Here is a 72,089-nt window from a genome sequence, read left to right as displayed (position 1 = left end):
GATGTTTGTATACATTATGGTTCAGTTGCGTTACTAAAAATCTATGAAATTCAGTAAAAAAAACTTTGTTAAAGGGACGTTATGGTTAAGTTGCATACTAAAAACCTATGAAATTCAGTAAAAAAAACTGTTAAAGGGACGTTATGGTTAAATTGTGCTACTAAAAACCTATAAAATTCAGTAAAAAAACTTTGATAAAAGGGACGTTATGGTTCAAAGTAAAACCGAAAAACACCTGAAATTCACTAGTTATGGTAAGCTAAGCAACCATAACTCGCACCACCACTGTGCATTGCTAAGACTAATACCCAGGCCACCAAAGATGACATCACAAATGTCATTGATGACATGACTGATGACATCACATGTCTGACTCGCTCTTTTTTCCTTTAGTGATATATCTTGGCCAGTAATAGTTAGGAACAAAAAATTCAAAAAGTACTATATTTCTACACTTATACTTCTAATATGTTCTTACAATAATTCACTTAGGGTGCACTCACAGCATATGCAACATATACATAAGGAAAATACACACTTGAAAGACAGCAATACTTTCTGTTTATGAAGAGAATCAGTAAGGTTATCAACACTTTCTTATTGGTTTGCTGTTTTTTTTATTAATGTACTTTCTCTCGATATGTTCATATTTGTATTCCCATTACTTTCTTTAGGGTGCAGTCAGAGCATGTGATACTTATACATAGGGAAGTAGTAGGTTTGAAGCAGCGCAATCATTTCTGTGCATAAAGATAATCAGTTAGGTTATGAACACTTTCTGTTACTACTGCTGCTTTTTTTGCGTACTTCACTTTCCCTTAATATACTCATATTTGTATGTATTGTTCTGTCTTTGGGTTTTATATGTAGTAATGAAATTATGTAGTAAGTGGGTTTATTAGATACTTATTACATGTTGCACAGTACGCAAAACTCTAACAGGAAAGCATTTTTCATTTCACTATTCAACATGGGAAATGTATGAATATTGCACTTCCATCATGTATGCTGCACAAAATGCTTATGATTATACATGAGTAGCTTACTGTACTGTAAAGACCTTCATAATAGAATGCTATTTATATCAATGCATTGCTTAATGCACTACATAGCTCATGACATTTATTCCAATGACCCTTGACCCTTTTCTGTCAATATTACAATATGAATCCCTTGTACAGACTTTCATGAAAAGTAAATGAACATGTGATGTCATCAGTGATGTCATCAATGACATTTGTGATGTCATCTTTGATGTCCTGGGTGTTAGTCTTAGCAGTGCACAGTGGTTTTATTCTAGAACTAATCCTGAATGGTTTTGCAAATTTTTTGGGGATTCTGTAAAGAGGGGGCAAAATTAGAGGGGGGGGTCCCAAAATATTGTAAAGGCATATACATGTGGTGTCATTTGATGAATCTGCACAACATTTGGCAAAACGATTTTGGATCTAGATATAAATGGTTTTCTAAAGTTTGGTGGGATTTTCTCAAGAGGGGGCAAAATTAGAGGGGGGTCTCAACATTTTTTTATTGCTTATAACTTTGTTGCTATTTGACGGATGTGGGCAAAAGTTTGAGAAAGATTATAGACCAAACCTTCAATGTTTGTGTAAAGACTGAATTGATTTTGTCGCGTGTGGGCTAAGTTATTTGACTATTGTATGTACATACATTTTGACACTTTAAAAAAAATAAAACATGGGCAGATTTGGAGCAAACTCGTGAGGAGCATTGGCAATGACATTAAAGCATGGTTTTGCAAATGTGCCCATGTTTTATTTTTTGACAAGTGTAATAATGTAGGTACAAAAAATAATCATATACCTTTAGTGACTGAGGTATAGCCTGTGGCCGTGGGCAGTAGCCAGATTGTCTGGGTCATGGCATAAGGTTTTTGCACGGAGAATCTGGCTACTGGCCATGACCGCTAGGGACGAAAATGGTGTTAAATGGCGAGGTCTACCTGGGACCGGCTATGTGGTAAAGATATTTCGAAGGTAGGATAGGTTTGAAAGGGAAAAAAAGTGCTTGTGGTAATATGTTCATAGGGTTTTGCCAGCTGCCATGGCAAGGGAAGAGGGGCTGTGTATGGAGCCCCCCCTTCTCTTTCCATGCTGGCTGTCTTGGAAAATGATTTTCCTTCCTTCTTAAAGCAGGACGCTGCAGGCGTCCCGTAGTAGGAAGAAAAATCTATGTTTTAGCACCCATCATTGGGTTCATCAGTGATGTCATCAATGATATTTGTGATGTCTTCTTTGATGTCCTGGGTGTTAGTCTAAGCAGTGCACGGTGGTGGTGCGAGTTATGGTTGCTTAGCTTACCAAAACTGGCCAATTTCAGGGGTTTTTTATATTTTACTTGTAACCATAACGTCCTTTTAACAACGTTTTTTTACTGAATTCAATAGGTTTTTATTACTGCAACTTCACCATAACATCCCTTTAACAACGTTTTTTCAGTATGTATATATATATATATATATATATATTACACGCCCACGTTAGTGCTAATCGCATAGGAAGAGCACATTTTGGGTGGCTTTATAACTTCTCTCTCCCTGGACCAATCCTCACCAAACTTTGCAAAAAAAGTATTTTCTTGCAACGTTTGGTGAGGATTGGTCCAGGGGGGCAAAGTTATAGGGGGGTCCCAAAATTTCTTTTTTTCCCATAGATTGAACGGGGAAAAAACTTTGTTCACGCCTAAAGCCCAAACCGCTGGACAGATTTTCACCAAATTTGCAGCAGGGGCAGCGGCTTTGTCCCGAAAGCATGCTTTTGTACATTTGGTGAAATCCATCCAGTAGTTTTTTGAAAAATGACCAAAAAGTAGGTCACAAAAAATTAGTGAAATCTATGTCCGGTCCACGGACACACTTCCCTGTTCGCTCCGCGGACAGTGTCCTGATTCGCTAATCGGCTCGCGTCATGTCCGCGGATTTGCAACGTGTTCACTGATTGTATGGTGAGGAGCGTGAAGTGCATCAGATTTTTGGAAACGCCCGCCATCTTGGATTCGCAGACAGCGGCCGATATCCGCAGACATCGCGGTAAAAACATATGAAAAAACTCAGCATTCCACTAGTCAAACTTATCAAATAATCTCTGGGGAGGTGAGGGGTGATGAGGATGGGATGGGATATGGCTGCAAGAAGCAAAAAAAAACAGGTGTTTTTTGCCGTTAAAGTACGCGAACAGTCCTGATGTTCGCGAACAGTCCTGTGAAAGTTCGCTAACAGCTTAGCATTACAGGGTTGGTGAAATGCAGTTCTTGGATGGCTTATAACTTTGGCGCCACTTAATGGAACTGCATGAAATTTATATTCCTGGGCTGATTCTGAGTGAGTATGCTAATTTTGGTGGGATTCTGTCATGAGGGGGCAAAATTAGAGGGGGGGTCCCAAAATAATGTAAAGGCTTATAAATGAGGTGCCATTTGAGGAATCCTCACTTAATTTGGGAAACTGATAATACATTTAGACATGAATGTTTTTCCGAAGTTTGGTAGGAGTTTGTGAAGAGGGGGCAACATTAGAGGCGGGTCCCAAAATAATATAAAGGCTTATAAATGAGGTGCCATTTGACGAATCTACACTTCATTTGGCAAACTGATAATAGATCAAGATATACATGTGTTTGCAAAGTTTGGTGGGATTCTGTCAAGAGGGAGCAAAATTAGAATGGGGGTCCCAAAATATTGTAAAGGCTTATAAATGTGGTGCCATTTGACCAATCTACACAAAGGTTTGTAAAAAGATTATAGATCTAGATTTAGATGTTTTTATAAAGTCTGAATGGATTTTGTCAAGTGGGGGCTAGGTTATATGATGATTGTATGTGCATATATTTGACACTTTTGAAAAAATAAAACATGGGTGGATTTCCAGCAAACTTGCGTAAGGAGCATTGGCAATGACCTACAAGCATGGTTTTGCAAATGTGCCAGTGTTTTATTATTTGACAAGTGTCATAATGTAGCCACAAAAAATAGCGGTATACCTTTAGTGACTGAGGGGTAGCCTGTGGCCATGGGAAGTGGCCAGATTGTCCGGGTCATGGACTGAGGTCATGATCCGGACATTCTGGCTACTGGCCATGACCACAAGGGACAAAACATAGGATTAAAGTGGTCATGTCCACCTGGGACTGGCTTTGTGGTAAAGTTATTTGAAAGTAGGATAGATTTGAAAGGGAAGAAAAATGTGCTCGTGGTGATATGGTCATAGGGTTCTCTTTTTGCCTTCTGCAGGCTGCTATGGAAAGTGAAGAGGGGCCCTGTATGCAACCCTCACCTTCCCTTTCTATGGTGGCCATCAGAAAAATCCTATTTTTTAGCACCCCGGGTTCCTGCTTTGGGAAACTAGGGTGCTAATGGCCTTCATCCCTCATTTCAGGTGCTGGAATGGGGAGATAATGGTCCAGAGACCTCGTTATACACCCTTGCTTTGCTTGGGCTGATAAGTTGGGCTGCTGGGCCAGTATCCACTGTTCCAGTCCCTGGAACAGAGGATGAACGCCACAATATTCCCATTAGCATAACACAAAATGCAAATGGAAATGTTGGAAAATCTTATTTAGTCTATGTACTTACTGAGAAATATAAAGTAGATGGAGTCTAAACATTTTTTTTTTTAGTTCTATTTTTTAACTGTGAAAGGTGGTTCCTAAAGGAATATGTCGTTTGTTGTTTTTGGATGTATTTTTTTGGCAGGAGAGCTGAGAACGAAAGGTGGGGAAGGAAATGAGGGAAGTGCAACCAAACACTAGTATGGAGGGGTAGGTGGACAAGGGAAAATGTTGCGCGTTTTTTATTTCTAAGTTAGGGGCACTGTTTCTCATGCTCCTTGATTACAGCAGTGGTGGTGGCTTTTGGGAAGGAGGGATGGCGGTAGCTGATGCCATTTTAAGATAAATAGCAGTTTTGCTAAAAGTATGTACTGTGTACTAGATTGTTAATGGATAATGAGTAGGAATAGGTGTTGGAGCTGTGCAAGGGAAATTTTGAAGTTGGAAGTTCCTGGATCAGTAGAAAATGCAGTTCCGAACAGTCCGCCAAGCAGAGATCTTATCGTGAAGTGCGGATGGGTTCTCAGACACATCATCATGCCGCGCGCCAGCGTATGGTCATGTGGCACTGTCCGGAAGGTCCGCTATGAAGTCAGATGTTCGTAGATGTCTAAGGATGCAAAACTAGTTGAAATAGTTGCAAGAAGTGTATAGAAATGTTAAAAATTATTGCAGATGGTGGGAAATGGCAGAGTTTTAAGGTGAAACTTTGGAAATTGGACACAAATATTGCTATATTGGATAAGTATGATATTAGTAACTTGTAGGAAAATTGCATGCACTGGTAAAAACCTATGAAATTCAATGAAACAACTTTGTTAAAGGGACGTTATGGTTAAGTTGCACTAATAAAAACCTATGAAATTCAATCAAAAAACTTTGTTAAAGGGACGTTATGGTTAAGCTGCACTAATAAAAACCTTTGAAATTCACTGAAAAAACGTTGTTAGAGGGACATTATGGTTAAGTTGGACTAATAAAAACCTATGAAATTTAAAGAAGAAACTTTGTTAAACGCACGTTATGGTTCCAAGTAAAACCGAAAAACCCCTGAAATTCACCATTCATGGTAAACTAAGCAACCATAACTCGAGCCACCACTGTGCACTGCTAAGACTAACACCCAGGACATCAAAGATGACATCACAAATGTCATTGATGACATCACTGATGACATCACATATCAGGGCCACTTGTTTTTGTTCCTTGGCATATATAGGCCAGGTGGTTTTGTTCACTGGCAGCATACTATGGTTCTAGAATGTGGCTCAAGGCTCTTGAAACCCAAAGGTCATTGAGAGGATAGCATACTCTAAACACAAATACAAAATGTTCTAGTGCAGTTGTGAGCATCTTCACGGATGATCAGGCACCAGAATGACCTACCAATCAACTTCAGGAAGAACTTGTCTCAACCGTGGTCTGCACGTGCATCCTCATTATCCATTCTGTGCACTCTAACCGAGAATTGCTGATCTGGAACAAGCTAGGACAGACCCCAAAAATGTAACTCTTCTCCCTATAGCAAACATGCTTCCACGGAAATTGAAAGGTCACCCCTGTGATTCTACCAAAAATATCCTGTATACATTAGCAGAGAAGGAACTGGGAAAACCTGCTACCTGTTCCGGGGAAACGTTTATTTGAGGGTGGTATTGATTCAGTCACTAATAATCATATGCGCTTTTTTTGCGAGGCATTAGCCTTACATTTTTTTGTATCTGGAATATATTTAATGAACTAATTGTATGAATAACACGAATGTATTCGCAACGTGCTTTCGAAAAGTTTCAGCATTGTAACTGTCCAGGTACCGACAAAACATTTTTTTACTTATGATTCATGAATAGTGCCAACATTCAGAGAGAACTCGTTCGGATTATTGGAAGCAAATTGGTGGTTTGATAGTATGTTACTGGAGGGAGGGGTAATTGTAGCAATGTTCATGTGACCTGATGTCCTGGAAGTCCAGTTGCAGAGGCAGGAGTGCGAGAATGTAGCTGAAGTGCATCACACCTGATGAAATCACAGGAAGTGATGTTGCATGACATTTGATGCTAAAGGCATTACAGGAAGAGATGTCACATAACCTTCGATAGCACATCCAAATGTGTCTTTGAAGATGTTAAATCAATTAAATATGCTAACAATTAATACATATCTACTGTAGCAGGAAAAGTATTATTTTAGTTACCAACTATATTTGACCTGTGGTGCTGTCTTGTTATAATCTGGTGGATTTTTGATATGACAGGTTTGTACCCAGCAGATCACACTTAAGCCTGGGGAGCTATTTCATATACCAAATAAGCAGAATAGGCCAGTTACAGCCACCTGTAGTCCTAGCACCACAAGGCCGGTATATTCATTATTTGCTTAGTGCAATCCCACATTCGCAAGGGCTGCCATACAATGCCAAGTGTAGACTCCCATATGCAGATACTGCCATCTTATGTTTTGTGTTGCCTAATTGTCGAATGATGTCACTATGTGTAAGGCGAACAGGAAGGCGAGTATTGGCCTACCCCTCCCTCTATTGTGTAGGTGAAATTATATGTAATGTACAGACTGACCTGTCGAAGTGCTGCCATCCATTTGAAGTGCTTTCGCCAATGCCTTGCTTATGCCACCTAATGCCACTTATTGTCTTATCTCTCTGGTATGGTCATCATATGGAAGGCGTACCTCAAATGTGCATGTGCTGCCCTCACATATCAAGTGCATCCTCGCAAGCTACAGCAATGCTATCATAGTTAAATGAATGTTTACTATGAATGGTAGGGCTGTCACATGCATGGCGAGTCTTCCGTGCCTAGATATAGCCTCAAATGTCACCACAATGCCACATAATGTCAATAAATAATACTGTTTAAATATGCCTGGTAAACTCCTCATATGTAAGATATAGGCTTGCACGCTTTGCTCTAATTCGTGTTCTTTATAAACCAAGGTAACGCCTCCATTAGGTCTCGTGAGAGCATGGTGGTGGGTTACATACATGTTTCTGCTATATTATGGTGAGAGAAGCAAGTTCTCCAAATAACTTCCCATCCAGGTCTTGTTCCTTTCTGGTACTTTGACTTGTCAGCTCAGTCATGGATCAAAGGCAGGGCCACCAAGCAAATGAAAATGTATGCAAAGTGAATGCTTCTCACATCTTCTTGTTCTTGAACTCCCTTGTGTACTTTTGCTATCACTCAGAATCTGTTGGTGAAATGAACTTCTATGGATCGTCCTGATTTTGTTTGTGCAGGATAAATTGCTGGATTAGTCACAGTGGGGTTCTACTTGATCTGAGAAATGATTTTCCAAGCGAGACAGTTCAGGGGTTTAGTGCTGGGGTCAGTTCTCACAAAAAAGCCCTAGAGCATTTTGCAGCCAGGAGGTCAACTAATGTATGCCACCCCTTTAGGGTCTATGCTGTCTATGCTGTCACCATTGTCCTATCAATGTGTCTTGGGTTCCCTTCCCATGATTTCACTCTCTCCCCTCTTTAACATCTCATCCCATGCTCATACCTATGTGCCTTCTCTTACAGCCAACCTCCTGACTACCCACAAGCTTATTCTACCCCCCCTTAAAGATGTGAAACAGGTTATATCCACCAACCATTTTAGGACCCACCCATTTGTCAAAGTGTTTTCCTCCCTCTCTCATTTTACTTCTTTCTGGGGGATCTCCTCTTTGGCCTCATTCTTCCATCTCTCTTTCCCACCCTCCTCCCCATGTTCACCTCCTGCCCCCCCCCCAGTATTCTTCCACTTTCCATCTGCGGTTCACTTTCCCTTCCTCTCTCCCAACCCCCTCAATATTTTCTTCTCTTCTCCACCATCCTCCTCCTAATATTCACGTAGCCTACTCCTTTATCCTGTTACTGCCCTCCGCCCTACACCTCCCCTCTCTCCCCTTCCACCTTCTTCCAACCTCCTTCTATCGCCTTTCTCCATTTTGCAACATCCTGCTATTGCTTTTCTCTCCAGCTAGTTCCAAAATGCACCACTTCTCACTCATTCCCCAAAAATCCACACTACCCGTCAGAATCAGCGGGCTTACATAGGTCTTCATTCCCTCCACGTGGGTTGGGCTCACCATAACTGTACACTGTCATTGCATTTGATAATTGTGCCACTTCAGGGATTAGCTGTCCGCAAGTGAATTCATCTGAACAATTGTTTTATGAGAACTGAGGCCCGAATAGGCGTTTCTGCTATTGTTGTTTTGGAAGCAGTCTCACACATGTATGCGAGGGAAGGCACATGCTTCCTGCAGCTCATTTCTCTCCCACCTTCCTCCAACCTGCAACAAATGACATTCATAGTGACATGGAGTGACCGTACAAATTAATAGGCTCAGTTTTTGCTGTAAGGAATTCCTCTGAACATTTTGCATTTGCATACTCTGCAGTACTTTTAGTCATGCCTGTTTAAGGGACAACATTGCTTAATGGCACCATGTGTCTTTCCCCACCCTCCTGCTGGTGGTGCTGATAATAAGGGGGCTCTTAACACACCACCCTTGCAACCGGCAACATGTGGTTTGTGGTGCTAGATAGCCCATTATCAACCCCACCATCCATCTTTACTCTCAGACAAGGGAGCATGCCACCTCTATCATCAATTTCTTTGTGTACCCCTCGAGCGGGTTCCTGATGCATTTGATGAGGGAGTGCGTCTTGGGGGAAGGAAGATCCAAGAAGTCTCAAAACCACTCACAACTCCACTCAGAATCTCCAGGCCAACCATCATCTTCTCTTTCTTCTTCAGCTTGTCCTCTCATTGTGATGCTTCCTGTTGTTTTTGTTAGACTTTTTATGAACTCCTTTGGATCCACGTTTCAAAATATATTAGGTCTGTGCCAAGCATGACTTCTTGGAAGAATCTGTGCATCCCACCCTTATCAGCCTGAAAGGATTGGTCATGAATGGAAAACTGCAGGTGTGCTTTGTGGTATCTCTTTCTATCCCCATGGACACAGTTCATTGAGACCAACCGGTTGGGTATCGGTTGGTTTGGAAGACAAGATCTTAATGAATGACAGTCAATAAGGACCATCTTTGGTTATCTTTCTTTTCTAACTCTTCTTTTGGTTCAAGCAAGTCTAGGAATAACCACCAGAAGTCACTTCCCAGATAAGCCCCGATGAACACAATAGCTTGTGCCCATCAGCTCCGGGACAGTAATTTTGAGTCAATCCTTTCTCATGTGGTGCAATTTCCTATAAGAGTAGCAATTGTTTCTTTTCATCTGCGAGGGTACTGGGCTTCTTTACTTAGGATTCAGAGGATTTCAAAGTAGTGGGTTCAGATGAAGTGCCCCTCTGCCAGCTCTGATTAACCCCACCCTTTCAGTTCCCATATTCCCAGTGGTTCTCTTCTCCATGACTTCATCAGTGGCTTCCAGTGTGTGGTGCCCATCGACACCAATCAGCACTGCTGGAGGCGCTGACAACACGTGGCGATCTGGATCACTGTCCCCGTTGAGGACAAATGCAGATGTCTGTTGGGGTGCTGTAAGTAGTTTGAAAAGGGAGATGATGAACTATTTCTCAGCCACTTCTCCATGGTGAACCTTATTCGGTACCCCATCTTTTGGGGTGTTTGCTGTGGTGCCAGTAAGGTTTACTTCAGGTGCTTGTGACAGGAAAACCCTCAGCATTCAAAAATTCTGTTTCTTATGGTTTTCGTATTATGTCTAGTCAAGTTCACTTGTAAATAGTGGAGTGCTGAACTGGGGCTAGGATGGATTTTCACACTTGTTACACACAGTTATTGTGAGGAATTCGACCATCCGCACAGGGAGAGTGTGCTTGTCTGGGCTTTTTATGATTTTTTGATAAATGAAAATTATTGAGGGGAGACCAACTGCTGAGAAATGAGTGCGGCCATTCCACACCCATTTCATCTGCTTCCTGTACCAAACACATAATCACCTGTACTCTGGGAAGACACAGCCTACAGGTTCCGTCTTCTCCTGTCATATTCACATGGAATGTGATAGCCCTGGATACATTAAAGCATTCCAAGAAAGGGGAAGACACACCTTCCTCCAGCCATGAGCAGCCAAATTAAAATATAAAAGGATCCATGGATCTACATTCCATTGTTCTCCAGCTGGTAGCAGTGCATACTAAAGAGAGATAATTGAGACAAGCCTGCCGAGTGGCTCGGTTGCCGCAGAGACAACAGGAAAGCGGGACTAACACCATGTTGGTGTGCAATGTGTCAACTTGAAGCTAGTTCCCACTCCTCTGTAGGAAAGGCAGTGAAATGCAAGTCTGGGTCCAGTATTTGCTATAGGTAAACACCTGCAGAGCTGACCACTTTCAGAGTGGAGAAGTACGTGGTTTGGGGGAGACTGGAAGTCTGCTCCCAGAACATACTTCAATGGAAAACCTGCACTTCAATCAAGAGTCACAGAGGGCTCAGTTAACCAGAGACACTTTGATCTTCAACAGACAGGAAGATGGGTGGGACTTAGGTATATTTTGTGACATCCTTGCCTGTCCTGTTGCAGAGCATTCTGGTCCTCACCTGATGCATAACAGAAGATTGTTGATGGGGCCCAGGATTGGTTCATTAAGGTAGACTTAGCCTACACCAATCACTGGGGCCCATTTAACCCCTTAAGTGCTAAGGACGAGTATGCTTGTCCTTTTTGCATAGACTTCAATAATAGCCTGGCACTTAAGAGGACTGAACCCCTCACTTAACAGAGCAACTGAAGACTTTGCAAGGAGCAAGAAGAAGGACTCATTTGTACCCGAGCTGAAGGTACAGTCTACCTTACATCTTCCACTAGTGAAGGAAGCCATGGAAGCAAGATACCTCCCCTAAACATCTCTCATGGAACAGAGGGAGATACCAGACTCAGAGGACCCGTCCAGCAACTCCAGAACCAGTACCCAGCCAGCACACAGCGTGCCTTGCTAGGTTCTGATAGCAAGCTTCCTAGGTGGGAAGTGCCAGAGAGTCTATGGACAAAGCACAAGGCCTTTGCCTGCTAACAACCTCCTGACCTTGGGCAGTTTGCCTTGAAAGGACACGAACCCTGTGAAGAAGCTAGGAGGAGTGCAACACAAGCATCATCCAGCATCCATCTTTGTAAAGACAATTTCAATGACAGTCAAGTCCTCGAACCACATCCGGCTAAACCGCTGACTGTTGTAATGCCGCAGTGACCAGAGCCACCCGAGATGCCTCGACCAGCATTCCAGATCCACCAACCAACACAGAGACAACGATTCTTGGCCCTGAGACGTCGTGCGGGACAGCCTGCAGACGTCCGTCCTGCCTCGCTTGCCGAACTGCCTTCCACCTGGTACCAGCAGCTGTCTCCCGCCACTAACTCTGTCTCATGGGCTGTGAAACACCCTGTAACTGCCTCATCGCTGTTGAACACCAAGAACTTCTTCAGCACCTGGTACATTGTGGTTGCGTCCCCCTGGTCGTTCTCCGAAGGCCCCTAGAGACAGTTACGACCCTTTGCCCCTGTGGTGCTGAAACCAGATAACCCTGAACAGTAAGACTGATTACTTTACCAACTACCCTGCTGTCAGTATCCAGAGTGCATCCCTTTCCTTCGTGGAACTATCTGTCCTTTTACAGTGTGGGTTGTAATTGTACTTTGCTAGAACTGTCTGTTGTAGTAATTATAAAGTAGATATGTTTATACAACCTTGACTGGACAGTTCCTTTTTATTTGGGTAATAATTGTATTTTTGCTGCGTTGCAAATAACCAATGATCCATGACCTTGTGGAGAGAAGCCTGCTGTTTCGTCCACGTGGCCAAACTTGGACAAGGAGGTCTTATAATTCACTTGTATTCCAATCTGTTCAGATCCCTTCTGGTGTACTAGAGGTGTGGGGTTGATTGATGGTTTAGAAAACGATACTCATCCCTGACCACTGGTGCCCCGGAAGTTGATTTGTCACAGTTATCCTCTCAAAATTCTGTAACAATGTTTCAGGGTACTCCCCAAGCAGACCTCTACAACAGGGATACTGCATGAAGGGTGTGTATGTTGGCTTAGTTGATTTAAAACGGAAAAATGTCCCATAATACATTTGTCCACAGGCACTCCTGGATCAATGGTGTTGCCTGGCCAGGCCCCATGGTGGTGGCCTGCTCCATGGTGATCTCTATCATGATGTCCATGAAGGAGGCTTTAGAAAAGTAAATGTCATCCTTTTGTGACATACGATTCAGAAGGGTCTGTGGTTCTTCATGGACATGCAGGGGCTGCCTTCATGCTCCCAAACTATGCCCATCCCTCAGAAGGGCTAGGGGTACTCAGGGATTCATATGACTGATATTGTATTGTTGTTGTAGCTCTGGTTGGAGTCAAGCGGTCCCAAAGATTTAGCTGCCTCAGTAGCTCCTGGTCCATCTCTTCTACCAACCATCCCACTGTACCTTATTTGGTTTTTCACAATGATAGTCCACTCTACTGTCCAGCTCGGGTCTGTACATGAGGGGGCTTGCTCTGACTTAATCTGCTCTAGATTCACTACAAGCAGAACTTGACATGGAGGGAAGGTGTTAGAGTATGGAAGGATCTCAGGACAAGAAAGGGCCTGAAAGTGAGTGGCTCTGCTGGAACCCTCAGCCATACTCTCAAAGTCAAATGCGGTGCCCTTGTAGAGGGACATATGTATAAATCAGTCATGGAGCCCACCCCATCACCTCTGTCATACTGGAAGAACAACAAAAAGACATTGTGCCTGACACCTGATGTCATCCCAATACCGCATCGAAGATACGAGCGACGTTATGCGCTCAGACAACCGTATCGAATGTACCCCCGATCTCAGTGGTGGAAGGAAGTCTGCAGATACCACTGGATATAGAACTATAAGTGAAGTGTGAAAGATATGAAGTGATGTCATGAAGAAGAGAAGAAATGAAGACGCACTGAAATGATATATGAATATCTGCAGAAAGATGATGTAACTGAAGTAATGAAGTAAACATATAAGCGAATATGAAGAAAACCATGTACACTAAGAAAATAAGTGACACGAGATGTAGAAGATGTAGAAGATGTATATAGGCAGAAACGCAAGATAGATAAGACAAAGTAGAAGCATGCTAAAGTAGGAAAGGGAACGCTAGTAAAGCATCCATGATGAGAAAATGGACGCCAGCATAGTTTATTAGTAAGCAAGAAGCCTTAAGGAGAATCCCCAAGGCTGCAATGCTGACAAGTGCCGAAATAAAATTTTGCGCAATAGAAAATGATATTTGCTTGGCTCATAATCAAGGATGCCACAGCAGAACAAACTACAAGGCTTGGAAAGGAGTCGAAGAGGATAAGTTATGCACGCATGACATATTTCTCTTAGATTAAGTAAAGTAGGGAATATTTGAGAGTGCCAAGTATTGTACAATGACAGACATGGAAAGCACATGCAGACTGGAGCAACCAAATCTCCAGAGGGCAAGAAGAGTAATAGCACCCAATATAATAGACTGAATCAAAGAGCGCTAAATAGAAGGGCAGAATGGACAAAATCGTGGTCTCCTCACACATGGTCCAGACTTAGGTGACAAGGCCTATTCATAAAGCTCTAGACGAAGATAGCAGCGTACCTTCACTCCCTTTAAAGTTCAGAGGAAGAGAATGTTCAGCAAGGTCAAACACAAAGAAAAAGCTTTGGCTTAGGGCCTAACTGATGGGAGATGGTAGGTTAATTAGCCAAGAAGGCAGTTGTTTGACATTGTTCCCTCGCACCTGGGTTTCGTTGCTTATGTGCTGCTGATGAGCCAATTGTCCAAGGTTGGAAGAGAGTGTCAACCAATCAGAGGGTCTATGTAATAATAGACAATACATTGTTGCAGAAGCCTATCGGCTGCTGGAGATATGCTAATATCTGTGTTTTATGTAGTTAGAGGTGGTTCAAGGCAAGCCTACGAGATAAGAGGCAATGATGATACTAACATTTGCATAAATTATAGTTATGTGTTTCCCTTAACCAATCCATCAACATCAAACCTGACATATGATGGTGTATAAAACCATTTGCAAAAGTGAAATGCATTGAGAGTGTGTGAGTTCAGATCTGTTTTTGCTCACCAGGTTTCCCTGCTTTGTTGAATTGATAATAAAGTAGTATTTTGCCATATTCTTTGAGTTTGTCTGGTTATTTGGGCCTCATATTACTTATTGGTATTCCCTTTCAACACTTGGAACACTCCAGGTGCTATTGCACATTTTGTTAGCAGTGTGGATGGTTCAGAAGAAGACTCTCTGATTTTTTACCTCTTCTACCATCAGCCGGAAGACTGTGGAGTTTCCTGTGGAGAGCGGAAGAAAAGAGGTCGGCAGCTGCCGCTTTGAAGTAATTCCTATCTGGTCCCCACGGGCATCCCACGGACTGAAGGCAAAGTGGTCGATTGGGGATGGGTCGATACCAAACACCACAAACTGAACAACGGATGTAAGCAGAATATGGAAAGTGGCAAATAAAAGGGGAGGGACCGTTTTGCATGTGTAAATATATATATAGTGGGGAAACGTAACGGGATTGGTTCATGAAGAAATACCTCAAATTCCTATTCTCAAGACAGTAGAAGGGAACGCATCGCAGTCCGAGACAAAGTATTGAGATAAGGGATTTCTGTGGCTAGGCCAATGAAGGATGCGTGACACACTCCAAAATGGGGTAGAATAGAGATAAGATACTTTGTACTAGGAAGGTAAAGAAAGACGATTGGCGAATTTGTTTTGCATGTTTTTTGTTTGAGGTTATGAATATGTTAGTGTAAGAAGTTGATTGGTTTTGAAAAAAGACACATGGCTTTTATTCGTTGAGATAATTAAGTTGTAGATTGGAACTATAGAACAATAGTAATAATTTGGCTGTTTATAGGACCCTAAAAGCAAGCGATTGACGTCAATCAGAACAGGGTAAAAGTTAAGAAAAAATATAGCAAGTTAACATTCTTGGATTGTCAATAATAAAACAACATATAAAACAGTAATAAAACAACAATAAAACAACAACATTTCTCCAAGCAGAGAGAGGGAGGTAGATCCCTTTCCTCGGCTGCTCCTCCCTCTGAAATGGCCTCCCTTCCCCCTCAGACTTGTGCCAGATCTTCTTAAGTTCCAGAAACATCCCACTGTAACTGGGCCCTGGTCCTTTCAGAGTGATACAGGGGTCAGACCACTCCCTACCAGTCCCCCAGCATCCTTTGCCAGCACGTGCCCACCAGCTCCCTTCCCTGGACTATCCAACTTGGTCCTTCCTGTCCACCACAATCATCTTCCCTTCCCTCACTCTTCCCCCTCTACCCCCTCCCCTTGCACTTATCATCTTGTCATGCACTTGCACGGTAGGATTGTCACAAGGCAACATAACCCTTTTTGTTGTTCTACCATGTCCCCCCACCCCATCCTGTCTTGTGGCACCTGGAAACACCTGTGGGTAGGCCCCATGCTGATGTCCAATAAATAAAAAATAGGATAGTGAGAATCAATAGAGTTGTAACAAAGAAGAAAAGAGAATATCATTGTGTTGGCCTGGACATTTTTTGGAGAAATATTTTGGAGAAATGCGCGGTGATTGATGGTGCTTGCCCAAATTAATTATTTTGATACAAAGTAATTAAAGTAATAACAGAATGAAAGATCTAGTTGGTATTGAGAGTTAAAAACAACTTGTCATTATGGGGGACACTCCTCTTCTACACTTGTGCAAAACATTACCAAGGTACACACCTAAGATTACAAAATACCCCGCTGGGTAAAAGGCACGGCTGACAAAATATTCATGCCTTGGCTCCAAGAGGGTTTGCTATCAACAACAGTATTGCAACACATGACAACATACTTACATGCTGTGTATACTGGGAAAAAGTTACAAAAAAGTTCGCTATTTTAGAGCTATGGAAAATGTATCAGAGCAAGAAAGGAGATCCGGCGGAAAAGGAGTGGATGCTTAATCAGCATGTAGGGGAGGGCACAGCGCCCTCGGCTCCTCTTACTCCTTCTGAGGGCAATAGTATGACCAATGAGAAACAGGGATTCTATCCTTTATAGGAGTTAAAAGCAGAAGCAGAGTATATTAATCCGATATATGATAGTACGGAAGAAAGTAAAGCTAAAGAATGCAAATATATATCCGTACATGAGTAACATTAATAGCATAGTGAAAGAAAGGACAGACAGATAGAGATAGATGAAGAGACCAAGAGGCAAAAAGGAGAGAAAGGCAGTGACAATTGTAAAGAATGAGTGGATGGTAGGACAGATATTACTCAAATAAGATAGAAAGGGTCTTGATGAAGTCAAGGAAACAAAAGAAAGAGAAGAATGGGAAAGAAAGGAAAGGGAACGAATAAGGGCATGCAAAAAGAGAGAAAACAAAAGGAAGAATGAAGAAGCAGAATAAAGAGTGAGAGAACAGATGGGGAGAAGAAATGTGAGGAAATATAAGCACAAAGATTGAAAGAAAGAAGGTTGCAGAGAAGGTGAGAAAAGGAAGAGAAGAGGGAGATGAGAAGAAGGGAAGAAGAAGAGCAACAGGAAATAAGAAGGAGTAGAGAACGAAGGGAGGACGAAAGAGATCACATTTTTAATAGATATGTTATACCAGTTGAAGAACGAGAACGATGGGAGGAAGAGAGAATGTTACAACAGCCCTGCAGACAGCTGCACAAGATACCTAGAGTAACAACATGGGCTGATGAGCAATAGGCAGAAGGCATAGGGAAAGGTGTGGGGAATTATGTAGGCAGATGAGGGAACAAGGTGGTTACGAGGCCATAGAGGGTATAGAAGGATCTCCACCGAGAGACACAGTAGTTAGATTGGATGACGTAATGATGGACAAGCATACAATGCTGTCCGTAAGCAGACTACATCTTGATGATGAGGAATGGGATAACCGTCATACCGTTTGGGGTATAATGAAGTCAGATGAAAAAAAGGAAGAAAATGAGAGAACACAAAGAGAGAGAGTATGTGGCTCTTCAAAAGACCCAGACATTGGGAAAGGGGTAAAGTGGTAAGACTTAGGAGAGCCCAACAGAAAAACACCAGAACCTATACCATATCCTGAATGACCACAAGGACACTCGCATGGCGTAGGGAACATATCCCCACCATATATAAGTAGATTGAGGTCATTGCCAGGACGAAGATGAGCAGGTGAAACTAGCCCCAACTGGAAGAAAAGGGGCACGGGTAGATATGATTGTAAAACAGGGTTCACTCAAATCCCGTTGATAGAGAAAGGGCGAGGACTACCACAATATATACCATGGCTGCAAATTAATAAAGATCATTAGAGATCTAAATTACCTAGTTTGACTGCAGGAGTGGGTAAATGGATTTATGAGTTAGAAAGGATGACAGCGGGAATGACATTAGCAGTGGGTGACGTAAAAGGCCTTCTTGCAGCTATCCTAGAGACAGTTGATGACATTTGGAGATGAGTGGGATGTGCAAGTGTTACAGCACAAAACATGACACATGATGGAGTGCCATGTAATTATTGCAGAGCAGATATATGGAGGGCGCTTAGAGTACAATATCCTGAGAAATCAGACATGGGCGCGATTATGACATGGAAAATGGGTGAGGATGAAGGTCCTGTTGCTTTATTCAGGATATTCAAGAAAGTTGGCATCTGGAGACGTGAGAACTGTGGGATAAGACTGTAGCATTATTTTATCATATTTTATGTCAGGGACTGCTCAAGCCAGCTGCAAAGACAGATGAAAAAACAGGTAAGAATGGAAGCAAAGCCATGGCCAGAAATACAGTTGACTATTGTACATCTTTCTCCATTTTTACAAGAGAAGAACAAGAAAAAAGCTGAGTATAGGAAGCTTGAGGAAGCAAAGTTAGGTCAGAAAAAGTTGCCACATTTTGCCACAAAAAGAGCAGTATTGACGAGTGCAGAAAGAATGGTCACACAAGAGTTACAGTCTACACAACCAATCAATGCAGGGTACCCAGTAGACCAGGGTGGGTACATTTATTGGCCCTGTGGTAGAGGGAATGGACCGAGAGGAAGAGGAGGCGGATTTCAGAACCCTCAAGGAGAGGGGGATTTAATGGAGGGCAGCCAATGAAGTGCTAGAATTGTGGGAGAACATGACATATTGCCTGCATTTGTAGAAGTAGAGGGGGTATGCAGCTGAACTGGCAGACTGAAAGAGCGGGTGGGTTATTTCCACCATATAACACCGAACCACCAGAGTAGTATGCCAAAGATCACATGCAGTATCAGACAAATGTGTTGCAAATATAGCAAGCACAGCAGATTCTGTTGCAAATACAGTCTCTAAAAGGGCAGCCACAACAAGAGCCTATGCAAACACAACAAATACAGATACAACAGTACACTCCGATGCTACGGGCAACAATGCCACAATTGAAGGTTAATACAGGAGCCCCACAAGCACCCTCGCCCAAGATAGGGAGTGTGACAGTAGTGGGAAGGAATCCTTTTACGGGTACAGGGATGAATTTATAATCACAATAGGAGAGCCCACAGAGTGCCCTGACATTTTCAGTACTATCTGTGACACCAGACCCAGACCCCCAAGAGGAACCAAGGGTCACGCTAATGATGTGGACATGGGAGTGACTTGTTTCTGTGTTCGAGAGGGACAGTATCCAATGTCAGGGATTGCCATGAATGCGCAGGGCTTCTCTGGGTCTATGTCTTTGATTTATTTTACTGATTTCAATAGGAGAGCATGACGTGTCTATCCCACTATTGTATTCTCGGCAGACACCAACAAATATATTCGGACGTGACTTAAAGACAAAACTTAATATGACAATATCTTTCGTTTACAAACAAATAATAGATTCCACTCCAGGGATACATTACATGAATGTAAAATCATTTAGATAAGCATTTACATGCCAAAATGCATAACAAAGTGTTCCTTTAGATCCAGAAGTATTTTTGAATGGAGTTAATATTTTGTTGACATGGCTTCCTTTCCTAGATTGATAGTTAAATTGTTGAGGATACTTGACACATGTTTGTTTAGAGCAGAAGTACCCATGGATGACAAGGAAGGACAGGTTATTCCCATAGAACTGGAAGAAGCGATAGTGAGCGAGGAAAGGGTGATTATTCATAGGACATATGACGAAAGAAGAGCATGGAGAACAGTAATAGCTCTTGACGAAGGATATAGACTAACAGATTTGACAGATGAAGAGTTGTTCAGAGATGAGAATTCAGTCAGTGAACTAGTGTCCTTTATAAGCCTCACTAATTGGATACAAATTGAAAATAGAAAAATACTGCAGATAATGTCGCTGGTAAAAAGAGGCCATCATATTTCCAGGCAGATTTAGAAAAAGTGGCAAGCATTTTATGGACCAGCAGTCCATATGAAGTGGGTCTATTGAGTGGAACAGCAGCAGTTAAAATAAAGCTTAAGCGAGGAGTAATTTTTCCACGAGAAAAACACTATTCCATGTACAGAGAAGCAGAAGAAGGCATATTTGAAACTATTTCCACTTTACTACAGCAGGGAATATTAGTGCCATCAGACTCCACATGTAACACAGCTGTGTGCACAGTAAAGCAATCAATGGGGGGTTGTGGAGATTTACTCAGGATCTACACCCCTAAACAATATTGTTGAAGCAGAGTTTTCTCTGGTTCCAAATCAGCTACGAAATTATGTAGCATCCCAGCTACAACCACATTTTTCATAGTAGTAGATTTAGAAAATGCCTTCTTTTCAATTTCCCTTAATGACTCACAAGATTTGACTTTGTTTATGTATAGAAACCAGTGCTGGAAACACACAAGATTGCCTCAAGTGTACTGTAAGACCTCATCAATTTTTAATAGGGTACTGCAGATGAACCTAGGTAACATACAACTTGAGAGCACAATAATTCAGTACGTATTAGACATATTAGTGGGTAGTGAGCCAGATGAAAAATGTAGAGAAGAGTCAGTCCAGATAATGACAGTATTAGCAGGAAAAGGATGCAAAGTGGACAAAGAGAAATTACAGTATTGCCAGAAAAAGGAGCTGTACATAGGACAATTGATCTCTCAAGAACGGAGAAAAGGGACACATGAGAGAGCAGAAGCAATCATGAAAACTCTAAGACCTGAAACAGTGAGAAATGCAGCAATTGTCAGACCTATGCAATTATTGTAGGGCCGGTGTTTTTTATTACAGTACGTATATTAGACCACTTATAAAAGGACTCAAAGAAGTACAGACAGGTAAAAGTTAGATAACATGGACAGACAAGATGATTGAAGGATTCAAAGAATTAAAAAAGGCGAATTGTAGAGCCCATGTCTTAGGGATTCCATACTATAATGAAGAGTTTTATTTATTCTTGCATTCAAATGAAGTGGTGATGACAGCAGTTCTTATGCAGAAGACAACATTAGGACATGGACATAAACCATAAGCTTGGATTTTAGACCCAGTAATGAGTGGGCATTTTCCTTATGAAAAAGCATTAGCTGCTGCTTCTTTCGCAATTGAAAAAGCTGCAAGTATTACAATGGGGTGCTTGATGACATTATTAGTCGAACATTCCTTATTCGCTATTTTGGAGAAATTTAAAAGCACGTTGACTACACAAAGAGGATCAGGATACGAGGTGGTCATTTCAAATCCAGTGATAAAAATTGTTAGATGTAGAGTAGTGAATCCAGCGACATTCATAGCTGAACCAGGAGAGGAAGGATATTAAGTACATGATTGCACAACATATACTGAGTTTTATGACAATATTCCCGAAGTTAAAGAAAGCGCTTTAGGCGGGTGGGGGGCGTTCATTGGCGGTTCTTGGAAAATTGATCAAATGACAGGAGAGAGACATACAGGATCAGCAATAGTGAAGTTAAAAAAGAATGGTGAATTTGAAGTAGTGACACGTGTGAGATTGCCTTCACACTGTTCAGCACAGGCTGCTGAATTAGTGGTGCTTATCGCCGCACTCCAGAGATATGAGGATGAGGAAGTGACAGTGTACTCTGTCCCTGATATGTGATGTCAACCGCACATGCAGGATTGTCACGCTGGAAAAGGATGGGCTTCCTCTGCATAGACGGCACACCAGTGCAACATGCATTATTATTGGACAAAGTTTTTAAGGTACTAAAACGTTCATTGGCTATCACCGTGGTGAAGTGTGCAGCCCATATTAAGAGGGCAGACATGATTTCCCACTGTTACAAAACCGTAGAGCAGCATATTTTCTCAATATTTTTAATTTTGAAGTAGAAAAGGTTAAGCAAATGTCAGAACCGTGTATGGTGATGAAGAAGGCTTTAACATGTTATCCATTGTACAGTTAACTGGGCTGCGAGATTGAGCTCCACAGGAATAACAGGATTTATGGAAGAGGTGGGGGTGTTCTTTATCCCCCCACAGAGGCTATATGGAGACAAGATAGTAATGGAAAGCTAGTTATGCCGCTAGCATTATTAAAAGTTGTGCTGGATCAGCTTCACTATCCTGCGCATATAAGCAGAGAGTGTCTTGTTGCCATGATCGCAGATGACTGGTTTTCATCAAATTTATTGGAACATGTTGCACAGTTTAATGTGAACTGCATTGTCTGCCAAATGTTCACAGTAGGGCATATCCTGCAAACAGTGAAAGGAGCAATACCCCGCCCCAATGGTCTTTTTCAGCATCTAAATATAGATTATGTGGATATGTTAGAAACATGCAATGGCTACAGGTATATGTGCTGCCAAGTTTCTTGTACATGAGGTGTTTCCTAGATGTTGTGTATACCAAGTCCTGCAGTCAGATAATAGGTTGCATTTTGTAAATGAGATGTTTGAACAGATTATCCTTCTATGAGGCATAAAGCATACATATTCATCTGCTTATCACCCACAGGTGAATGGTAGTTGTGAGTATTTAAACAGACACCTTAAAAAGAGGATAGCCAAGATCAATATAGCTTTGAAGAAGGGGTGGCTATATTGCCTACCACTTGCTCTATTTGCCCTGAGGAACTAGCCTGACTCAGATCACCACCTGACTCCTCATGAGTTGGTGACTGGAAGCCACATGAGAATACCTCTTGTTCCTCTCACTCAAACAAAAACTGATGCCCATAGTGTAGCAAAAACATTAGGGGATGAGATGCATGATTATTTAACAAATATGACCACTAGTGTTTTGTGTATTTTTCAGAAACTGAACAATTGGAGGGAGGGGTTGTAGAAGATTGAAGAAGACAGCCAAATAGCCAATTCTAGCAAACTCTTAAAGCCACTTACTTTTTACCCTGGTGACCAAGTGCTAATTAAAAATGTCATCCGCACTTGGAAAAAGTCCCATTTTGAAGGACCATGACTAGTAGATGCGGTCACTCCCACTGCCATTAAAATCCAAGCAAGATGAGCTTGGCTCAACCTGAATGATGTAAAGCTCTACAGAGTATATAACCCTCCTGCACTCGTTGACTATGAAGCAAAAGAAGAAGTTCTGCATATGCAGACCAGATCGGCTACCAGGAGCCAACAGGAGTAATCTAAATAAAAACAATTCGAACTATCGATTATTCCCAAGTTTAAAGGGAAACAAATAAACTTTGCAGTGTCCATAGAATTGTTCCAGTTATGCTAAAACAGACAATATTTAGAAAAAGTAGAGCACACAACACTGTATGTTGTCTGTAACGTTGCACACATTTATGTATGCTGTTTTCACATATATACTCCAATCTTATCCAGCTCTAGTGTGACAAAAAGTCAATATTGTCAAATTTTTGGGAAATCCTAAGGCAGCCCATTTTATTCTCAGGATTGTCATCGCAATATTCTTACAATTTCTGTTATAAAAATGTGTGATTATAAAAGAGTGACAAGAACTAAACGTTGATAAAAGAAAATGGGAATTTTCAATTATGTAAGATACACATTGCTAGCAAGAAGGCCACTCAATACACAAGGCACAGTTTGCTTTATTAATTATTTTTCAATATTTCTTGTAGATTCATTCTGTACAATATTATGTTGTTATTTCCGTATTTGTATATCATTTCGAGAAATTATGTTTTATAATACTAATGGGGTATAGAGTAATGATACATCTGTTTCTATCCCAAACAAAAGCACAAGTGACTTTTTCCCTGACATGTCCAAACATATTAACCGGCTCAAAAGAGATGCTGGAGAAGACTATCAGGGTATAAACACATACCTTGATAATTCGGCGTATTTAAAAAATAACATGTGGTACCAGAACTTGAGTGAGGTGGGGAGGAGAACGTTAGATGAGTGCTTCTATGTATGTTCTCTCATCCCTTATGCCATGAGCACAACCAGAACATTTATAGCAAGGGAAATACCCACACATAAAGTTCTACTTTTGCCTGCCACCTTTGGCATATTGATTCCTTGTGAGTTCCTCTCGGCTCTCGAGCTTACCAGTACGCAGTTGCCTTATCTACGTGTCTTATTGACACGTTTCCCGTATTCTTTGTCCCTTCTCTTTCCAATTCTATATTACTTGCAGTCGCTCTCTTACCTGTGTCTTCCGATTTAGATTCCTGCCTGTTGGAGCTTCATCTCATCTCAGACTTCAGTTCTTCCGCTACGCTTCACGATCATCTTCTCAGAGTACTTCCCAATTGTACCAGCAATAACTGTACGTCAGCACGTTTTTTTTTTGTCCCTACAAGGGTTTTTTCCTGCTGACATCCTGGATGGCACTCGAGTCCCCTGTTAAGTTAGACGGTATCTATCTCTGTTAGGGCTGTATGGCACGATCTGCAAGTGGTATCCAGAAGAACAGGTTAGTGCATGCTTACATCTGATCGTAAGCAACGCCCACATATCTGGAAATGGAGCAAGTCCAGCAGCTCACGGCCCTGTACAGGCATTGTTAGGGAGAATTCTCAAGAATGTGATAATTTCCCTTACCTTTTGAGACCCCCAGCAACTTTGCTGGATTTCTAGGATTTGAATTTTTACCTGGAAAGAGTGTGAACCTTTTTCCCCACTCTTTCATGTATTTTGATGTGTGTTTTACTTTTGTGTTCTATGGATAAGGGGTTTTAAACAACTCCATAGGCATCATCTTTTTCTTGTGTGTTACACTGCACCTTCAGTGCAGTGGCACAGGAGTGTCTTCGAGACTCCCCAAGGTTTAAATACCTTCTCTGGGACTGACTACCATATCCCAGAGCACGTAAAGTTAAAGTGACTTTTCTAGTCTTTTTAAATTCATAGACCCAGCACACACTATCTTCCTATAGAGTGCTGGAGGGGTTGCCTAGCATACCCTGTGTCTAAACACTCATGTAACAGTCAAATGTTACTCTTTCCTCTTGAAATGGTTGGTGGCAGTGGTTTTAGAAAGAACTACCATGATTTTTCCCGACCGCGAACACCGGTAGCAAAAAATCGGGTCAGGCATGTTTTTCAATATGGCCCATGACCCCTCTGTAAAAACAGACTCCTGTCATGTTTTTTCACTGTTTCTTTTAGGAAAGGTCCTTCTTGTGTTTAACTCTGCGCGTCAAACCAGGTTTGGTCCTTTTGTTCAATGCCCTTTGGCGGGCTTCAGTGCAGAAGCCCTACTCTGGCGCCTTAGAGTCTGTGGTGGACGGAATGTGAGGCAGGTGCCCGAAACTCCCTGTGCTTAGTCTCCTAGGAGACCTGAATGCACTCTGGTATAATTGGCTGGCTGACTGTCTGGCGAGGACAGCTACCCTGCTGGGTGAGTGGCAGCTAAGCTGGGATGAATGGGAGAAAACTGTTTAAAAGCAGGTCTCTGGGACTTGGAAGGTCGACCACTGGAACGAAAGAACCGAAGACGAGCTGAAGGAAGACGACTGCTGCAACGCCTGGACCATTGGTTTGCCCGGTGAAGCCCTGCTGCAGGTCCAAATTGCCTGAAACTCCATAAACAGAGAAGCTCCTTCATGGACGGCTTCTTCCCTTGAGCTGGTGGGAACAACCAACTCGTAAACCACCTGGACACCAACTCCATACTGGTTGAATTTTCATCAGAGTGCTGTTGAAAACAGGATAGCCAGTGAGAAGGATAGCAGATTGTGGATTTTAAGGCACTTACACCTTAAACCAATGCTTAGCCAAGCTTGTGCCCTCTTCCCTGGGCAGTGCAGGAACCTCCCAACGTCCTCCTTCTTGTCCCCACAAATGCCTCAGCTACAGCTTTTCTTTATACCTAAGGTACTGTGCAAACGCGGTGTGGATCTTTTCTGCTGCGGTGAAAGTTTGTGAAACTTTCCCAACTTTGGAGTCTTGTTCGCTCCTAATCCGACATATAACTTTTTTTCTGGCAAACTACTTCCTCGAACATTGGCACAGACTTACCGTTTACTACCAGAACTGTGCTATCCTATCCAAGACTCTGAACCATTTACTTTGGCCCAGACCTATTGAATTGGATCGCAGTTGTAGTGAACTGAAACTATTTGCCCTGCCTATCAAAGTAATTGTGCTTTGATTCTTTTAACCGTTGTCTTTCTACCCCTTTTGAAAGTTACTGAAGTGCCATTTTGCTCCCACTTTAGGGGAGCCTAACTTGTTCAGAAACATATTGGTTGTATACTGTAGTGTATTAAGATTGTGATATTAAGCTGCTTCTTGCTAGTGGAATGTTTTCCACTGACTGTATAAATAAATGTATTTTCTTTTACCAAGAAACCTTGAATAGTGTTTGTTTGAACTACTGTGATTGCAAGCCCTTTGTGTAACATCTTGTACTGCTCACACCCCTCTTGAGATAAGTCTGGCTGCTCAGCCACTGCTACCACATAACTGTGTAGTACAGGCTTGTACCAAATGTGAGATTGTGCTTACACCTGTAGTCTTAATTGTGTGTAGTGTTCCCAAAAGGTACTGCATGTAATTCTGCCTAACAGGCACTAACTTTGGAAGTACAAAATCTTCAGACGGACAACAACAATCTACCCCAACTGGTGCTACAAGGAGCCGCATGTACTGAATTACCCCTAGTACCTGTGCTGGCAGGCAAATTTGATGGCCATCCCAAGAAGGTGAAGGAGTTCATAGATGCATGGGTGGTTCCATTTTCATTAAAACCAACTCATTTTCCCATAGATCGAGCAAAGATCAGTTACATGATTTCCAACATATGTGTTGCAGTGCCTTGGCTTGGGCCTCTCCTCTTGTGACTACAAATAATCTTATCCTTGATTCGGTACAAGGATTCATGCACAATATCCGTGCCGTGTTTGCCCGCACAGAACTAGTGGTATTAGCCACTGTTGATTTCAAACAAGGGTCAATGGATACCCTAACCTACATAACCCAGTTTAAACAAATGAACCATCAAACAGCTTGGACCGACGATGCTTTGATCACTATAATGTGAAGAGGGCTTTCTGAAGAGATCAAGAATGAGCGTTCCCGAGTACCTCATCCCCTCAATTTGGCTGAACTCATCACTTTGGTTATGCAATTAAAGTATCGACTACAGGAAAGAAGGAGCGAACAAAGGAAGTTAAGAAGTACTCGTAGCCTTCCTGAATCAACCTGGACATCGTCTATATTCCCGTCTGAGGAAGAATCATGGCAACTGGGAACAACCCAACATCCTCTATCTTCCGAAGAAAGGAACCGAAGATGTGAAGGAGGTCTTTGTATGTATTGCAGTTCTCCCAATCATTTGGTCCGAGATTGCCCGTTAGCTCCTCCTCACCGTGCGGGAAACGTCAGAACCCGGCCCGAGTGAGAACCAGCGAACGTAGAGAAAGCTTGTGTTCCCAGACAAACTCTGCAGCAAATCTGAAACACTCATGATCGTTTTAATGGTATTATTGACTGATCAAGGAACTTATGTAAGCCATATTCTGGCTCTAGTCAACTGCAGAGCCACCAGAAACTGTACGGACTATGAGTGGGAATCTTTGCATGGCTTTTCCTGAATAACTAAGTCCCTTCACGTCCCAGTGCCCAGGTAAGGTAAGTCCTTGTCTTCTGGGATGATCAAGCAGTCAATCCCTATGCTGATGTCTCTGGATTCACACAATAAGAAGATTCTATTTGACCTAATTAAAGCAGCACATTATCCCGTTGTTGTGGGATTACCCTGGCATTGGCTCCACAACCCCTATGTCAACTGGTCTGCTGGAACGAACTACCTAGGGTCTGAACACTGTGTTGCTCATTGTCTCAAAGGAGGCACCGTGGGGATGCATTCTCCTGTCAAATACCTTACCATCAACTTACACCACGGGCTAATAGCGGAGTCCAAATCCCCAGCGAGGGTGTCACTCTTCTTTATCCAAAAGAAAGACTCGAAGGAATTGAGACCATGTATCGATTATCGTGGTTTGAATAAAATCACCATCAAGGACAAGTATCCATTACCCCTGATATCAGACATTTTGGGGGCTGATAGACATGCAAAAATCTTTTCCAAGTTAGACTTGCAAGGCACCGATCCCTTGGTTTGTATCTGTAAGGGTGATGAATGGAAGACGACATTGTGCACCCCCTTATGACATTTCAAATACAGTGTGATGCCGTTCGGACTATGCAACATCCCACCAGTGTTTCAACGCTTTATAGATCATGTATTCTCAGACCATTTACTCCATTATGTAGTAGTGTGCCTAGATGATATCCTGGTCTACTCCAATACACTTGCAGATCACATTAAGCACATCTCTGAAGTTTTCCGAAGACTTGAACAAAACCATCTCTACGACAAGGCCAAGAAGTGTGTATTTCATCAATTCAGGATTTCACTGCCTGGTTTTATCCTATCTGAAGATGGAACATCTATGGACCCCTTGAAGGTAAGAGCAATCCTACACTGGAAAGAACCATCCTCAGTAAAGGAAATTCAGTGATTCTTAGGCTTCTCCAATTTTTACCATAAATTCATCTCTAACTTCTGGGACCAAATGAAACCACTTACGGAATTGCTAAAAAAAAGGACGGAAATTCCTCTGGACGAAGAAAGAATAGGAAGCATTTTGGAACTTGAAGAAAGCTTTTACAACAGCACCACTCCTAAAGCCCCCAAATCAAGATCGAAGGTTTATTCTGGAGACTGATGCATCTCATTCTGCTCTTGGGGCAATTCTAAAACAAGAAGATGATGACGGCTTTGAACACTGAGTAGCCTTCTTGTCCAAGACTTTGAGTCCATCCAGAACAAATTACTCCGTCTTGAAAAATAACTTTTGGCCATCAAACTAGTGTGTCAGGAGTGGAGACATTTGCTTCTAGGATCCTCTTTTCAAATCGAAGTTAGGACCGACCATCGCAACTTCATGGTTTTGCAACAAATGGAGTGCCAAAAATGCCATCAAGCCAGATGGGCTTATTTTTTTCCCAGTTTGACATCGCTTTTCCTTTATTTCGGGCCATGAAAACATTCAAGCAGATGTCTTATCCCGTTCGGAAACCATATAGGGTGGAGCCCTTCACAGGGAGAAGTTGATTCCTGGAGTCACCTTCCTGCTCTTTGTGTCTGATGTCATCAGAACTGTAAAGAAAGCTACACTTGCCATCTGCCCTTGTTACAAGACATTGTTTCCAAGTATGCTCTGACTTCAGATCAAGATCTTCTATTCCAAGACCACACATTGTTTATACCCATGACCGTCTTACAGACGCAAGCCATATCAATGTGTCACAACACTAAGGCAGCAGGACATCGGGGAGTCTGCAACACTACCGACCTTATACTGAGACACTTCTGGTGGCCATCACTGAGAGAAGACACAAAGGCATATGTATCAGCCTGTTCAACGTGTTTACAGTCCATGGTACCTCATTACTGTCCCTTTCAGTCTATTAGTGCAACCTGCTTTGCCTTCTCAACCTTAGGAAAACATTTCCACTGATTTCGTTGTTGAATTACCTCCTTTTTTCAAGAACACAGCTATCATGGTAACAATAGATTCACAGACCAAGATGGCTAATTTCCCACTGCACCCCAGATGGTTAGACGTGTTTTACACTTCATATTCTGTTTACATGGCCTTCCTGCAAGGATAGTTTCCGACTGAGGTTCCCAATTCACCTCCACCCTTGGGCCCATTTGTGTAAACTATTAAGTGTCCAAAGGGCTTTGGCATTGGGATATCATCCCCAAACAAACGGCCAAACTGAGAGGGTCAACCAATCCCTTGAACAGTATATGCAATGTTTCGTTTCCGCAACACAAGATGACTGCAGCGACTTGCTACCATTTGAGGAATTCTCGTACACTAATTCCCTACATACTTCTACTGTACTGAGGCCATTTTATTGCCCTTATGCTTTTCATCCCATCTCCTTCTGTACCATTTGCCCTGGAATCCAGAAGTTGCCATCTCTTTATTCCCTCATCAGCAGTATACAAGGCAGCCGTTTCACAGCTCCTTCATCCTTGGAAGAGTCTTGTGCCAGGATAAAGACTTTAGCAGACAAGAAGAGGAGTCCTGAGCCAACCTTCTCTTCAGGAGACAAGATCTGGTTGGCTTCTAAATACTTACCAAGACGGCTAACGCCTACAAAATTGGCTCCTAGATTCTTCGGACTTTTTTTAGTGAAAGAACGCATTGGGAGGTTGCTTACCGCCTCCAGCTACCATCTTCTTGAATAAGGATCCACCCGGTGTTAGATTTCTCTCCCTGTAGAAGCCTCATGTTCTGGATCAGTTTTTGAGGCCGGGTCAACATGTTCCTCCCCCAGTCGATACTGTACAAGGACCTGAATTTGAGATGGCTGCAATTTGTGATTCATGTTTTTATTGCAGGAGACTACAATACCTTGTTGACTTGAAGGGCTACAGTCCAGCTGACCATTATTGGGAACCTGCTTCTGCTGTGCATGTGCCAAGACTGTTGCGCAGCTTTTATAGGTTGTGTCCCTGAAAGCCCGGATGGCAAGCCCTGGGGCAGGGGCATACTGTCACTTGGTCTTTGTAGCAGTGATGGAAGGGATGCTGTATCAATGCTGTACCTTCACATCCAAGATGGCACTCTGCAGCCCCATGGATCTATTGTAACTACAGCAGTCTAGTCTGCAGCGGAAGCAGGAAAATGACAATGGACTGCGGACGGCAGTGAAAGCATGACAGGAGCAGCAAGACGGTAAGTGGATGCGTCGCTTCACCCTAGTAAGCACTGGCGCTATTCTAATGTGATATTTTCTTCTCTTGTTCTCTGTTTCTCTCCTTGTCCCTGAGTTCAAGTTGCACCCTACGTGCTATGTGTTGTTTCCGTTTTCCCCTTGGAACATTTTGTCTCGGAAGCGTTCTGCTCTCCCCTGCCGCCTTTGGCAATTTGAATCCTTGTGAGTTCCTCTCGGCTCTCGAGCTTACCAGTTTGCAGTTGCCTTATCCACATGTCTTATTGACACATTTCCTGTATTCTTTGGTCCTTCTGTTTCCAATTCTATATTACTTGGAGTCACTCTCTTACCTTTGTCTTCCTATCCTGATTTCTGCCTTTTAGAGCTTCATCTCATCTCGGACTTCCGCTCTTCTGCTACACTTCCCGATCATCTTCTCAGAGTACTTACCAGCTGTACGATCAACAACCGTACATCAGAAAGGTATTTTTTGTCCCTAGGAGGGTTTTCCCTGCTGACATTGCGGACAGCGCTCGAGTCCTCTGTAAAGTTCCAGGGTCTTGCATGCTGTTAGAGCTGTATGGCACTATCTGCAAGCTGAATCCAGAAGAAAAGGTCAGTGCATGCTCACATCTGATAGAGAGACTGGGTTTTGCAGATACATTGGAAACACCAGGATTGCCAGGAAGCTCTAGGAGATCTCAGCTATGTAAGTGATTTCAATCCGGCACACATCCAAGTCAGCCAGAACTTGCGCGACGGGACTCTTCTTGTTTTGGCTATATCTGACCTCCACAGGAAAGCCTTGCATTGACAGAATCCAGGAAGTAATTCGGGAATTACTCACATTTCCGGCCCGGATTCTGTCACTTTGAAGATATTGCAAAGGTTGGTGTAGAGTCTCCACTATGATGTGTTCCCCCTGGATACACGGGCGGTAATTCTTCAAAGCCCACACCGTTGTCAGGAGTGCCTTCTCACAATCGTTGAATTTTTCCTCCACAGATGATAAACTCTTACTCGCATAGGAGATTACTTTATTGACCTTGTCATGCTTTTGACATAATACTGCAGTCAAGCATGTATTTGAGAACCCTGTCTCACAGTTCTGGTGCCTATTCACCTGTGCAGCCAGAAATTAGATTAGCAACTCTGTTATCTTTATATTTTTCACAATTTTAAATAGTAAATTATCAGTCTTTTTAAAATGTGTTATTTGTCCATCTTAAGCAACTAATGGTCATTTGGGTCCACCCCTTGGTCTCTCCCTGGAAGCCCAGGAGCCATCCCCCATGTTTGTTCCTTGCAGGGGACATTTACGACCGTCTTCACACTTCGAATTTCCTGAGCTGCAGCTTGTCATTGTTCCTTTTCCCACTGTAGACCAGGTTATTTCCTACCCTGCAATTAACGCCTCTGTGTGATTTCCTGCTGGGGGGAAAGACCTTCCAACTGTGAGAAAAACCTTCTATTCCAGTCTGGCAGCTTCAGCCAGGTTTAATTTAATTGTTAACTCTGTGGCCTTCTCCTTAGCACAAAGCAAACTTGTTGTATCAAATAACAGCTAGAATTCTCATTCAAGATTTTAAACCATGGGATCTAAACAACTACAATATGGGTTACTATCAGTAACAGGCCTCTTAGATTGCAAAAATTTGAGTTTCAGTTTATACATGTTAAAGTTTAATCTGGGAGGCCCCTGACAGCTGTCATCACAGCAGCCCTCTGCTGCACAGAGATTTTTTTACAGATGCACAGACAGCCCACTTTTGCGGTGGAAATCTCTTTATGCTCTCAGCTTTTCAGGACCTTGTGAGTTCTCAATGATTTCTAAGTAAATGGTAGCACCCAGCGATAATTTTGGATATTTGAAACGTGTTCTGTACTGGCATTCTGAAGTTTCAGCCACAAAGAAAAGGTGATTTAAAGCAAGATTTGGAGTTTCATTTAGCAAAGCACTGCTTTTTCCTTCTGCACTCCACTTTCAATTGCTGTGGAGCTAAGTGACAAATTTCAGTAGTGAGAGCTCTGTTCCACCACTGGCAACATGCGTGGCAGATTGGGCAGCCATCTTTTTGTGCATTGAAAAGCGCGATTTTCAGGGGTTCTGGCACGCACAAAGTTTTTGGAGCCGTTTTGCTGTTTCTGGCACCACCATAACAGTGTGATGCAGCATAGCAGAGCAAAAGTGGGTCAATAAATCCCACAGAGCCCCCCTCCCGACTTGAGTTTGACCAACCGTCAAGGGGAAGTCGGGAGATTGGGATGTTCTTTTTTCTTTGATCCAGGTGGAGAAAGTCAGCTGCTTCTCCCATCAGTGCTGGAGCGACATGCTCTCCTCGCCGGTTCTGGTTGGGAGTATTGCTGGTTCTGGTTGTGAGTATCGAGCAGCACCCCGGGCTCCTTGGGTCTTTCCTCCCGGTCCCCGAGTGGTCCTCCTTGGTAATTAGAATTTCTTTAGTTCCATTTCTAGGAGAAAGAACAGAGCATGGTTATGGACATTTCCCCACTACTAATCCCGGAGGGTGTAGTGGGGCAGATGCATACATTGAACACAATTTAAAATATTCCCACCTATATTTACTAATGGTTTTAACAGGTGGATTCATCTAGGTATCCAGTTTTTCCCCCTCTGGGTTTCCGGTTGCCGCAAAGTATGCCTGGGATGGCAACTCTTCAGCTGGTTTATGTGGATCCACTTATCTTCCCCTTCTGCCAAACTACCCTTGGGGATGCAGATTCTGGAGGTGACTGGTGAGATTCTGTCCACAATTTCAAAAGGCCTGCGCCAACCTGGAAGGAATTTGCGCTCTTTGGATTGGATCCTTTAGAAATCGTACAAGTAGACCCGGTCTCCTACTTGATATTCTTTCTTAGTTGTCTTAAGATCATAGTGGTTCTTCATACTGTCTGCAGATCTTTCTAGATTCCACTGAGCCTAGGCAAAAGCATGTTGAAGGTGTTTTCTCAGATTCTCAACATACTCATGAGTTGTGGAGGCATTTATCAAGGTCTGCTCTTGTGTTCTGTAGAGCAGATGCTGGGGTAGCACCATCCTTCGTCCAGTCATCAGCTCAAACTGAGACATTGGGCCTCATTACAAGGTTAGCAGTAAGGGAAAAAGGATGCCGGTAAAGGGATACCGGCATCGCTAACCGCTCCAGGCGATTATGACCCGCCAACGCGCTATTAGCGGCACTGTAAATAAAGGTGCCTCTAATAGCGGCATGGCCGCGGGCACGCGACCCTTCATGGTGGCAATACCGGCATGGCGTAAACAGGAGGACATCACAAGTCAGGTGGACATGCAAATAACGGCCTACTGAAGCCTGAAAAGTACCTTACCGGCATGGAGTAAATACCGGCATCGCAGACCACCCGTAAACGGCCATGTGCAGTGTTCCCAACTGCCACAGGTGCACACAATCAGCACAGGTGGAGGCAATATAGACTGGGCCAGCACAAAAGGAGCACACCCCACCCCTTCCCACACCCAGTCACACACCAAAATGATTTGCATACTACTAGCTATGCTGGGGCTGGAGGACATGATTGCAGTGGAACTTCAGCAACAACAACAACAACAGGCAGCACAGAGGAGACGCAGGAGGAGAATGAGGGAGAGGCAGGCCCAGCATGCCCCACCAGTGCAGCCAGTGGTACCACGCAGCCAGCTCCCAATCCCTCGCATCAGAGCCAGTCCATTCAACCTAACCCCTGAGCAGATCCACACCCTGTACCGTCTGGACCGGGACACCATCACCACCATTGTGGACATGATACATGAGGACATTGTCAGCCTGATTGAAATACGCACCGCCATCCCACCTCTACTGAAGGTAGTGTCTGTGTTCCACTTCCTGGCCACAGGCACCTACCAGCACACAGTGGGGCACATGCATGGCATATCACAACCATTATTCTCACTTACGATGAACCAAGTGCTTGATGCCCTCCTAAAGCACACAGGCGACCACATTTTCCTACCACGGACAGCCCAGGAGATCTCCAACACCACAGTTGGTTTCCATTCACTGGCCGGCATCCCTGGTTGCATTGGCACCATTGACTGCACCCATGTTGAATTGGTGGCCCCACATGCCATGGAGGTAGTGTACCGCAACCGTAAATTATACCACTCCATCAACGTGCAAATGGTATGTGACTCAAATAAGATCATCACACATTGTTGTGCCCGATTCCCCAGATCAAACCATGATTCAATGGTCATGCGAACTCCACGATACAACGCTACATGGAGCGACATGCAGGGCACAGATCCTGGCTTCTCGTGAGTTGCATGTTAGGCTCATGGAAATGCGATGTGGGTAGGTGATTGGGGGGAGAGATGTATACTTCACCTGGCTGACAGCACCTGAGAGGATGTACCATGCTCATACCCCAAATCAGGCCAGACTTGACCCGACACCTGACCACTAAATACAAGACGTATGCTGCACTACCACGAAAATGATGCAGTGCAACAACCATTACATAGCCATCAACATGTACATTGCACATAAGCAGACATGGCATGAGGATGGCCAATGCACAGCGCCAAATACCATCAACTAAAAGTACAGGTCTCCATTACTGCGTACAAAGGAGCCACATTAGGGCAAGATACAAGAACGCACCCCTGCACCAACACAGAGGTCCACCAAAACAGCATGTCACCATTGGTCGTGCAAATTGAGATCATCATGACGCTGCCATCAACGTTGGCAGGATGGTAGCATACATATCACTGCACATCACCCAGATAATGGGAACAACCATCGTGGACTACCACAGTGCATGAGCAACCACAAGGAATTTGCCCCCCCTGCGCCCAATTGACGATGGCACGCACACCTGCATATACGTGGAATACACACATAGCAGTTACTTCATGTGTCTCTACTCATGCATGGATCTGTGGGTGCATACAGGAAATGAATGCTTGCTATGGTGTCATTGATACAGGTCCCATGTGATGTGAGGACTTACACATAATCATTGTTGCCCACATGCAGGTGATGCAGGCTATCCCTTGAAGAGGTGGCTCCTTACCCCAGTCCGGAACCCGCAGAACAGGCACGAGGAGGACTATAATCGCGCCCATACACGTACCCGTGTGTTGATTAAGTCGACCTTTGGCCTCTTGAAGGCACGGTTTCGCTTCCTCAGCAGGTCTGGTAGTGCACTCCTGTACGGCCATGAGAAGGTGGGCAATATCGTCATGGCATGTGTCATGCTACACAATATGTGCATCAGATGTGGACTATACTACATTGGGTTAACAACCAGGAAAGCGAAAACCCATTGGGGTGAACATAAATCGAACATTCGGTACCATTCGGTGAAATCACGGGTAGCTCAACACTTTGACGCAGCTAAACATTCTATCGCACAGATCCAGTTTGTCATTCTAGAACATGTAAAACTACCAAAAAGAGGAGGGAATATTATCAAATTATTACAACAAAGAGAAATATTCTGGATCAATAAGCTCGACACAATGAATCCAAAAGGGATGAATTTAGATTGGGATCTTAATTGCTATTTATAAACACTTTAAAAAAGAAATGGACATGAATGTTCCACCAGGGAATTGTGACGTATCCCAAATTTTTAAAATTACATGAGTACTGAAGTAAGGTTCTTGAGACGGCTATAAATATACATGGATATAATTGCATAGGTTAAAATGCTCTGTATTGCTCAACAATGTTTTTTAAATGACATAAGGTTTTCATGTTGTACAAGATGAGAAAATGTTTTCTAATGATCAAAGTGTTACCTTTTGTACAAAAATCTGTACGCCATACTTGCATTATTATTACTGTCACAGGATGAGAAAGGGTGAAACTAGGCACATTCCTGAACCATTTTAAAATAAACCCACAAATCATTATAATAGGATTATATAATCTCTCCTAATTAAACATAGCGAATCTACTATAAAATTCGGCTGTAATATTTTGAATTCTCCTAGCATTATCCATAGTAGTTAGATCTACTCCATTAGAATATCCCTTAATAACATTGACAGCTTTGTTCTCCCAATATGGCGCCCATATCGGCACCTTAAACCTTTTACAAAACTGACGATGATTGGCCGCGGTTGCCTAGCGCCCAGCACAGCAGCCTGGCGTTTCTGAACTCTGTGGTGAGCGGCAGCGCGCAGAACTCTGATGCAGGAAAGCTAGCTCCAAACGGGTAAGAATATACACTTCTCCGTGTTTGTTCGTGGATGTAGTTTAAAGGATTGGTTCTAAATTTAGCCCTATAATCTTAGACTAACTGAATCCCTATTACTACAGATTCACTGCAAGTAGAAGCAGGTAACGTTACGGGTCGATCGGGAACCCGGCAACACTTCAAGATTAGAAAAATCAAGGCAGAAGGGGACTGCATCCCACTCACCCATAAGGTAGGATATGGGTAACAGCAAGGTTTATAACTTAGAGAATGTATTTACTTCATGATAATCGTAAACAGCATATTCTAAAAAGAATTATGCTTTATTTGTTTACAGAGTTTTCCTGAATTGGAATAAGAACACAAAAGACAGTGGCAGTAACCAATTGAATCAACCACCTACCCATTGGTGAGTCACACTAGTTACCCTAGTAACCATGTATCAGAACACTCATGTAAAAGGTGGCGTGCAGGGGGACCCAGCACTGATTTTAGCGACTGTTCCCTCTTCACACCACACTCTGAAATCTAGATTACTCACTGGTGAAACATATTTTATCTTTATTTTGCAGCTTTTGAAACTCACCACGGTGTGTGGTAGCAAGCTTTTTTTGAGAGGGAGATACTAATTCTGAAGGTCAGTTTATCCGAATTGAGCAACGTTAAGTTGATTCTTAAATCGTTATTCAATAAATCAAGTAATGTAGTTATATAAAATGATGTCTTACAGAAAAACTCCAATATCCTTAAAACCTGAAGAAGGGCACCAATAGCGAGAAAAGCGTAGTTTAAGATAGGAAATTACAACTGGGAAACCTATCAAGATTATTGGATCACGTGAATGAATATGCACATATGAAGTTGAAAAAATATGTGATAAAAGTGTAAAAAATGTGAAGTAAAACACATATGAGTTAATATGTCAAAAGTTTGTTTATGATGCACAATTTGATTGTTTTTTAGAAATGTCGGGAACTCTACAAAATAAATGCTTTCTTTTATATGAATATGGTGAAGATTTAACCAAATTGCATTGATTGAATTACTCATTATAAGATAGAAATAGCTGAAATACTATTGAATTTGAAGCAAAATTTGTTTTGCCCTGTGCTGTGCCCCAGTTTGTACAACGAAGTTATCGTTGCACCACTCATTTGTCACATTTGTAACAGTAGAGGTAGCACTCTACTAATTGGGAGCACCTTTAAATATATCTAAAGATCCATTTAATTATCAAACTGAACCATAAGACGTCTTATAGCATTGAGTGCGCCTCTATATATCCAGGATTTAGTGCACTCCTGTACGGCCATGAGAAGGTGGGCAATATCGTCATGACATGTGTCATGCTACACAATATGTGCATCAGACGGAATGTGCCCCTGCTCCCTGATGCTGAACTGCAACCACCTGACGATGAGGATGAGGAGGGTGGAGATGGGGCTGCACTTCAGGGAGGCAGCGATGCACAGGTGGGAGGTGCCATGCATCAGACTCTGATTGACCAATGTTTCTAGCACACATGGATGGGGAGTGTGACATGGAGGTGGAACTCAGGGCACTGGGTGTGTCAGGGACATGGACACTGTTGACTGTTCACCAATAAAGCACACATACACAATAAGCAATGTCCTCACATGTGAAATCAGATCGCATAACAAGTGTATTCAGAATATGTAACTAACAAGTGCACAAGCCCTCCACCCAACACACCCACTCCCCCCTCCGCCTCCCCCCTCAACTTCCCCACACACCCTCTCCCCCTCCCCCTTCCCCCTCAACTTCCCCACACACCCTCTCCTCCTCCCCCACACCCCCCAACTTCCCCACACACCCTCTCCCATCTCCTCCTCCCCCTCAACTTCCCCACACACCCTCTCCCCCCTCCCCGTCCTCCCTCAAATCCCCCACACATGGTGTGCACTGACATGCACCATAAGTCCACATGGGACCAGTATGCTGGCTGAACCTATAGCCCTCCCCCTCTTCCACCACCAGGTGCACCCCTGTCCGATCTGTGCAGGTTCCGGCCAGACCTAGGCACGGGGCTGGACTTAGTTGAGCTTGCATTGGAAGATGTCCCAGGTTGTTCTGCCACCTGTGCCGGACGCATGGCCTCCATTGCTGCCACCATTTGTGAGAGGACCTGCCGCACTGCTGCCAATTCACCGCAAATGTCCTTTGAGGTGGTCTTAATTGCTCTTTTGAGGGATGCAGCACATTCACTTATGTCATCCCTTGCCTGGCCACATTCCTTGATGTGCTGTGTCAACAGCCCTGTCAGCTCCTCCTGCCGCTTCTGAATTGCCCTGGTCCCCTCTTGGCTGGTCGGGACAGTGGTGGATGTGTGAGGGGTTTCCAACATGGTTTGTTCCTCATGCACACTTGGCGTGGGGGTGAAACTGCTGGGCCATGAATCCCCAGGAGACAGACCATGCATGCTGCTGTTGTGCAAGCTGCATGGGGAGAGTTTTGGTGAATGCAGGGGGCCTGTGGCGGTAGTTGCGCCATGCGGAAGAACATCTGCCTCATCGTCTGACACGGCTGCTGTGGCAGCTGTATCCCACACTGTGCTGCTGGCAGCCGATGCAGTGCCTTCTGCCACTGGCTCCTGTGTGCTGGTGGCTGGTGTGGGTGCTGTGGTGGGGGCTGTCGTGCACATTGGTGCTGTGGCCTTTGGGGTTTTCTTACCCTTCCGCAGTAGTGCAGGTTGGCCTCTTCCCCTTGATGTTGAGGGGGCGGTGTTCTCCCTCCATGCCCCTGGCCTTCTTTTGTGGTGTTGCATCATCCTCTATAGTATCCTGGTCATCGCTGTCTGAATGTGTGCCTGTTGGGGACCAATAGAGGGAGAGGGTTAGTGAAGGGTCTATAGGACTCAGGCATGCATTGGGGTGGCTGCATTCATATGGATTAGCAGTTGATTGACATTGGGGTAGTGACATACGGGTTGCTTGGCTTTTGGGTGGGTGATGCATGGAAGCGTCTGGGTTGAAACATATATGGGGTGCATCATGCATGTGGACATGATGGTGCTGTGCACTGCCTTTAGGCAGTCTTGTATATATGTGTCTGGTGGACCCTGCTCTACTTCATTGCACTGTCAGTTCAGGTGGACATCATCGTGTTGGTATTTCCATTGTTTCATTTGGGACACCTACCTGCTTCAGCCGATGACGGGGCTCCTCGCTCCATGTCCCCCACTCCCTCAATTGCCTACATCCCTATGGTGCTTGGGCAGATCTCCACCCAGGGCCGCAACTCGATAGGGGAGTCCGCACCTCCGCCTGTCGCCATCCCCAGCTTGCGGTTGGCGGAGAGGATGCTCTGCACGCGCAAACGCAGATCATCCCAGCGCTTCCGGACATCTTTAGGAGTGCGGGGTGTGGTGCCAACGGCACTTACTTTCTGCGCAACTTCTGCCCATATCTGCTTCTTCCGCTGCACTGCAGGGCGGGACATGTCGGAGGAGAAGACGACATCCGCATGTTCTTGCAGCGTCTCAGCCAGCATGGTCAACTCCTCTTGGGAAAAGCGCTCCTTGCGCAAGCGCTCTGCACTTTTTTTGAGTGCTTTGGGCATGGTAAGATGCAGCAGGTAGTGGTGGAGGTGTGGTAGAGGTGTGTTGGTGAGATGGCTCCTGGTTGTGGAGGATGGCAATGGATTGTGTTTTTAAAGATGGCCACCGTGCTCTTTCCCGTTCCTGTGCGATGACGCTACTTCCGGTTCCGCTTATTAGCGGTGACCGCTAATAGCGGACACCGCTAATGCCGATGGCTTGGATGGCGGTGGAGCTATTTGCGCTTCGTGCTATGCCAGTAAGGGAGATTTCTCGCCCTTTTATGGCATGGCGGTGTGGTCATTACCGGCATGGCGCAAAGCTCGTGCCCGCGAAGTGGTAAAAGGCCGCTTTTAGAAGTCTATTACCAGCACAGACATGGTAGTTGCTCCATGCTGGTAGTGACCGGTACTTACCACCAACCTCGTAATGAGGCCCATTTTTGTTGCAGAAGAAGGGGTAGATCTGATGGCCATCAGGAAAAGGGGTAATCGAATGTCCCAACTTGGCCCAGCATCTGCCACAAACTTTTTTAATATGCTCACAATAGTTTTGTTGTATCTCTCAACTCCACCACTAGAAGATGGCTGGTAGGCAATGTGTAGTTTCCTTTTGATCCCAAGTATCTCCCACATCTTTGTCATCACTTCGTTATTGAAGTGACTACCTCGGTCTGACTGAATCCTTTGGGGCAGTCCAAAACACGAGAAGATTTGATTCATCATCAGGGCAGCTGCTGTTTCTGTCTTGCAATTTGGGGCCGGGACACATTCCGCCCATTTAGTGAACAAGCATGTTACGGTCAACATGTACTTGTTCCCCCTAGAGGAGTGAATCACGGGCCTGATTAAATCGACTTGCAACTCTGACCAAGGCAGTGTCATCCCCCTCTTTTGGAGGGGAGCACAGTGTATGAGTGATGTTGGCTGAAATTGTGCACACACAAGACACCCCTTCAAGTATTGGTCGTGGTCCTGCCCATGTGTGGCCATTATGCAGCCTCTCACAAGATTTTTAATGTCATATGAAACCCCCGATGACCAGCTGTGGCCGCATCATGGGCGTAACTTAGCATCAGGCTTCGAAATGAGGTAGGGACCACCCACTGGTCATGGCCAGATATGGATCTCCTTAGCAACAAACCATCTTGGATTCAGATTATTTTTGGACATTTCATGAACGCTCTGAGGTCCTCTTTCCCTAAGTAATCGGTATCCGTCAGGGGAAGTTCTCAGGGTCCTCAATGTATTGGCCAGTATGCAGCCTCTCACAAGATTTTTAATGTCATATGAAACCCCCGATGACCAGCTGTGGCCGCATCATGGGCGTGATTTAGCATCAGGCTTCGAAATGAGGTAGGGACCACCCACTGGTCATGGCCAGATATGGATCTCCTTAGCAACAAACCATCTTGGATTCAGAATATTTTTGGACATTTCATGAACGCTTTGAGGTCCTCTTTCCCTATGTAATCGGTATCCATCAGGGGAAGTTCTCAGGGTCCTCAATGTGTTGATAAAACTTACCAATTATTGGATCCCCTTTTTAAGCTGTAATCAAATCAGCATCTGGAGTCTGCTTACTCCATTGTGCAGTTGAGAGTTCATTGTGAGCATTTGTCTGGGACCTAGTGATAGCAGTAACCTGAATTTCCCCCAACAGGTACTCGATCTCAAGTAGTTCCTAAAGCAGCGACTAAATGTAGGTCACAATTGGGAAATGAAAGGGTTGCGTGACAAAGGGCACCAGCAAATGGGTCAAAACGTTATGAAAACAACAAAAACACAACAAATGTTATACCTTGCTGCGTTCCCACAGGTGTCCCGATGAAAACGGTACCTCACATGTGTGGGTGCACCTACCTGGGAGCCAAGGGGAAAGCCTAAAACACAAGTAATGCCAAGTGTGTTTTCACACCTGAATTTCACACTCTCTGCAGACGGGCACATCATACAGATATGGGCCTCGGGTGTCCAAGCCATGCATTTCCGAAAAGAGGCCACCCGTGGGAATCTGCAGAGGTATGATTTGTGAAAATCGGTCCAGAATTTATTAACCAGACACCCCCGCAAAGTCCAAAATGTGGGGAAAAAAACGCATTTTCCACACATTTCATTCGGCTCACCCATTGAAACACACTGCCAACAACACATGGGCTACCTTCCCGCGTTCCCATAGGGGTCCCGACAAAAACGGTACCTCACATGTGTGGGTGCACCTACTTATGGGCAAGGGGAAAAGCCAAAAACGCTGCTAACCCCAAGTCGTTTCAGACAGCAGAAAATGTTGAATTTCGCTCAAGCACACAACGTAAACATTTGGGCCTAGGGCGTCCAAAATACCAAGGAAAACTGGGAACCTCATGCATTTTGGAAAAGAGGACACCTGTGGGAATCCGCAGAGGGCTGACTTGCGCAAATCGGCCCAGAATTTATTACACAGATCCCCCGGCAAAGTCCAAAATGTGGCGAAAAAATACACTATTTCCACACATTTCACTCCGCTCACCCACCAAAACATACGACCACAACACATGGCCTACCTTCCTGCATTCCCACAGGTGTCCCAACAAAAATAGTACTTCACATGTGTGGGTGCACCTACCTGGGGGCAAGGGGGAAACCCAAAAATGCCGCTAACCTCAACTCGTTTCGGACAGCAGAAAATGTTGAATTTCGCTCAAGCCCACACCATACTGATTTGGGCCTAGGGTGTCCAGTCTACTAAGGAAAACTGGAACCCCATGCATTTCTGAAAAGAGGGCACCAGTGGGAATCCGCAGAGGGCTGAGTTGCGCAAATCGGCCCAGAATGTATTACCCAGAAGCCCCGGCAAAGTCCAAAATGTGGTGAAAAAATACACTATTTCCGCACATTTCACTCCATTCACCCACCGAAACACGCGACCACAACACATGGCCTACCTTCCCGCATTCCCACAGGTGTCCCAACAAAAATAGTACCTCACATGTGTGGGTGCACCTACCTGGGGGCAAAGGGGAAACCCAAAAATGCCGCTAACCCCAACTCGTTTCGGACAGCAGAAAATGTTGAATTTCGCTCAAGCCCACACCATACAGATTTGGGCCTAGGGTGTCCAATCTACCAAGGAAAACTGGGAACCCCATGCATTTATGAAAAGAGGGCACCCGTGGGAATACGCAGAGGGCTGAGTTGCGCAAATCGGCCCAGAATGTATTACCCAGAAGCCCCGGCAAAGTACAAAATGTGGTGAAAAAATACACTATTTCCGCACATTTCACTCCACTCACCCACCGAAACACGCGACCACAACACATGGCCTACCTTACCGCATTCCCACAGGTGTCCCGAAGAAAACAGTACCTCACATGTGTGGGTGCACCTACCTAGGGGCAAGGGGGATACCCAAAAACACTGCTAACCCCAAGTCGTTTCAGACAGCAGAAAGTGTTGAATTTCGTTCAAGCCCACACCATAAACATTTGGGCCTAGGGCGTCCAATCCGCCAAGGAAAACTGGGAACCCCATGCATTTCCAAAAAGAGGTCACTCTTAGGAATCCACAGAGGGCTGACTTGTGCAAATCGGCCCAGAATTTATAACCAGAAGCCCCGGCAAAGTCCGAAATGTGGTGAAAAAATACACTATTTCCACACATTTCACTCCGCTCACCCACCGAAACACGTTCCAACAACACATGGCCTACCTTCCCATGTTTCCACAGGTGTCCCGACGAAAACAGTAACTCACATGCGTGGGTGCACTTACCTGGGGGCAAGGGGAAACCCAAAAACGCCACTAACCCCAAGTCATTTCGGACAGCAGAAAGTGTTGAATTTCGCTCAAGCCTACACCATAAACATTTGGCCCTAGGGCATCCAATCCGCCAAGGAAAACTGGGAACCCCATACATTTCCAAAAAAAGGACACCCGTGGGAATACGCAGAGGGATGACTTGCGCAAATCAGCCCAGAATGTATTACCCAGAAGCCCCGACAAATTCCGAAATGGGGCAAAAAATACTTAATTTCCGCATATTTCACTCTGCTCACCCACCGAAACACACTGCCAACAACACATGGCCTACCTTCCCGCGTTCCCACAGATGTCCCGACAAAAACGGTACGGCACATGTGTGGGTGCACCTACCTTGGGGCAAGAGGGAAACCCAAAAACGCTGCTAACCCCAAGTTGTTTCGGACAGCAGAAAATGTTGAATTTCGCTCAAGCCCCCACCATACACATTTGGGCCTAGGGTGTCCAAGCCACCAAGGAAAACTGGGAACTCCATGCATTTCTGAAAAGAGGACACCCGTGGGAATCTACAGAGGGCTGACTTGTGCAAATTGGCCCAGAATTGATGACCCAGAAGCCCCGGCAAAGTCTGAAATGTGATGAAAAAATTCACTATTTCCCCACAAATCACTCCACTCACCCACGGAATCATACGCCAACAACACATGGCCTACCTTCCTGCGTTCCCACATGTTTCCCGACAAAAATGGTACCTCACATGTGTGGGTGCACCTACCTGGGGGGAAGGAGGAAAGCCAAAAACGCTGCTAACCCCAAGTCGTTTCGGACAGCAGAAAGTGTTGAATTTCGCTCAAGCCCACACCATAAACATTTGGGCCTAATGCAACCAAGCCACAAAGGAAAACAGGGAACCCCATGCATTTCTGAAAAGAGGACACCCGTGGGAATTCGCAGAGGTATGATTTGTGCAAATTGCCCAGAATTTATTACCCAGACACCCCCTTTTTTCGCACATTTCACTCGGCTCACCCATCGAAACACGCAGCCAACAACACATGGCCTACCGTCCCGCGTTTCCACAGGTGTCCCGATGAAAACGGTACCTCACATGTTTGGGTGCACCTACCTGGGTGCCAAGGGAAAAGCCTTCAACACAGGTAACCCCAAGTCTGTTTTGACATGTGAATTTCACATTTTTGGCAGACGCGCACACCATACAGATTTGGGCCTAGGGTGTCCAAGCAACCAAGGAAAACTGGGAACCCCATGTATTTCTGAAAAGAGGGCTCCCGTGGGAATCCGCAGAGGGCTGATTTGCGCAAATCGGGCCAGAATGTATTAACCAGAAGACCCAGCAAATTCCGAAATGTGGTGAAAAAATACACTATTTCCGCACATTTCACTCCGCTTACCCACCGGAACACACGCCAACAACACATGGCCTACCTTCCCACGTTCCCACAGGTGTCCCGACTAAAACGGTACCTAACGTGTGTGGGTGCACCTACCTGGGGGCAAAGGGAAAAGCCAAAAACGCTGCTAAACCCAAGTCGTTTCGAAGAGCAGAAAATGTTGAATTTCTCTTAAGCCCACACCATACAGATTTGGGCCTAGGGTGTCCAAGCCACCAAGGAAAACTGGGAACCCCATGCATTTCTGAAAAGAGGACTCCCGTGGGAATCCACAGAGAGCAGACTTGCACAAATCGGCCCAGAATTTATTACCCAGAAGCCCTGGCAAAGTCCAAAATGTCATGAAAAAATACACTATTTCCGCACATTTAACTACGCTCATCCCACCAAAACACATGCCAACAACACATGGCCTACCTTCCTGCGTTTATACTGGTGTCCCGACGAAATGGTACCTCACATGTGTGGGTGAACCTACCTGGGGGCAAGGGGAAAAGCCAAAAACGCTGCTAACCCCAAGTCGTTTCGGACAGCAGAAAATGTTGAATTTCGCTCAAGCCCACACCATACAGATTTGGGCCTAGCTTGTCCAAGCCACCAAGGAAAACTGGGAACCCCATGCATTTCCAAAAAGAGGACACCCGTGGGAATCCGCAGAGGGCTGACTTGCACATATCGGCCCAGAATTTATTACCCAGAAGCCCCGGCAAAGTCTGAAATGTGTGCCAAAAAATACACTATTTCCACACATTTCACTACGCTCACACACAGAACCACTCGCCAACAACACATGGCCTACCTTCCCGTGTTCCCATAGGTGTCTCGACAAAAACAGTACCTCATATATGTGGGTGCACCTACTTGGGGGCAAGGGGAAAAGCCAAAAATGCTGCTAACCCCAAGTTGTTTCAGACAGCAGAAAATGTTGAATTTCGCTCAAGCCCACAACATAAACATTTGGGCCTACGGCGTCCAAGCCACCAAGGAAAACTGGGAACCTCATACATTTCCAAAAAGAGGACACCGGTGGGAATCCGCAGAGGGCTGACTTGCGCAAATCGGCCCAGAATTTATTACCCAGAAGCCCCGGGAAAGTCCGAAATGTGGGGAAAAAATACACTAATTCCTCACATTTCACTCTGCTCACCCACCGAAACACGCGTCAACAACACATGGCCTACCTTCCTGCGTTTCCACAGGTGTCCCAACAAAAATAGTACCTCACATGTGTGGGTGCACCTACCTGGCGCAAGGGGGAAACCCAAAAATGCCGCTAACCCCAACTCGTTTCGGTCAGCAGAAAATGTTTTATTTTGCTCAAGCCCACACCATACAGATTTGGGCCTAGGGTGTCCAATCCACCAAAGGAAAACTGGGAATTCCATGCATTTCTGAAAAGAGGGCACCCGTGGGAATCCACAGAGGGCTGACTTGCGCAAATCGGGGCCAAAATATATTACCCAGAATCCCCGGCAAAGTCTGAAATGTGGTGAAAAAATACACTATTTCCTCACATTTCACTCAGCTCACTCAACGAAACAAGCGCCAACAACACATGGCCTACCTTCCTGCGTTCCCACAGGTGTCCCGACGAAAACAGTACCTCACATGTGTGGGTGCACCTACCTGGGGCAAGGGGGAAACCCAAAAACGCTGATAACCCCAAGTCGTTTTGGACAGCAGAAAGTGTTGAATTTCGCTCAAGCCCACACTACAAACATTTGGCCTAGGGCGTCCAAGCCACCAAGGAAAACTGGGAACCTCATGCATTTCCGAAAAGAGGACACCCGTGGGAATCCGGAGAGGGCTGACTTGCACAAATCGGCCCAGAATTTATTACCCAGAAGCCCCGGCAAAGTCCGAAATGTGGCGAAAAAATACACTATTTCCACACATTTCACTCCGCTCACCCACCGAAACACACGCCAACAACACATGGCCTACCTTCCCGCGTTCCCACAGGTGTCCCGACGAAAACACTACCTCACATGTTTGGGTGCACCTACCTAGGGGCAAGGGGAAACCCAAAAACACTGCTAACCCCAAGTCGTTTCAGACAGCAGAAAGTGTTGAATTTCGCTCAAGCCCACACCATAAACATTTGGGCCTAGGGCGTCCAAGCCACCAAGGACAACTGGGAACCCCATGCATTTCCGAAAAGAGGTCACCCGTGGGAATCCGCAGAGGGCTGACTTGCGCATATCGGCCCAGAATTTATTACCCAGAAGCCCCGGGAAAGTCCGAAATGTGGGGAAAAAATACACTAATTCCTCACATTTCACTCTGCTCACCCACCGAAACACGCGTCAACAACACATGGCCTACCTTCCTGCGTTTCCACAGGTGTCCCAACAAAAATAGTACCTCACATGTGTGGGTGCATCTACCTGGGGGCAAGGGGAAAACCCAAAAATGCCGCTAACCCCAAATCGTTTCGGTCAGCAGAAAATGTTTTATTTCGCTCAAGCCCACACCATACAGATTTGGGCCTATGCGCTACTTAGTCTCTTGAATATTTGTCAGTTAGTTACACTGACTGATTAAAAATACCTTTAGTGGTTAAACTTGTGACAAACTGGTGAAGACAAGAAACTCCACTCAGCTTAGTTCACGGTGGTGCTGTGTTCATACTGCAAGCACTTTCATCTGTTAGTATGGATGAGCAGCAGCTGTAAGAAGTAACAGAGTCGGTCAGGGCTCATTACTCTAAGTAAATTCTAATTCTTAATTTGTTTACTAACTGTTTACTAACTGACAAATATTCAAGTGACTAAGTAGCGCATAGCCAATACTGGTGCCTTATTGATGACTGTATGTATTTTTTCAGATACAGTGCATGAAAATAAACTGAATGCGCGGCATCCGTTTAGGAGCCGGATGAAAATGCCGATTAAAGTTACCTTACACGTCCCAAAGTAATTGAGAAACACTCAGGTTAGTCCAAGAAACTACGGTTTCAACACTGTCAGTTACCACCGTTTTTAGTTTTGGCTGATAAAATGCTCTTAGTAAAACACCTTTTTTATGTATTCCATTTTAGATGTTCTATTAATGGGAGAGTATCTATTACTGAAAACAACAAAATTGTCACTGTCCTGAAGACGGCCACTATCACCATCAGAACCAACGGCACCAGAGAGAGTTCCGTATGAGTCAGAAAGGCTGAAACATATGTCGACTTGCTAATAGGAACTTTTTCACTTGTTTGATTCCTATCTCTCACTTTCAGTAAATTGCAAAAGGGCAGCTGGCGTGTATTTAGCAACTCGCAGTTACCCTACACCAAAGTAGGTAAATCAGAACAGAGTGGTTAAGAAATAAAACACAGAACTATATCACCCGCTCTGGTCAAAAAACCTTTGAGGCATACATTACAGTTGGGAGACTCCAATATATTTGACTCTTCCCTGAAATTATATGTGTCCATGCTTGCAGTAACACATACTGTTTTTTTCCCGTTACCTTTCTCCATGTAATCTGGCATCTCGAAAGGTCTGGTGGGTCTACACCAGTTAGATTGTAAGTGACTAGCACAGTTTGTTTTTTTAGATCTAGGTGCTTGACTGCCTTTTTTATTCTATTTTAGGCATGTTTTGTCTGAACAATAAAAAGAAAATATTTTTGTAAATTACGTGTGGTATGAGTAATTTTAAAATTACATGAGATTACCTTGGATTTAACCTGGTGTGACTCAGGGTCTTAAGGTAGGGGAAGGCGACCTATTATCCTTTGCTTTTAGGGTTCTCTGGTACTCCAGTGGTTAGTCTGGTCTCTCAGCCGGAACCGATTTCACTGGGGCCATTCACGATTCATGTCCATTTCTTTTGACAATAAATTGTGGCAAACATTTGTTGGGGTTGAATCTGTTGAAAGAATTAAATGCGGTAATTCATTGTTCTCCGGATGGAGTACATTTGACAATTTCACCTCAGCAAACTTCTGACTAGGCCTTTACCGACTGAATTGGATCAAGTTCTGGCATGTACATGGGCAGGGCAGTTGATGATAATGATGTTGGTAATTTGCAAATTGAACCTGTTAAAATTGTTTTGAAACTAGGGGCCTCATTACGACCTCGGCGGTAGCCATGTCTCTATTGGCGGCATGGCTGCCGCTGAAATCACATCCGGGTCTGGGTTCCCAGAATGAGGAATTACCGGGCCATTCCGAGTTCGGAGGGCCCGGTAATTCCTTCTTCTAGGAACCCAGACCCAGACCTTCCCCATTCCCGTTTCAGCCGCCATAGGGCTGAATGAGAATGGGCGAGGGAGCAAACAACGGGCCAATTACGAGCGGCCCATTGTTTGCTCCCTCCTCCCTTCACGGGACCCGCTCTGCATGTCTGGGGACCTCGTAATCAGGCGGGACGGGGTTGACGGCGCCGGCACCTTTACCTGCGCCGTTAACCCCATCCCGACTGGGTTATAATGAGGCCCCAGGTGTTAAATTGCCACGTATTCTACAGTATAAGATTTCAGTTGACGGTGAGCAAGTTTTAAAGAGTATAGTTTCAGATTTTGTACATCGAGGACTGAATGAGGAAATTGCAGGAAGCTTGTGCAATAGTCCGATTTTACCGGTGTATAAGAAAGGGGATAATGCGATTCCTTTCCATTTCATTATTGATTTACGTTCTATCAATATGATTGTTGCTCCACAATTTCCAATTGTGCCTGATGTGACTACAATATTAACGATGATTCCAGCATCTGCTACTCACTTCAGTGTTATGGATCTTAAGAATACCTTCTTTAGCATTCCTGTACACATTGACAGTAGATACTTGTTCACGTTCACCCTAGGGGGACGCTCGTTTTCATTCACTCGTGTGCCGCAAGGTTACACTGAGAGTCCAAGCATTTACAGAAGAGCTTTGAAGGAGCAGCTCGAAACACTTGAGTTGCATTCCACTTGTACATTGTTACAATATGTTGACCATCTTTTTTTAGCTGCAGACTCAAAAGTTGCTTGCAAGGAGGGCACCGTGTTGCTGCTTATCAACCCAGCAGAGAATGGGCATAAGGCTTCATTGAAAAAGTTTCAATATTGTCAACAGGAGGTTGCCTTTTTAGGCTATCTCCTGTCAAAGGAGGGAAGAAGACTGACAACTGACGGATAAAAAGCATCTCTAGCATGTCTGTCCCAAATGCACAGAAAGAGGTCAGAGCCTTGATAGGCATGGCTTCGTACTGTAGACAGTGGATCCCAAATTCTTCATTAATTATAAAACCATTGTTGGCACTGACAAAGAAGGACATTTCTTTGCCATTACCGTGAAACTTGTTTGTTTGTTTGTTTGTTTGTTTGTTTATTATTTATAATGCGCATCATACCCAGGGGTAGCAGGGCGCAGCAGTTACAAGTATATGCGAAGCTTAGTTACACAAAATTATACAGGATACATACAAGTAGAAAATGATATACAGAGAAAGCATGTTTACAAACACTGTGTGCAGTAGGATAATATATGATCACAGGGATATATATAAATAATAGTGTCAAGAGGAGCGTTAATTACACACTGTTGTTGTCATAGCAGTAAGCAAATGTTTAGGAGTGCTGGTTGTTGGCTTTTAGCCATATAATGGTGTTGGCTCTAAACTTGTTGTAAGTTTGGACTATTCTTAGGCTGGGAGGCAGGGTGTTCCATAATGTGGACGTTTTCACTGGGAAGCTGTTACCTCCAATTGTGGACCGTTTGTAGCTAGGTATAACAATATGGTCTTTATTGACAAGTCTTACTGGTCTAGTGGAGGTTTGCTTGTGAAATCTCTCAGCCAGGTAGATGGGTGCGGCATTGTTGAGGGATTTGTATGTCAGCGATAGAGTTTTTAGGATGACTTTGTCGTAGGTTGGGAGCCAGTTATTCTGTCGGCTAGTCTCAGAGATATGGTCTCTTGTGGAGATGCCAAGGGCTGCTCGAAGGGCATTATTTTATAGGATTTGGATTCTTTTAATGATGGCTTTGGATGATCCTAGGTAGAGGGCATTACAGTAGTCCAGGCGTGAAAGGATGAGGGCTCTGGCTAGGGTAATGCAACTGCTTTCAGAGAGGAATGGTTTGCCAGTGCGTATCAGTTTGCACGTGTAGGCTGTGGAAGATGCTAAGGAGTTGACCTGTTTAGTGAATGAGAGGTGAGAGTTGAGGTAGAAACCCAGTGTTTTTACCTCGTGCTCTACTTTTATAGTATTGCCATCAATTATACATGATGAATATCTGGGACCTAATTGTTTTAAGTTGGGCTGGGTGCCTAGGATAATGAATTTGGTTTTATCATCATTCAGGCATAGACCATGTGTGGACATCCATGCCTGGATGATTATATACACTCTGTTCATCAAGGCCAAATCCTTTTCATAATCCCCAGAAAGCGGGAGGAGGATCTGGGTATCATCTGCATAATTAGTGTAGGTGATACCGAGATGATCCAGATCATCGAAGAGGGGCTTAGTGAAAATGTTGTAGAGTGTAGGCGAGACACATAATCCCTGGGGCACACTGCAGGTAATAGGTATGGGGTCTGTGGCACTTAGTGGCGAGAAGACCCTCATTGTTCTGCCATTTAAAAAGGATCTAATCCAGGTACCAGCTTCCTCTGAGAAGTGTGCTGCAGTATATAGATGGTGCAGAGGATGGAATGGTCGACTAGATCGAAGGCAGCTGAGAGATCTAGGAGGAGGAGTAGTTCTGATTTCCCACTGTCTTTGAGCTTGTCGATTTGGGTCTTCAAATCGATAAGGGCAGTTTCTGTGCTGTGCTGGGGACGGAAGCCTGATTGCCTAGCTCCTAACAGATGTTGTTGTTCCAGGTGTTTTTGAATTTGAGTGTATGCTACCGTATCCAAACTTTTTAGAAGGAAGGGCACAGTAGTAATGGGTCTATAATTAGTGGGTGTGGATGGGTCAAAGGTAGGTTTTATTAAGAGAGGGGGTACCCATGATTGTTTAAGGTTAGTGGGAATGATGCCCGTTGTGAAGGACGCATTAATGAGTTTGGTGATGAATGGAGATAGATCATGGGCAGCATCCTTGATAAGCTGCGCAGGGCATAGGTCTCCCTGACAATTTGAAGGTTTAAGGGATAGAATCATTCTTTCCACTTCAAGGATGGAGACCTAGGTGAAATTGAATTGCGTGGATTCGTCTCTGCTAGTTTTATCAGTAGTACTGGGGGCATGGGGATTATTTAAGCCAATTGTTTTGCATGAAATTTTATTTTGTAGAGTGGCTATTTTATTGGCTAGGGAGAATTGGACATATCCTCACACCATTTTTTATCTTTTGTGCAAGTGTCTGGTAGTGGTATTGGAGTCTCTATTTCTTTAAGAATGGTGAACAGTTCCTTTATGTTGGATTTGGCATTAGATATGCGTGTGTCAAAGGATGTTCATTTTGCTAGGCAAATTTATTTTTTGTATAAGGAGGAAATTTTAGTAAGTTTGAGTTTATTGGCTTCAGAGGGATGTTTAAGCCAGATAGCCTCGCAATTTCTTTTCTGTTATCTTACATTTTGTAAGAAGGATGTGAACCAATTATTCAGATGAGTTTTCTGCTTACTTGGTCTTAGTTTCACAGGTGCAATCTGATCCAAAGAAGTGGTCATGATTTTATTAAATTCTTCAACCAATCTCTCAGGGTCAGTATTGTCATGGAGAGAATTGATTTTGGGGAGTAGCATCGGGATGAATCCATCCACTGAATGCTCTTTTTATTTCTTGTTAGTGTAGGTGGAGCCCTGACGGCCGTAGTCGGTGGGGGTTTATTGGTGGAGAGCAAGAAGGACACGAAGTGATGGTCCGTCCAGGCTAATGGAGAGATGGATAGGATGTTGGCCTGGCAGTTGTGGTCTGCAACCCAGTCAAGAATTCTACCTTTCTCATGGGTGGCAGTGTTGCTTCTTTGAGTAAATTCAAGTTCTGATAGGGTGTTAGCTGTGGTTGTGGCACGCTGGTCTGATTGGTCATTAAAACCCATATTCAGGTCTCCAAGGAGGAGTACTTGTGAGGAGCTTTTGAGGTTATTGGTTAGGATGGAGTTAATGTGCTCAGAGCAAGGATTATCATGTAGAAAATCTGGCTGGTGACTAGTGGGGGCATGCTGATGCTAATGCAGTGAAGGATTGGTAGTTTGCCTAAGGTTGGGTACCATGGAGGTATGTTGGACAGCAGAGGCATAATAGGCTGTCTGTAAGTTCGAAATGAATGGCTCTTCTAGATTCAACATTAAATATACCGGCTGTATGTTGCTATGCAGGCTGGGATATAGTGTGCAGGTAGGGATATACAATTCATTAACAATGGTTCGCCTAAATTCTAGTAATTCTAGAATTAACTATTAATGCTAGTGTGTAGTGTGCAGACGCTGAATGCATGATCACTGTCAGCGTTTCGCCCCTGATCAATTCGCCATCAGTGTTGCATTAATATGCATAATTTCAGTGTAGGCTAACATGCAATGTGCATGCGGGAGTGTGCAGAATCAGTGGCAGTAGTTCACATAGAGTCGGTTCAATAACAGGGTGCATCTAAATTCAAGTTTGCAGTTCAGACTAAAGGCAGTGTATATGCGGCAATATGCAATACACACAGTCAATGGGGCACATAAATGCAAAATATATTGTGCAGGCTAAGGAGCAGTGTGGATAGGGCAGAATATAGTATGCACAACCAATGCAACACCTAGATTCGAAATTTGCAGTTGAGGCTGAAAAGCAGTATATATGCAGCAAAATGCCAAGTGCGCAATCAAAGGAGGCACCTAGATTCAAGATATACAGGACAGGCTATGGAACAATGAAGATATGGCAGTAGGCATTAAGCAAAAATAATGGAGCACCTAAGTCCAAATTATACAGTGCAGGGTTAGAGAGCAGTGTCAATAGGGCAGTATGCAGGGTGCACAATCAGTGTGACACCTAGGCACAGGCATATGCAGTACAGACTAGAGAGCAATGAGTGTGCAGAGGTAAATAGGTTCAATGGCAGGAGGTAGGATTGGAATTGGAAAACCAGAATTGCAGAATAGACAGAAGTACAGAGTGATAACAGGCATATGCTAATTTCAGCATTTAAAGGTTCGTGTACCAATAATAGGCAGTAATACATGTATTAAATTAACAATATACATGAGTTCACATATGATGCTCTACTGTAAGCGGTAATCCAAGTGGCAAACAGTCTATATCTGATGCTGTCTGAGTAGACGGTCAGATGGGCAGTACAGGGTGCAACAGGAATAGGTACATAAATTTACCAGTAAGGAAGATAGTGTTATATAGCCGTGTTATGGATCGTGAGTGGCAATGAATGTGCACTTGTACTCGTGCAATAAGGCATAGACCAATTGTTACCGAATATGTTGTCGTCCATACGTAAAGAGCGTGGAAAAGTCTTGGCAATGTAGTTGAGGTATGGGATTAAGAGTCACGATTGGTAAATGCTGCGGATACCGTGGGCATTTAGTACGGTAGCCTGATTATAGGTTATGGGAAGCGGTGAATGCGTTATGGGTATTGAATGGTGGAGGCTTGCCATTGTTCGAGGATTCTGGAATAGAGTAGCGTGGCGCTAAGGCAGTGTTTCAGGCTGTAGGTCAGCTGGCTCCAGACAGGCTCACGACAGGAAGCAAGCCTTAGAGGTGTGCCTTTGCTGAGGATAGGCTGATTTGTATCTATGGAAGCCCAATCACGTCAAGATGTTGATTGAAGAAGGAAGTCAGGAGGAAGTTTCACAGACAGAATGCAAGGCGGACCTTTTAAAGTGGCTGGTCCTCGTGGTTTGCAATGGGGGTTAGCCCGAAAATGGCAATAGCTGATGCAAAAGCGGCGAGGGGACGGAATAAAGGCTATTTAAGGCATGTGCATATATAACACGGATTATGCATCAATTTAGCCGATTTTTCTCAAGATCACGGTGAAGAGCTGCAAGTTAAGATGAGGCAGCTAGGTGTGCCCCAAGGCCTACCTTAGGGGAATGGTGCTTCATGGGCTCCTCAGGAGCGATGGGCACTGCTCCTGCAGTGTTGGAGGGCTCCAGCCTCCCCAAGAGAAATATGTAGACTGAGGATCAGGCAGGTTCATGACAGGAAGCGAGCCTTAGAGGTGTGCCTTTGCTGGTGGGCCGGCGTTCGCCTGCCGTCGAGTTTAGGCTGTTTTGTATCTATGGAAGCCCAATCACGTCGACATGTTGATCGAAGAAGGAAGTCAGGAGGAAGTTTCACAGACAGAATGCAGGGCGGCCATTTTAAAGTGGCTGGTGCTCGTGGTTTGCAATGGGGGTTAGCCCGAAAACGGCAAATAGCTGATGCAAAAGCGGCAAGGGGACAGAATAAAGCCTATTTAAGGCATGTGCATATATAACACGGATTATGAATCAATTTAGCAGATTTTTCTCAAGATCATGGCGAAGAGCTGCAAGTTAAGATGAGGCAGCCAGGTGTGCCCCAAGGCCTACCTTAGCGGAATGGCGCTTCAGGGGCGCCTCAGGAGCGATGGGCACTGCTCCTGCAGTGTTGGAGGGCTCCAGCTCCCCCAAGGGAAATATGTAGACTTGGATTGCCAGAAAGCTTTTGATCTTTTCAAGGCTGCGTTGTGTTCAGCAGCGGTTTTGGGCACACCAAATTGTGTCAAGGCCTTTGTTTTATATGTGCATGTATGTGATGGATGTGTTTTGGCTGTGTTAACGCAGGAACATGGGGGAGAGAATAGACTGTGCGGTTATTTTTCCTCCATGCTTGATCCTGTTGCATGCGCTTTGCTGAGATGCTTGAGAGCTGTCGCTGCTGCTGCTGCATCCATAAAACAAAGAGAGGTCATGGTTTTAGGTCACTCTTTAACCATGATCGTACCCCACTCCATAGACGTTCCATTGAACAGAACGCAAATGCAACATCTTATTTCAGCACGATTAACAAGATACCAGTTAATTTTATTTGCACTGCATATCCAAATTAAGAGATGTTGCGTATTAAATCCGGCCAAATTATTGCCTCTTCCGCAAAACATTGCTTGCAGTGACAAGATGTCACATGACTGCCTCTATACCACAGAACAAGAAACTAAAGGCAGAATTGATTTAAATGACACACCTTTGAAAAATCCACAAGGGGAGCTGTTTTGCGATGGCTCCTGCTTCAAATTTCCGGATGGTACATCCACTACTGCTTATGCCATCTCTACATTAAGCACTATTGTGGAAACCAAGAGAATGTTGCATAGCTCCGTGCAGGCCGCAGACATTATCACACTGACTCGAGCTTGTGAACTTTCCAAAGGGCTTAGAGTAAATATATTTACAGACAGCCAGTATGCCTTTGGGGTGGTTCACAACTTTGGTAGATTATGGGCAGAGAGAGGTTTCTTGACCTCACACGGAACTAAGGTTCAACATGGCACTTTGATAGTTCGGCTACTCTCAGCACTTGTGATCCTTACTCAGCTAGCAATAATGAAGTGCACCGCATACCAGAAAGTAGCAGATGATGTGGGGAGAGGAAACGCTTTTGCTGACAGGATAGCCAAACAGACTGCCAACGACTGGTATTCAGAAATGTATGTAACAAAAGAAGCCACTAATAGTTGTATAATAGATGAAGGAATTGATTTGATAAAACATATTCAAGCTGATGCCACTCCAGAAGAGCTTAAGCAATGGGCTGAGGATTTAGCAAGTTTAGATGATGAAGGTTGTTGGATAAACAATGTCAAGAAAGGATGGATGCTACGTGATGCTTATGTCACTGCTATGGTTACAGTGGTTCATGGTACCACTCATATATGTCCTAGAAAATGTTCAAACTGCTAGAACCTGTTTGGGTAAATGTAAACATCTCAAAGACTGCTGAGCGTTTGGTCTAAAATTGCATAGTATGCTTACAGCATAATGTGGGAAAAGGTACATCAACACCGAAGGGTAGTTTTGGTCCCCCCTCTGTGCCCTTTGAGGTAATACATTTCGGCTTCATCGAAACGGAGCACTGCCAAAACTACAAATATGTTATGGTAGTCATCTGTGGCTTTAGCAAATGGGTCAAAGCATTCCCTGTAAAAGATGCCACAGCAATAACGACGGCGAAGACCTTGCTTAAGGAATATTTTCCTAGGTTTGGGTTGCCGAGGGTTATTTGGTCGGACAATGGTCCACATTTTATCGCTGCTGTTATCCTGCAAATATGCGCGGGATTACAGATCAATAAACGGTTCCATTCAGCCAGACACACTCAGAGTGCCGGACTTGTAGAATGCCATAATGGTATCTTAAAGAATAAGTTGGCGAAGGTCTGCGCCAATAGCAATTTGAAATGGCTGGATGCCTTACCAATAGCTCTAATATCCATGCGGATGACCCCACAATAGAAAACTGGGCTCTCCCCCTATGAAATAGTGATCGGGAGGCCAGCCAAAATTTGGAACATGCCCAAGCCCAAGCGAATGAAAGACATGGAGCATTTGCTCCTTTCTGAATACTGTGACCAGTTAACTCAAAACTTGTATTTGATTTATCAACCGGTGCGAGAAGCTCTCCCAGTAAAATACGAGGGGCCAGGTCATCGACTTTGACCCGGCGACTGGGTGCTCACTAAAGCATTTGAAAGAGCATGCTGTCTCTCACCATGCTGGAGAGGACCGTTTCAAGTTCTATTGGCCACACAGACCACTGTACGAGTAGACGGAAAGAAACATTGGATACACACGACACATGTTAAGAAGCTACCCTTTCCTCTGACGCACAATGAAGGAGAAAAAAAAGAAATTGTTCACTTTGTTCCTCATCGCAAGCCCGTTCTGACTGACACCAAGGGTGTCCCTGAGATTCCTCCTGAGCCTGTGGGGCCTGGGGAGACAGTTGCTTTGCCTTTGAGTTTTTCCTCAGATGTTTCTGCATCATCGAGCAATCTTGCATTGGTTTCACAACTTTCATCTGGAAGCAACAACACTTTGTTTGCAGATAACGCTGTACCTGGAGTCTTGAGGTACGATCTGCGTCCGCGGCACTAGACTTACAGCATAGCATTGGCTGTGCCCACAAGAAACCACCGTTGAGCTAGTCCCTTGCCACTCTCTCACTGAAACGTAAATAATAGGCAGGGACCGGCAAAGTTACCTTCAAGCAAGATAAGCTACGTGGTCAGGAGACCACCGGCGAATGAACTGAAAGAGCCTGAAGGAGAGACTTTCTAAACCGACTCTGAGCAACTATGTCCTTCCCTAACTCTACTCGTACGGAGTAAGCTATTGGTTGTGTGGCTGACAAAGAATCCGTTCATCAAAGATCATGGTCCTTGAAGACTCATTGTTTTCTTGTTATAATGTTAATCGGTCTGACAGTTGTATTTTCGCTTAGGTTGTGGTATTTAGAGGGGGTACGTCCACTTGAGACTTTGTTACCAACTGAAACTGTACCCACGATGTCTTCACCTTTCCTGCATCTGCACACTCTACCTCCTAGCGATTCCCAACACAGACAGAGTTACCACAATAACACTCTCCTATTAATCATGAATGGCACCCATGCGGTTCTAAACAAAATGAATTGCTGGGTGTGTTCAAATTTGCCACAGCACCGGAAAAAAGGGTTGGGCTGGTATATTCATCCTCTTCCTTTGGCTACTGCATGCTAAGCCTCACTAAGGGCATTATTCTTTGGCCATTGGAATGATAGTATTTCTGGGAACTTCGATGGGACTAATTTGAATGTGTTTGAGAAACGAGTCCTGACACCTTTGGGATGTTCCCTTTTTGCAAATAGGAGCAAGCTCAATGCTGCTTCCATTAGGCCTTCCGATATATTTTCCAGACCTTTCCAATCGCTAATTTCTTTCAAGATGGCTCCTGTAGGCAACCAGGATGCCATGCCTCCTTCCTATACTATCAATCATAGCCCCAACTTTCTTTCCTTCTGTATATAAAGGGATGGTTCTGTAGAGGAGGTCCCAAATACAGCCTGAACTCCAGCCGTCCATTTTGAAGTACTAGGAACGTTCAAACTGAGATATGTGACGTATGATGAGCAAATAAACCAACAAAGAGTCGCAGTGGGGCACTGCCCAGTACCTATCAGAAGAACAGCACCTATTGAAGTACCAGTACCAAGGAAATCAGGAACAGTAAGGTATCCATTGAAGGAGCCATATCAACCAATAAAACAAAATAAAGATTGTCTAAATATAGTCCCTGAAGAAACCAAAAGGGTCGCAAGGGCAGACGAATGGTGACGTTAGAAGAACCTAGACTGACCTACATATATAAGAAGCAACGACCTGAGAATGATAAAAGGAGACGAAACACCATGAATAAAGGATAAGGTGAACCTTAAGTGAAAGGATGATGTCAAATGTACAAAGCTTATGCCATGAGCAAAATGAAGATATACAATCAGTTTAGACGTGTACATATGCTTGGAACCGCAAGAAAGCTTGCTATGCTTAGTAGAAAGGTATTGCGGCAAGCGCCACTATACATAATCTACCTCAAAGAAGTACGTCATATAAGTATATTTCCACTTTGCACAAGAAGCAGAATCAACCAAAAGGTTACTAAAAGGCCACACGAGAAGAGTTTCATATGTAGCAAAACCCAGGATAGAGCAGCAGAAACAAAACTCAGCAGAGGCAACCCGTGCCTGGAGAACCAAGGCCGTATCTGTCAAGATGGATGAACAGTGGCTACAATTCATTGAAGCAAAGCACAGAATACACTGCTCTGAAGGGTCAAGATAAGAAGCCGGAGGCAGGAGATGGGTGAAACGAAAGTCAAACACACAAATTGTACGAAGAAGAGGCATATTCACCGTGTCCGAACCACGTGACCAGCCAAGCAAGCAGAAGTAAGCCTTTCCCACCTACGCATGGTGCCTTATCGTACCCATCCTCCTTAAACTTTCTCAGACCAAAAGGAAGAGTCAAGGCCAACTACAAAGCAGTAATTGACACACGGCCACCAAGGTGATGAATGGCTGAAACATAAATCGAAGGAAAGCTGGCGTACAGGCTTACTCCCTGCACCTGGCCCCATTATTCTACGTGCTGCTAAGCAAAGTGGAAAAGTACGGGTGGGGTCGGTGCCAACCCAATCACAATGGACCAAGTAATCTAGGGTCCTATAGTAAGTGAACCAATGAGACATCATACTTTTAGTGACATCTACAGTAGCCAGTTTGGAGGTAGGTCTTAGATGCCCCACCTGACAGTGTTTACCCAATACCCTTACTCCGTTACCATATACAGATATAGTACCTATAGTAAAGTTACCTGTCCCGAACCAATAGAATTGTATGCCAACTTTTAGGCGTTACACGTCAAAGATGATGAGTTTTCAGTATAAATGTTATGATTTTTGTGATGTTCGTTGGAGTTGTGAAGCGAGAGAGAAGATCACGCATCCGCTGATATTCATATGACTCCCCATTTTTTGTACTTGTCATTAAATGGACTCCCTTTGCCAAACCGTCGATTTGTCATTATTGAGTTGGTGTTAGAGTATTTAATCTGCACCCCTATCCTTCTCACAGATGCTGCTATCTTGCCTTAAAGTGCTTCTGGGCAAACCCCGACTCTATGGGCCAGTTGGGGGTCTCAGAGCACAGTTCACAGCCAATGGGTATATTTGAGGGTTGCACCAACATTGCAAACCTAACTAGTGAGGATAGACCTTTGTATGTAGGTGATCCCGTTTACTTTGTCTGTGGCAATGAAGCTTATCCTTGGTTACCTAGAGATTGGCAGGGTACTTGTTACTTAGGTATCTTGTTACCAGGGTATATGTGGCTAGCACCTCTGAGGTCTCTAGAGCTCATCCAAGGCGGGACGAGAATGGTGATACTCCTTCGCAGGTTTTGGGTGATGTAGCAAAATCCTTTGTGCCATTTTGGGGACAGATAATGACCTCTGAGGATATTAGGAGACTAGCAAGAGTATTGGAGAAAACCATCAGCAGAACCACCGATATACTATACAACATGACGCTGTAACAAAAAGCAATCAGATCAGTGACCCTTCAGAATAAGATGATGTTAGACGTCATCCTAGCTGAGCATGGTGGGGTATGTAAATTGGTGGAATCTGCTTGCTGTGTTTTTGTACCTAACGCCTCCCCAAATATATTCAAGGCAATACAAAATCTGCATACCTTGAGTATGGAAGTACATGTCCCCGAGGGAAACTGGGATTTTAGTGCTTGGTTTTGGGACTTTCTACGTTCATGGGGCTGGAAACTCTTTTCAGTCTTAATGATAGTTCTTGGTATTCTATTATTCTGTTGTTGTTGTGTACAATGTCTTCCTGCCATATGTTCGATGTTAGGAGGATGTTGTGCGCAAACTATAGGTACATTAGGACCAAAGGTACATGCACCCTAGAAAACTGCTAGCATTTTTGTAATGAAAGATATCACTATCAAGTATCTTATGGCAATCGATGTCTCTGAAGAATGTGATTCAGGATGTACGTATATTGAGGTGCGGGGTTTTGAGTAAAGTGAATGTATGAGTAATGCTCTTGGCTTAGGCCAAAAGGAGGGTTTGTTAAACCGTATTCGCATATTACTGCCTTGTTATTAATATTGGCCTAAGCCCTTTCGTGTTACACAGAAAACCGCATCTGAAATGTTCCGCTTTTTGATTGATGTCGTCGCCATTTTAAGAATTGTCTGCCATTTTGATTTTAACTCTTGTTTCTATTTTCTAAAATGGTGGACTGTATTTTCAACTTGCAGCAAAGCTGAACGACCTTTGAGTTCTGTTCATGTTTAGGCTGACCGAGAGCAGACTGTTTGACCAATGTAAAGAAACCTTGCAACTCAAATGAACTGCCATCAAAGTGTTGTCTGCGCTCACCAGCCTTATCCTTATATAAACAAAGAGACAATAGAAAACAAACTCAGATCATGTGGTCTGGCTGAACTGCATTGTGGCGATTCTTGGAACAAGGCTTACGTGAATTATAGAACCAACAGCACCATTGTAACTTCATGGACATGCAAACGTGTTTAATCCCTTTTACAATATTGTAATATTTGTCATATGAACTGGGCACAAACTCTCGCTAGTGACTTATTAGCTGGGAGAGAGGCTGGACAATGTTTCAAAAATGGTATAAATATGGTCGTATTTAGATGTCCAGCAATCTCACCCCTCACTGTGTCTGCTGGTACACACTGCGAGGTGTTGGGAGCCAGATCTGTTTTGCTATGACTGTACAGAAATAAAAGATACTTGTATCTTTTCAATCAATGATTGGTGTATTTCCTTTGTGGTACTAAGCCTCAATATTTTTTTGGTCTTTCGGTAGCATGGTGTCCGGCTGAGAGGTCCTGTGTCCGCGGAAGCTGCTGAACCCCCGACAATTCCCCTGAAATGTAATTCCCAAAACTAGATATTAATTCAGCTCTGTAAACTACACCCCAAAGGGAAAGGGGGAAGTGGATAACATAACAACACCAGGCTGACTGCGTCAAGGCTAACCAAAGCTGAACCTGCAGAGGATACAAGAAAAGCAGATACAAATCCTTTCATTACTTACTTAACCTTTAGAGTTGGAAAGACTTTAAATCCTTAACTAATAAGTAAGAATCATACCTGGTTCTTCTCTTTAAATTTCTTAGAGAAGCTTGTAAAGAAGCTGAAAATCTCTCTTACTTGAGTCTCTTGAAATTCACAGCAACTTCTGATTTTAGGCAAACCTGGAAAGTTTTGCTCTTTGCCTTTTTCCAAAGTTAACTAATTGTCCAGTTAAATTGTCTTTAATATTTTCTTTTTTTTCTTTCAAACCTTTCTTTAGTTTCCAAAACCTTTTTACAATTCAATAGAGAATTCTTGAAGAAACACGTGCAAAGCCCACGCGCAGTTGATCTCAATGCTGAAGATTCGCACGTTGAAAACTTCCCGCGCTGAAGAACACGCGCACTGTAAGAAAAGTCCACGTGCAGAAAACACACGTGCTTGTAAACACACGCCAAGCAGAATTCACGCGCAAACGGATTCTCGCACAGAAAACACACGCGCTAGTATTCACACGCGCTGTTGAACTCCCGCGCCTATTCACACGCGCCTTATAACCCTCGCGCCAAAGAGTTCACACGCGGACTGAATCTCGCGTAAGAAAGCACACGCGCTGGTAATCACACGCGCAATTGAGTTCTCGCGCAGAAGCGCACACGCTTGAAAACACATGCGCAATAGAGTTCTCACGCGGCGAACAGATTCTCGCGCTAGGAAGCACATGTGCTGGAACTCACACACGTAGTTGAATTCTCTCGCCAGGAAGCACACGCGCTGAAACTCACACGCGCAATTGAATTCTCGCGCCAAAACAACGCGCTTGAAAACACACGTGCTATTTTCACTCGCGAGGAATCAAAGACGTTAAATAATTTTCGCACGCGCCAAGGTTCAACGGTTAGTTTCAGATTACACGTAGTACGTGTTTAACAAATAGCGTTCACCCGTTAACATCGTGCTTAATTTCAAGCGCACTCAAACAGTTCAAAATATAAATTCAAAGAACACATTTTACGAGTTCTCACTTAAATGTCTTTAAGATAAACAGAGCGGCAGTCTAACAATCTCTAAACAAAGTCACTTATCTCCAGAACGATTTCCTAAAGATCTTCAGTTTCCTGTCTTCAAATCGCATTCCTGACAGCTGAGAACTTCTCCTGAAACCCCCAAGAAAGTAGCTGCTCAACTGCTAGCGCCTGAAGGATAAAATCCATCAGACCCAAGTCTTAAGCAGGAGCAGCCACTACACACGTCCTCTCAGCTGGGGCTTAGATGATGAAAGGCAAAGAGTGACAGTTTAGAATGTTCATTGTTGTTCTGCAGTGTTTTCTAACCAATCAGAGCTGTCACTGTGAAACTTCATTTTGTCTTGGGCCAGAACCAGGATTCTGAATCAGGAAGTTAAGGCCAAACCAACTACAATAGAAAACTTCCCACCCACACAAGGCTAATCTAAAAAAGGATAATAAAAGAGAAATAAAGGGAGAGAAACTTGAATAAGGGAAAATAGCCTGAATAGGGGAACGAAACCTGACACATGGTCAGAATGAGGAAGGTATGGGAGAATGTGTTTACAAACTCATTTATTTATTTAGTTGGCCCCTGTCTGGCTCCCAAACGATTCCAAGATGTTTTACATTCTTTGAAAAGGTTGAAGAGTGAACAGCAAAATGGGTGGATGGTGGCGTGAGGGATTGTTTAGCAGGTGTTTTGTTCCCATGAGCATAATCTTGTTTTTTGTGGGATTTAGTTGGGGATTATTGTTGGTAAACAATAATTTAACCTCCTCATGGTGAAGCAGAGGTTGGTTGAATGTCTCCTGAGGGCAGGATACCTTGGAAAACAATAGTGTATCATTGTCATATGAGTTGAACTGAATGTTAAAGTTGTGAATGATGGAAATTAAAGCCATGACATACATATTCAAGAGGAAAGGCGATAGAGAACCCTCCTGTGGACCTCCACAAGTGGCTGGGTTAAGTTTCCAATATTCAGTTTGTGTTCTTGCAGAAAGAAAGCTCTAAACCATTCCAGAGTGGCACCATGAACTCCGACTTTATCTGAGAGCCTGGTAAGAAGAATGGAATGGCCAACCATTTCAAATGTGGCAGTCAGGTTCAGCATGACAAGCGTAAGAGATCATCCCAAACTGAGACCAGAGCAGTCTTTGTCCCATGTTTGGGTTAGCAACCCGACTAGAATTCATGCAAGGTCTGATTGCACTCTATAAAATCCATGAGGGATGGTAGTTTTTGGAGCTTGAGTAACAATCCCTTTAGTTTGCAACTGAATTGCTACTTTTCAGGCTACCCCACTTACAAAACACACTCATTCTTGGTATATTTCCTCTTAGTGGATTTTGAAGCAGAAATAGCAAAAGAAAGAGAAATCTTGCCGGAAACAGGCTGTCTTTTCTGCAAAGTCTGCATTGTTGGCACAATTGCATTATTGCTGCCCTCAATACCCCAAGGAACCTTTTAATACTATAACACATTTCCTGACCCCTCCTAGTTTATCAACCACTATATTACCTTCTGAAACTTGGCCAAATAGTTGTACAATTTTAACCATAATTTTATTTGCCAAAATTAAAACCTTTAAGGTGATCCTCACTAAAATGGCATTGGTAATCTTCACCCTATTCCTGCAAGCTAGTTTCTGAAAGGGTATTTTCAACTTTCTTCCCACCACCACAGAGTAACTTCTCGCTCTCCATCTGGCTTTAGCTTCAATTATTTCTAATGGGAATGCAGGATACATGCCCTTAGCACTAAAGAGGTTAGCCGTCTGATTGCTGGACTGACCTGGCCAGCTACAATCTTGGAGATGGTTGTTATGCTTCAATTGCAGAATCATCTGGAGAAGTATCACATTTTAGATCCTTTCCATTCGGGGTTCTGTCCGTTGCAAGATACCAAGACTTCCTTTTTCATGGTCTGAAATGACATTTTGAGCCATGCTGTTGAGGTTGATTTCAACTTACTGATCATGATGAATTTATCTGCAACGTTTGATATGGTTGATTTCAAAATAGTCTTGTCTATGTTATCTGATTCTCTCGGTGTGTCTGAACATGTTTTGTATGTACTCCCAAAGTTACATAAGTGATGTGGTGTCCTCAAGTATTTTCTATTCACAACCGGCGAGGGTGAGCCAACCAATCAGGTGGCTGCAACAGCGGACGAGAATACACAATCCACGGCAGCTGTTCGAGCCACACGAGGCAATTCCACAGATGGCACTTTTATTTTTGTTGTAATGTGTGGAGGCAACAGGGAGCTACTACCTGTTGCCTCCCAACCCCCCAAAACACCTGATTCCTCTTCCCACCCACCATTTACTTGAAGTACCAGAGTGTTGCACTCCTGTCCCTGAGCACCTCCCGTCTGGCCGTCGCCAATGAAATGGAAAAATTATAAGGTCATCTTTTGGATGACTGCAGCCATTTTGGATCATGTTTTCCATGACTGCCGTCATCTGAAAAGGAACCTAGTCGTTTTGCTTTTCAATGGCAGCTGCCATTTTATTATTTTTTTTTTTTTCTCTGATGGTAGATGGGCTCAGGTTGAGTAGATCTCCCATAAGAAGGAAACAAAAAAATACTATCCGCACCCCAGTAACTCCCAGAGCGCAAATAGCTTTCACGCCCTGGCAGGGGGGGGGGGGTATGGGCAGACATGGGCTTTAATGGCCCACAGCCAGAACTGATGGCAGAACTTTGCTCACGCTACCAAAGCTCGGGCTGGCTGGTCGTGAAAGCTGTAGTCATTTTAGTAATCCATTTAATATGGATACTTTTTCCCAAAAACGTTTCTAAAGCATTTTATACATCAACATTATAGATGGAGTCTAAAGAGCACACCCACACAGACAAGGGGAGATTAAACAGGCATCACATAACACCATGAACACCACCAACAACTAACAAACTCGCCCAAAACACTCCTAACCTCTCCTAAATCATAATCGCAGTCCAGCACCGATGTCGAAACAGCAATTTGTGAGCCTGTCGTGTTCACTACTAACACGATAGCAACACACAGCACAAAGGAAGCTGGGCCTTTTAAACTCCTGTTTTAGAATTGCCTAGGACTTCTGTTTGCCCAAACTCTCCACTCGAGTCTCGGGCATTGCAGTTGGATAGCGGGCTTCTACTCCCACCTTGAGACACGCATTCGGGTTTGACTCTTGTGTAATCCCATGGAAATCCCATGTGACAGGTTACAATAAATGAAGAAAGCTTGACTTTCCTTTGGGGCGACACATTTTGTGCTCTTTTTTTTTAATGTAATTTTGATAACTTACTGTAGAGGTTGATACCTCTAGAGCAACTACGACTCGCTCAATGAACTATGAACTCTAAAGGGATTCCATGCAAGTTCTGCTTTCCATCCAGTTGATCTCCGTCCAATAATTTGCAAATGTCAGTATGTACTCCTCTTCAGCAGCATTTTACAATATCAGATTCAATCTTTTCCATACGATGTCGCCATTGATGGCCATAACCCAGTACTCATCCACTGAAAGAACTCACTAGCATCATCTTTTCCTCTGGGATCTCCTTCAAAGACTGCAAGAGCTAGAACTCTCAAAAGGACTGATACCATCTGAACTTCCTTTTAAAAATCAAGCCCCAAATTGAATCTTCTAAGGCTGTTGTCACGTAACGTAAAGTGTTTACTTCACACTTCTCACTGACCACTGTCTCTCGATGCCAGTGCCACTGACGCACATCTTCCAGTTGCCATCTGCTTTACCCCAGGACAAACATCTCCAACAAACTGAAAGAGTTTCACATCCTTCACTTCATGCCCACATCCATTTCAATGCATATTTCAACATCTTTAATCCTATCTCTGGCAAGATGTGAGATTAGATCACATGCAAAGTGACTTTCTCTGGATGCCTCCCCAATACAGAAAGCAATGCCTTCTTGAAACTAGAAACATGGAAGGTCGGGGTGTGGCTTAGCAGGCATGGAATAGGCTGCTCTTTCCATGGTCTCCCGGATCTGAGAAACTGATCCAGACGGGCACATGCATGTAGACCAACTGTTACAGCAAGAAAAGGATATGGCATAAACAAGAAGAGAAGCAGAATCCAATGCACGCCTCTGCATGCAAATCAAATGGTTTTCCTGAGAGTTATGGAACTTTGAAGCTGCCATCTGAGGACGTGGGGCTGGCGGCAAGATGGCGGCGAGCCCGGATAAAGGACCCTTTGAGCGCGCGGACCGAGCGGGCTGTGAAGACCGCTGCAGCCAGGAATTGTGCACGTCCCTTTATGGGCAGACAGCGGCTGAGCAAGCCCAACGAGGAGACGTTCGTACAGCAGGAATCAGCTGTCCGTGCCACAACACCCGCAAGACAAGGGTGAAAGCGGGTGGCCAGGCAAGTGACCAGGGACGGGAGACGCACCCCTGTGAGGACGCGAAGACAGTCGCGACCGGACACCCGGGGCCCCCCAACGGTCGCATGCAAAACACCCAGGCATTAGGCGAAACTCAGCGGCAGTACGCGCTGCAACAACGGCAGGAAGGCGTATGGCGGCAACATCAATATAAAATGGGAGCAGAAACGGACCACAGACGCGGCCACTACGGCATCAGATGTGACACATAATGGGCACGGAGGAGCTCTTCAGGACCGCATCACTCAGTAAAAGCTGAGGGATAAACATAGCCACTGCACAATAGCGCCGCAAGAAAGCAGGCAATTATAAGCAAACACAACCCTACAAAGGAAGATGCCTCGCAGAACCGAAAATACAACCCTTATAGCCAATAGGCACCATATGAAAACAGTGGCTTGCCCAAAATAAGGACATATCAATGATAACAGGGCACGGTGCTCCCAGCAGATGATGCTCGAGGAGCAGCCCCTGATAACGAACAAGTGACAACACAGAGGCGCAAAATAGGCACCAGAACAAGGACGCACTAGAGCGCTGAGGTACACAGGTAAAAGCCCCTTGAGGGCGCAAACCAAGACTGGGCACCGCATAGCTGTCCAGTGATCGCCCCACGAGGACAGAGGAATTAAGCCATAGCTAAAGGCATGCAGACAGTGGACCTTGGCATGAAAGAAGGTGCACTCCCTACAATTAATAACGTTGGAGGCGAGTAAATAAAGAGGAGGTCAAGGGAACACCCACGGTGAGGCGGAAAATAAATACCGGCTGACTAATAAGGACAGCGTAACAATGAGGCAAGGTTAGCCTCGCAAAGAGCCATCACGCAAGCAGTGCTACAGCCGGGCTCGCCCTCATTTCAAACTGCGCACTATCCCTAGACGGGGGCATAGACACGCTTGAAGAACCAGGGCACACACCATCTGAGCGTTGGAGGCGCGCAACATGTACTTGGAAGGGTGGACCAGATGTAACTGAGCTAAGTCATAAGCAAGAATTGGTGCTGCGCTGTAGCCCACACGGAACAACCAAGTGCACCGGAGCATGGGCGACCTGCACACATAGGAATACGCGCACGCAGCAAACAAGGCCACAGAGAGGCCAGTACCCGAGAAGCCAAGCTGAGGACCAGCCAAACACCAAAACACAGTGAGAAAGAAGTGAAACCTGAGCAGCAGAAAGGCGAGACCTGGGACGTTCAGGGTTATGGCGCTCAAAGGGAGCAAAGGTAAGGCAAGCAGCCAACGATGGACATATTCGCTAAAACACAGCAAGCCCCGACCACGCCTGCGCAGTCCACGAACACCACACCGGAAGAGAGGACCTCGCCGAGGGACGGCAGCCAGATCCTGGCCGCCATAACAGAACTGATATCCTCTTGGGGAGCCACGATGGAAGACCTCAAAGCGGCATTGGAAACCAAGATAGATGCGGTAGGGATAGAGGTCAACTTACTAAGACAAGACGTAAGAGCACTAGCGGACCGAACAAGTGGCCTAGAAAGCGCTGGTAAAACCAACACCAAGGTTAGCACCACCAACACCAAAGAAGTCCACATTTTAAAGCAACAAATATCTAACCTGGAAAGCCGAGCTGAGGAGGCAAAGGGAGGGCAAGACGCAATAACATACGCGTGGTGGGCCTGCCGGAGGGAGAAGAAGGCCTGGACCCCACTGATTATGTGTAAAACATGTTCATCCAGGAAATAGGGGAAGGCAAGCTCTCCCAGGGGTTAGCGATTGAACAAGCACCCAGGGCCCCGGTGAGAAGACCGCAACCTGGGGGCCCTCCAGAGCGATAATAGCAAAGATATTAAACTACAGAGACAGGGAAAAGATTTTGGAATTTTTTCAGAAAGGAGGAACAATAACGCGAGTTCAGGTGACCATTACTGCGTACCCGGAGTATACCATGCTGGTACAGAGACAACGGTACAGCTACGTCGTGGTGAAAGGAGATTGAGGACAGCCGGATTGAAATACATCCTTTTGTACCCTGCAAAACTTAAGGTCTTACACAAAGGGAAAGCACACTTTTTTGAAACCCCGGAGGAGGTGGCATGCTAGCTGGATACCCAGGGATGCCCTGATGCTGAAGACGACCAGGACCGAGATGGACAGGATAAGTGATACAGCGCTATGTTTGATATTGCAGGAGGTGGGAGAAACTTTAATGAGGTGCCAGTAAGAAGCGCCAGGACACGCAGACGCGAACTAATTGATAAACCAATGGGCGGACATGTTGGACTAGAATGCGAACAATAGCCAATATGGGAGACACAGAATGATGATGACCTACCCCCAATAGCTAAGGTAGTAGAGCTGCCAGCAGGGCGTCTCTTCCCTGCTGTACCCCGAGTACTGGTGACAGCCAAGAAACGGGCAAGATGTGCGGGTGCCTGAGATCCAGGGATGGAGCAGGGCAACAGTTGGCATGGGGGAGGGAAAGCAGGGAGTTGGGGACTAAGTTGGGGCTTGGGGGGAGGGGAGTTGGTGTTTGAGTTGGGGCTGGGAAGGTAGGGGGGAGGGAGGGAAGTTGGGGAAGTAGCTAAGTTAAAGGGGAGGGACAGTTTGAAGTTGGGGAACGAGCCTACATACATGATTGATGGCCTACAAGCAAGACCGGGACACTTGCAAAGGGAGGAGCGGGATGCTATTGGATCATGGGGGACCTTAAGGTAATCACTTGGAATGTTAGAGGGCTCAATAGCTACCTAAAGAGGAATAAGGTTATGATGTATCTGTGTAGACAGAAAATAGATATAGCCCTAATACAAGAGACTCATCTCACAAAAGAAAGATTAGGGGTGATCCGGAAGAAGTGGAAGGGGACCATTGTCGGTGCAACATATTCAGCTTACGCTAGAGGGGTGATCACCTGGGCAGCACTGCAGTCCCATTCCAGTTACTACAGTCCACAGTGGAAGCAGATGGGAGGATGGCTGCAATAAGGGGGCTGGTGGAAAATAAAGAAATATGCATTATAAATACATATGCCCCGAACCAGGACACTGCGGCATACTTTAAGACCCTATACAACAAAATGAGCATGTACTTAGGGGGGACGGTGATCTGGGAAGGATACTTTAAATGTACACTAAACCCAAAAGTAGACAGATCAGATAACAAAATAGACAAACCCACCCCGGCTGCCAGGGCGTTGCAGTCATTGCTGACAGACTTCAGGTTTAAGGATGCATGGAAGGTGCGCCACCCGCAGGACAGACAGTATTCACATCACTCGGCCCCACAGAATGTGCAAACTAGGCGAGATTATATGTTTGCCACACAGGAGCTAGTGGCAGAAATAGTGCAGACAGAATACAAAGCGAGGGTCCCATCAGACCACTCACCATTGGTCCTAACATGGCAATACCGACCCCCAAGAGCAAGGATACCAATGTGGCGCCTCAGAGCTGAGGCATTAAAAGATACAGTATTCAGGGAAGATTTGAGACAAGAAATAATAAGTTACTTTGAGACCAATACTGGCAGTGTTGAGTCAGCTGGTACTCTGTGGGAAGCCTTTAAAGTGGTAGTGAGGGGGATAGCCATAGCTAAATCCAAGGGACTACAAGGAGGGATATTAATTGAACTGCAAGAAGTGGAAAATGAACTAGAAACAGTGTTGAGCAGAGAGGGTAGCACCAAGGAAGATACTGAAACCATACTCAGGCTGCAACAGAAATGTGCTGGGCACTGGG

Source organism: Ambystoma mexicanum, chromosome 4q (assembly GCF_040938575.1).
Source record: "Ambystoma mexicanum isolate Mex_15411 chromosome 4q, UKY_AmexF1_1, whole genome shotgun sequence".
NCBI classification, from domain to species: domain Eukaryota; kingdom Metazoa; phylum Chordata; class Amphibia; order Caudata; family Ambystomatidae; genus Ambystoma; species Ambystoma mexicanum.
The sequence above is the reverse complement of the archived record's forward strand: the minus strand, read 5'-3'. Positions refer to the sequence as shown.